This window comes from Cupressus sempervirens, chromosome 11, assembly GCF_028749045.1.
Source record: "Cupressus sempervirens isolate cs-2001-9-10 chromosome 11, ASM2874904v1, whole genome shotgun sequence".
Taxonomy (NCBI): Eukaryota; Viridiplantae; Streptophyta; class Pinopsida; order Cupressales; family Cupressaceae; genus Cupressus; species Cupressus sempervirens.
The window spans coordinates 644,558,327-644,630,415 of NC_143128.1; the positions used below are offsets into that span (position 1 = coordinate 644,558,327).

The 72,089-nt window shown below is 35.3% G+C and overlaps 1 protein-coding gene across 2 annotated transcripts; it reads right to left on the reverse strand.

Moving 5' to 3' along the window:
* Positions 1 to 8,450: 8,450 nt before the first annotated feature.
* Positions 8,451 to 14,785, reverse strand: LOC149531407 (uncharacterized). Of its 2 annotated transcripts, XR_016358815.1 has the most exons (3): positions 13,614 to 14,730; positions 11,498 to 13,388; positions 8,451 to 8,848 (listed from the first exon to the last, which is right to left on the reverse strand). XR_016358815.1 is itself a non-coding variant. In XM_089810229.1 (2 exons), the coding sequence occupies exon 2, from the start codon at positions 12,657 to 12,659 to the stop codon at positions 11,649 to 11,651; it is 1,011 nt and encodes a 336-aa protein (XP_089666355.1). In that variant the 5' UTR covers positions 12,660 to 13,388; positions 13,614 to 14,785; the 3' UTR covers positions 11,407 to 11,648. The 2 variants fall into 2 exon arrangements, 1 of the variants encoding a protein (XP_089666355.1); XM_089810229.1 differs by lacking the exon at positions 8,451 to 8,848 and having other exon boundaries at positions 11,407 to 13,388; positions 13,614 to 14,785.
* Between the last annotated feature and the right edge of the window lie 57,304 nt (positions 14,786 to 72,089).

The following is a 72,089-nucleotide window of genomic DNA, read 5'->3' on the forward strand; positions in this document are numbered from 1 at the left end:
TTTTAGTGTATATATATATAAATTGGTCCCCACTCCCTTTACATTTGAATTTGGCGCCATAATTTTGGAAGATAAATTAGATACCTGTTCCCAAATCGGATTCCCATTCTCAAATCGGATACCCGATCAAGCAAGGTATTACATTTTTGGTTTGGTACCAGGATGGGTGAGAGAAAAGTCAAAGAGCATTTTGAAACGCTTTTAGGCATTTCAAAACTACATGTTTTTCAAATCGCCACATTTTGGCACACCATGATCCTGCACATACCCATTTTATATAATTTTGACTATAGATGGTCGATACTTATACATAGCATAAATAGTTATTAAAATTATGGCATATATATGTTACTGTCTTATTCATCAACTAAACCCTTTACACATAAACAAACTACTTGTTAAGAGTGCAAATTTTTTATTAATGATCCTAATATATTTACTGTCATTAAGATGACAATGTGCTTCAAAGAAAATATGAATTTTTTTTTGAGAATTTAAGGAAGATAGTGTTTTAGCACAACATAATACAATGTGAGTGCTATAATCCATTTTTAGAACATTTTACTAGAATAAATATGTAGTCAAATCAAAATATCACTGTACACTCATTATAAAGTAATCTTATTCATTGATAGGTATGTCACAAGTCTCCAACACTTGAAGAAACCACCATGAGTCATACTAGAAATTGGGTCCTTATTCTTGGAACCTTGTAGATTGAGATTTTTTAAATATCTAAAAGACCTCAATAACCCTTCATAGATGAAACTATTTATGTTAACCTAGTACCCAACATAATTTCTCATAGTAGATCACTTAGAACGTCATGATTCATGAACTAACTTCATTCTTACCATGATAGATGCAATATGATTAAACTATCTATAATAGCTAGATCATTATAAGTCATAATCATAGTGATGAATATGAATAAAGTTAGTAGATTTTTCTTTTGTCATTTTTCCCTAGATGCATTTTCCATGTCAAGATGTCATTTTGTGTTATTTTCTAATGTATAATAAATGACAATGTGGTTATCTCAAAGTCACCAATAATGAAGAGAAGGAGATATATCTACAATTTGAACATAAGACATAATCATAAAAGAAATTTATTGAAATGGTTTAGTGGATCTAGAGTACCAAATAAAAAGGTAATTTGGAGGTGTAGAACAATAGAGGAAATAAGAAACCTACCATATAAATTTTGTTGGAATATTACCTCCCCAATATATTATATATGAAAAAGTTATTCCAATGCCCTCTTCAACATGTAATATGTCTTTTCATGTCTATGATTGGTACATGTGAACTTCTAATACCTTAGATTTCCCCAAACATCACCTATTGTTTTATATTCTTTCATAATTTATTTCAATCCAAATTCAATATCAACATCCAAATTAGTAGCAATGGTGTATTTTTTTCTTGCATTGATTTCATAATTTTGGCAAGTCAAGCATAGAAATGTTTTATTCACAGAAAGAGTTGAAGTCATCAATTGTTAATGCTATAGAAGTTTGAGAGAACATTTTTTTAGTTTTACATTTTTTTATAAGAATAACAGAAAAAGGTGGCATTTACTTATGTAATGATAATGCGATGTGGTGTTAAATACTCATCAAATGCTTGTTTGAAAATGAGCATACACTATAATTCAAATGATCACAAAGAAACCAAACTTTATAGATAGAAAAAGGAAATATTTGATAGACAAAAAAACATTTTCCTTAAATAGTGTTTGTAACTACCATCACACCCTTTTTTGAGATTGCTAATAAAATTAGCTTTATGTGGATAGCTACATTGCATGGAATTAATTAACTCCATCTAACAAGTAATATTATGGACTTTTGATTTATACTATTTTATTTAAAAAGGAATTCTAAATACCAGGGTCTATAAATGTGCATGTTGATGACATGCACATAAGAAATGATTTTAGTAATTAAGGCACATTCAATGTTTTTATTTTATATATTTATTTTTACATCTAGGTTATTGTTATTATTATCATCAATGTTGGATGAATGACAAAAATTGAAGATTTTTTTCCTTCATTTATAATATCTATGCATTATTGAATAATATCATTGCGAGTATGTAATGCAATGACATATGGGATGTAGAAATTCATTGCAATGACTATGTCACCATAAAAAAACTAAACATTATCCTAGTATCATATAGTATATAACACGATAAAATGTGCATTACCATGTTGTGTACCATAATTGAAGTGCATAATCCATTATTTATTTTTGTATTATGACCTTGCAATTTTATAATGCATTATTTGTGCATAATATTCACTTTTATTAAATATCTTTAAATTATATAAATGACTAGTCACAAGAAAAACTAACATGTGCTAGGATTAGGACACACACATATAAAAATTACATGCAAATATACCCAATAACACAAAGGAGTAAAGAGCATAGAAGTAGAATAAAAGACAAAGATTTAACATGGTCCACCCAATCTTGGGCTACATCTCCAAAACAAAGAGTTTGATTTTATCATACATTTTATATTGCACAACCACTTATTTTTAGATCTTTAGGTGGTTTATCAAAGTTGGTTATAAGTAAACCCTAAAGCCTACTTGAGGTCAACCTAGGGAAATTTTTGATTAGTCAACCCAAAAAATTCTTGACAAGTTAACCCTGAAATATTTTGATATCTTTCTCATGATCTAAATAGTGAGTGTACACTACTTTCTTGATCAAACACCACAAAAAAATGTGTTTAGTAGGGATCACCTTGTCTTGTAATGGTTAAGTATTTTCATTGTTAATGGTGTAACTAAGGTTCAAATCCTTGCTGGGTCAAAACAACATTAATGCTAGTTTGGGCTCACCTTGGTGTATGCACAACAAATTAATGAAGTATAGGAGTTGGAGGACATGTTTGTGGTTATGAGGAAGGGTTTGGAGTATTTATAAGAGGTAGGGGATGAGGTACTGAGAAAGAACTTAAGAAATAATTGTGCTACACTCCACTAGGTTGGTGTGATTATAAATTCTATTTTATACCCACATGAATATTTCACATTTGGTATTTTTGAATTACACCCATGTGGGTTGTTTCCTCCTATGTGCTTAGGGTCCTTGCTGGGCTTCCATGCTTGTAGGTTTGGATTATTAGATTTGGGGTAAAGATCCCCCCAACTTGTGTCAAAACTTGGTCATTGGAAAAGGCTACAAATGCATGTAGTAAAATAAAATAAAATAAACTAATGCAATCCTTCAAATATAAAATATTTGCATATGGTCTTTACATCAAATGTAAAAATTATACTAGGTCATAAAAATGTGTAATGAAAAAATATCTATTACTGAGAAATTATGATGATAATAAATAAAAATATAAAATAATTAAATAGATCAAGGTCATACAATAATATATTTTTTAAAAAAATGATAAAAAAAGACTTTACTTGAAAAGTTTGGCTAAGTTTTAATTAATGAGAAGCAATAGATAGCTACTCAATTTCCTAATGTAAAGGGTTAAGGATTCCTTCAAAGTATAATTTTTCCATAATCAAAAACTTTTAGCTATACAACATAAAGATTAAAGGTGTGGGGGTTGAATGAGTCTGGCCCTAGGGTGGCCAGCTATATATTGAAAATAAAGAGTGGAATGTTTTTAATACAGGTAATTTTAATATTATGGAAAAGGCTACATATGGGGAGTTGGGACCCCTCCTTAAAGATACCCACATTCCCTCCTTCCTAGATGCAGATAAACTTATATGGGACAAAAATCCAAGTGGGGAATTTAGTGTCAAATCAATGTACAATAACATAATCGGGAAGGTTGGGGCCTTGGAATGGAGGACTATTTGGAAGTCTCACTTTCTCTCAAAGATTAATTTCTTCTAGTAGTTCGTTATGCATAATAGCATCCTCACAATTGATAACCTTAAAAGGTGTCACTTTCAAGTGGGGAACTAGTGTGTTTTATGTAGTACGGAGGAAGAGACTATTTCCCATCTCCTAATTTATTGCTCCTATTCTACTCAGAGCTAGTAGAAACTATTCTTTCAGTTGGGGACCTCTTGGGTTCTAATAGGGATGCTCATCAATTTATCCTTGGTTGGAGATGTCCCTCCTATCATCCCCTTATCAATTTGATATGGAAATCCACCCCCCTATGTTTGCTAGAATATATAGAAAGAGAGTAACAACTGCATATTTAGAGAGAAATTTTCCCTTCCTGAGGTGGTATCCTAAATAAAAATGGGCCTAATTAAGGAATGTGCTTTGGTTTGTAAATGGAAATGGCCTCCTCACCCCACCCCCCATAAAACTTGATAGGTGCTGGGAGAAAATATGGGATAGCTCGCATTTAGTGGAGAAAGTGGATAGTTCAAGGGCCCAAAAAAGATTGGGAACAAAATAGAAGTCACCCCCTCCCCCCAGAACTAGTGAAAACTAAAATTTGATGGCTCAAGAAGGAGTGAAGGGGTTACTACTAGGGGAGTAATCTAGTATGAAAATTGAGTTTTCATTAAAGTATACTCAAGAAAATGTGGGAAAGTCTCAAACAATGAGGTGGAAGCAATGGGTCTTCTTTGGGGCCTAGAGATAGCTTGCAGCACTAGAATTCAAAACTTGATAATTGGGAGAGATTTTTTAGTAGTTATTGAGGTCATTAAAGGTGTGTATCACATGATCTAGCATGCCACATCCATCATAAGCGACACACAAACACTTTTAATAGTTTTAAGGAATTTAAAATATAGTATGCATATAGGGAAGGAAATCAGGTGGCCAACAACATGGTGGAGTATGAACACGAACTAATTAATTACTGAGTTTGGGAAAGACAGTACAATCCATTGGCAACGATTATATAACTCATGCAAAAATAAAGCCTTTTTAATTAATGATGAATTTATCAATTAAAAAATATATGTTTGACCTTGTCATTATTGTGGTGTACCCGATGATGGATTTATCAAGGGCAAGTTCTAATTTAAATGGTATGGTGGTATTTGGCATAGGGATGCTAACTTTGGTGGAAGATTTGGTGGAAATAAGTTTAATTGGGGCCACTTCTCAATTAAAGTCATTAATCATGTCTCTTTATGAGAAGCAAGGGAATGTTACCCAATACAATATTTGGGATGATTTTTCATAGTCCCAAAGGAAATAACTTTCCAAATATTAATAGTTTCTTTTATGTGAAAGCTATGAAAGGGTGATGTGATGGCAGTAAAGGAATACAATTTATTATGAGTCAATATATGGTAATCCCAAGTATTTTCAAAATATTAAAGGCATTTGTTTGTGAACTCAGGTGAGAAAAGGCCCAACTGTGGTTTCTTTGGGCAAATTGTTGAAGTTTGTGGGTGGTATGGCACTAGAGATGAAAGATGGGGAGGACAATATGGTTGTTGACCTTGGCAAAGAAGAAACAATGGAGAATGCTAATGCTCTGATTGAGCCACCCAAAATTGAAGAGGTCGTCAGGAAAGAAAAGGTAGCATGGACATATCTCAAGGTAGGTGGGCTAATTCCATTTATGGAGAGCATTGAGGGGCATGATGAGAAGGTGACATGGCAGTTTGTTGATTCCTAGAAGAATTTTTGGGTTATCATTAATAGTGTCTCATTTGAGATTATGGAGGAGTTGATTGCTAATGCCACTATACTGGCTATGGAGGGGAAAAACTAGAGGAAGCAACCAAGGGTTGTAGATGAGACGAGTCTACAAAAATTATTCTGACCCAATGAAGCTTTGATTCATTTTCAAGGGGGGTTTTATTGTAAAAAGTTACTTGAACCATGGGACATGGTCTGCTATGTCATCATGAGATACATAATGATGGAAAATAGAGTTAAGGTGTGTTACTATTATCATTGCCCCAAAATTTAACCACTTTAGGAATAGGGAATGTATCTCCTTTCCTTACTTTTTATTACATCATATAGAAGACTTTGTGTGGAATATTCATAAGAAGAGAGAGAAGAGAAAAGACTATACAGTCTACTATCAAACCTTAATTTTTTGTTTGTACAAATTTTACAAAGCCCTGCATCTACTGATCTCAAGCTTGAACCCTTGCCCCTCAAAATTACTTAGGTTGTCCAAAAATTGTCCTCCTCTACAAAAACCTAGGTTGATAGGGTAGCTTCTACTATTGTGAGAAAGATTAAAATGAAAAAAAAAGAGTTCCTGGTTGTTGAAAGTACTAGAACTATGACTAGGAAAAATACTAATAGGTCAACCAAAAGATTGAGAGAAAATAAACCCTTGGCTACACTTGGTAAGGAGAAACCTCATAATTTTGAGCCCACTAATAAAATAGGAAATAAAAATGGCCCTAGACCTAAAAGGAAAGCCACTAGGAGTAACTATAGTGAACAGGAGGACAATGAGACAAGTAGTGAATGGAAGGATGAGGAGGTCATGGAAGAGGGACAAGATAGTCATATGCCCTCCTATGTGTTTGACACTTTTAAAAATAAAGTCACTACTCCATATTTTAGGAAAGAGGAGGTTATGGGCAAGAAGAGAATGATTACTTCACCAATTAGAATAGTGAATTTGGGAAGCTATACTTAGGGGGGTTCTTGTGGGAGGTGATGATAAAACATATGGGAATATAGTGGGAAATGATATCCCAAAGGAGGGAAGCACCATGGGGAAACCTGATAAATCACAAGGTAACTCAGACATCTAGAGGATAAGTTTGACAAGCTTGCTAAATTTTCTGTGCGGGTGATGCATATGGTGGTGATTATCCTTCACCTATTGCCAATGACTAAGGAGGACACTACTAATGACAAGGTCATGGAGAAGACTCGCTCACTATATGGTTTCTTGGTAGATGATTGGTTGCGCTTGATTCTAGAAAATCCAAGGGACTAGAGCAAGGAGAGTTAAAGCTCATGCTTTTGTGCTTTCTTTTTTTCTTTCTGCTATGATAGCTAGTTTCTTGTTAGCCCAGGGGGCTTTTTATGTTGATATTTAGTATACTTGTTTAATGCCCACCGAGGTTTATTGGGTCAGTTATATGTATAACATTTGATAACAATTTTATAGTAATTAGTAGTAGTAAGTCTAGAAACATCTTAGTTTGGGGTTTTCAATATTAAGGAAGGGGTTAGTTAATCAGATGGTCTTTCAGCTGATTTTCAACTTTTCTTTTTTCTATTCTAGTTCAACACCCATTTTGGTTTCTTTTTAATATTAAAAACATAAAGAGTATAGTTATGTATGATAACTCTTCTAAAGGAGTGTCTTGTAACATATCTACATTGATGAAATAACTATACATAATTATTACAACTGTATACACCTTAAAATTGGCAAAAACCTAAACAATGAGAATTTCAATCAAACAATGAAGATTAAAGACAAAATTAGAGAAATGAGGAAGATAAAAAACTTTCAAATCAATCACAACATCAAGTTATTTGAGTAGTTAATCAATTAATTGCCTAAACTTTTGATTCATTTATATTCAAAAGCCAAAATCACTTTCAAAGAGGAAATTCAATTCAAAAAATCAAAAATTAAAATAAAAGGGAAAACAATAAAGAAAAAAGTTGAAAATAAATGCAACATTTAATAAATCAATTATATTCATTATCCTCTCAAAAGTGAAATCCACCCTTTTTGGAATTTAAAAGAATTGAAAATCTTTATTTATCCCCACAAACCAAGTATGTTGGACTTTTCCTCTTGGGGTGTTGTGAGATATTTTCAATTTTATCCTTACCCCAAGTAAAAGATAAATCTCAGATCTTTACCCTAGTTCCCTTCTAAAGTCCCATAAATAGAAGGGAAAAACAAGAGCAAATGACCCAAGTTTTATGCATCCTTAATATAGGCATATATTAGAGCTAGCATTTTGATAATCCATTTAGCATCATTATTATTGAGGTTTTTAGTATCATTTTAGCATCATTTAAGCATTATCTAACATTATTTACCATTGTTTAGTTTCATGCATACGCATATTTTTAGCATTTTCATGTTCTCATCTTGATATATCTTGCATTTTATATAGATCTCATATAGTTGTGCACAGATCTGCACAAATAACATAATCTCATTCTAGAACTATCACTAAGATGCTGGTTTGAGAGCGATTTTAGCAGTTGTAATAAGAGAAACATGAGATGTTTGTGGATTGCTTATTTGATAGTTGTTTCTTGGGTCTAGCTTACTTCACTGTACTATTCTAACTACATTTTACACCAAGGTCTCATGAATACACGTACAACTAGATAGACTTGACTGTATATATTTGCAAGTTTATGCACTAGGTGTATATTCCCTATTTAAACTTCTGTTTTAGCTTTTCTATCCTTGTATCTTGTAACCTTGGTCTTTTTAGAGAAAGAAAATGCCACAAAATACAGTTTGTGGCTTATTTCTTTACACCAAATATGCACCTATTTAATCTAACAAATGTAGATGTTCCACAACGTATTAAATCTCAGCTAGGCACAAATTGATTGAACCAACTAAATATTCGGCCTGTACGGATATAAAATTTCGAGAAACCTGAAATAAGAAACTAGCACGACCCACTTTTACCTCATTTGAATGATATCTTGTAGCAATCCTCTCCCCAAGCTAATTTTTACAACTCTATAACCTTCCCAACCATCCAAAGAGCTCTTGAAATGTAAAAGAGAGTTTTATTTACTCTTGCACCTCTTCCCTCGATTATGTACGAACACAAAAACTGGAACCTCTTAGTTGTTTAAGTGAACGCGACTCGTCTCGTGACCACTCAGATAACTCCTCCAAGGTATCAGCCACATATGCGCTCACGTGCACATACATCCCCCCCTTTTCAGCTCTTCACATATACAACGTTTAATCTTCCACATGCAACGTTCAAAATACATTCAAAATCAACATCTCAGACAGTAGAAAAGACATCTGAACAACATAAAATGAGTGCTTATACCACAAGCAAGATCTGACACACAAATTAAATTTCAACTATCAAAAAAAGGAGAATCAAATGATATCCAGATTAACGTTAGCGTTAGTGCAGGCACCTTCCACTCCGTAACTAATTTGGATAAATGTAGTAGCTTTCGTGCTCGCTTAGCAATTGATGGGATGAGACTCATTATAATGGATTGGATTTGAACTCAGAAATCTAACCTGAACGTTTTATTTCTTGCAATTCTTAGTCTATTGGTGAGGAAGGCTTAAACATCACATATCAAGGTTTGAATCTTAAGCTAAAAGTGTTAAATAATCAACATTGACTTATTTTTCTAAACTTAATTTCTTTTTCAATATGTATTAAATAGGTCAACACTGACTTATTTTTCCAAACTTAATTTCTTTTTCAATATGTAATGTTTAAGAATGACCTTACTGATAACATCCTTATATCTACCCCTAGATCTACCATTTGTTTAATTTTTTAATCTCCAAAACCACCCTTACCATTGACACACTGACTGCGACTGTGAAATCCAAAACCCCATTGTTATGGACGACCTTCATTCTTTTATATTATTATTTAAAAACTTTGCATAAACAATGGAGTTATCAATTTTCAAAGAAACCAAATGAGTTCAGGTCGCAAGACTAGAATCTAGGTACACTCTTCTTCCGCCATGAGCTCTTCATTATGGCTTTCCATTGTTAGGTTCAGTTTCCTCCTGCTCCACAGTATTATTCTGTCAATTACAAGGAATAATAAAACCCATTGAAAATAGATACCCGAATGTCCGATTGCAGACATCTGCTATATAGTGGTAATAAGTTTAGGTTATGGGATATCTTGTTCGATAAATTTGCAGTTTCTTTAATGGCTTCCAAAATTGTCATGGATGATCAAGGCATTTATTCAGTCCAAACATAAATTCTACTACTGGAACCGGAATCTGTGGAGAAGTAATATAGAATGACAAAAGACTTATTATGTCATTGCTTGAAATCGAGCATGTGATTCCCAGTAAAGAGACTCTTAAATTAAATTTCTATATTCACATATGATTGCAATTTTCCATAAAATCAGAGAATAAACGTAAACAGTGATAATCTTTATTCAATTTCATGGATTTTTTTATGGAGGAATAGAAATTTCAGACAGTTCGAAAAACTTGTATTTTAACTATAACATGTCGACACAAAAGGAGTAACTCTCCTTTAACATACTTCTGGATAAAAGTCATCTTTAAACCCAATCATTTTTTTGTCCTTGAGGTGGAGCGTCTTTGAAGGATCTCAGTAATAATTAGGCCACTAATTCTCATTGTGTGCACCATTCATCAAAATTCAAAAAGAATTCTCCTTGAATAATTTTATGAGAGCTTGACAATTTCCCAACTGTTAAAAAAATATTGACGCAGAATTCTAACCCCACGACCTTGAACTCAGAGCACAGCAACTTAGACCAATAAACCTGTGTTCGGGCGCTTGAAAATTTTCAACAATTACTTACTTTTGTGTCAAATCACAACGTTCCTACCAACCTTTCAAGTCCTACCGAATCTCAGATCAGGAGAGAAGGTAATCATTCGCATTATTTTAGGCGGTCACAAATGGTAGATGAAAATGGAAATTCATAAAAATCATCATTTCGTAGAATATTAATCGGACGGTTACAGTCTCTATATCAATATAGTAACACTACCATTTCCAAAATCTGAAACAGATGTTTCGACCTCTTTCTTGTGCTAACTTCTATTGATGCAATGATTATTATTTCAATGACCATGGCTGACGAGAGTGGATAAAATCAACATCACCATTTGCTTGAATAGTAAGCAGACTATTAGAATATCTAAATCAGTATAGGAGCGCTGCCATTTTCAAAATCTGAACCAGATGTTTCAACCTTCTTACACCAACCTTTATTTGCAATGATTATTGTTGCAATGAAAATGACTGACAAAAATGGAAATTAATCAACATCACCATTTGTTGGAATATTAAGTCGACAATTACAATATCTATATCAACGTAGGAGCTCTACCATTTGTAAAATTTGAACCAGAAGTTCAAGCGGCCTTTTTCTTATGTTAACCTTTATTAATGCAATTATCCTTTCAGATTTAAACTTTAGTCTTTCCACCAGAGCGTTGTTTTTTCTTAAAAGTAGGATTTAAATCTCTAGAATGCACCCTACACCAATCAGTCCGTGATTCTTCTCTCTGCGCTATGGAATTTTAGTTTGACGAAATCCCGGCAGAATGTGTCCCGCTTGGCAAATTCCATTTACAATTTTATATTAGATGCATGTGAGTTACAGAATTAAATATAAGTTGATTTCCTTCCAGATTAATAGCATGTAGAAGCTATTTCACAGATCAGCTCATAAGAAAAACAAGCATTTCTTCATAATATTAGCAACTGTAACATGAACAACGTACACTAATATTATTTTTATAAGGTAAAAATAGACGTGGAAATATTTGTGTAGGAATGGGGAAGTAGAACTAGAGATCCCCATGGATTTCATATTTATGCCTGTAAATATACAAAATGAAAGAGTTCAGGAGTACCTGACTGCTAAAATCTTTGATTTGAATAACCTGAGAAAGCAGTCCGAAATTCCTGTTTGCAAAACGTATTTGTACTCGAAGTTAACCCAGCTGAGAGAAGAAATGAAGCACAAGTAGTTATTAGTATAATCAACATTTGCAATAATTGATGTTATTTTTGGCGTTGATCATCGCTGGTCTTGTCCTGTTGCTGCTGCCGATCAAGGTAATGATGATGTTGATAGTCGGGGTGGTTGAGGGATCTCCAAGCACTCATGACAGGGGCAAAGATTCCGATTTGGCCTTCGTGGAAGAGATTGTTTTGCTGATGAAGGGAAGGCGCCTGGTGTAGTGAAGGCAGGGGCACGTAGCCAGAATGCCCAGAGGTCGGCAGTTCGAATCCCATGCAGGCACCAGACATATTGATTCTCGGCACCGTTTGCGCTTGCAGCGGACTTGAACAAGCTGCAAAATTTCCAGGTCCTGAATGGAGTGCCTGAGAATCCTCATTCTCACTCTGGTTCTTACTTCTGTATGCCCAGGGTTGAGGCGCAGATAAATGTCTTGAATTTGCCCAAATGCTTTGCCCCTCTACTGACTCCCTTTGCTCGATGAAGCCAAGCGAAGCCAAATCTGTGGCTTGTTTAATTTTCCGTAGCTCCTGCTGGACAAATCCCTCGCTTCCGAACCCTGAATCGCCGTCCATTGACGCCATTGTTACGGCTGGGGTTTGAATCTCAGCGGCACCGGCAAATGCATTGTTTCTGGCCATATCTCCTCGCAAAGCTCCGGCTATGGTTGCCGCTGAAGCAGGAAGCGTTCCTGTGCCGGTGGCGGCAATAATGGAGGGCTCCGCCTGCTGAAGCAGCCATTGAATCGTTTCTCCGTCCGATTTGTGGCCGAGTTCTCTGGTTAGCTGAAATATTCTGGCAGCGCATGTCGCTGGCATGCGAATTCGCCGTCCCCGCCCGTCCACTTTTGTGTGCCTGTCTTTGCTCGACGATCTTTTCAAAGCATTCTTCATATTACTGCCGGCAAATGAAGGAATCGCCGGCGTAATGATCTGAGTTTTGCTGGCTGAATCTACTCTCACTATTCCTGTGCTCTGGTTCGGCTCTTGTGCTGCTCGAACCACAGCCTCTACAAAAGATTCTCCGGCTCCTGACAAATTTCCTCCGTCCATTTTAACTCAACCGTGTGAATTAGGCATTTCCGAAATATCAAATAAATAATCAGATTCAAAAAAGCGTCCAGTGCAAATTAATGTACCAGTGATTACTATTAATGCCCGAAGAGATTTTCTGAAGAAGGTAAGATAAGAAGCTGAAGGATTTGAGTGATTTTCCATCAGCAATCTGCTTAAGTTACAATATATTTTTGAAGCCGAAATACAAATACGGTTCCTTCAAATCCATACCAGTTATAGTAGCTCATATTTATTCACGGTACCGCACTTCCTGTCTGAAATGAATCGGGCCACACGTGGGGTTCTCTTCCTCTGCACAGTCCTTCAAAGGGCCACTTCTGAACCCCACCATGAACACCACATTATATTTATCAAAACACAAATATATAAAATTAATGGCTTCCGCTCATTGATAACAAGATAAGAAGAAGAAGATAGGGCAAAGTATCAAAGTTCAATGGCGGTGAGTGAGGCGGGAACAGACAAAACCCAGCCTCAGATGATGAGCATCAACAGAATTTATGGTGCTGATTTACTTATATTTCCATTAAACAAATGCCTCTGGACCCACGCTGACGCCCTACTGACGATATATCTTCATTTCCAATCACTGTCATCAACTATTCATGAATTCCTCATTAAATTGCCTTTTATTTCAAGCTTTTCTCCCTGCGCTGTAGAATTTTTGGCTTTAGCTTTGGATTTTCTTCAAGGATTTACCTCGTCCTAAAACAAGTCACACTCCGAATCATGAAATAACTAAAAAAGAAACAGATTCTTTGATGTAAATAGTTGGCGTAAACCTTGTTTTCAAGCTTTCTCGTTGATTGCCCTAAAATCTGACGTAAAGACAAAGGACTCGAGAAAGAAACAACACCAGAAATCAAAGGAAATATAATAAATGTACTCGGATTACTAGAGGACGGTGTGTGAAAACTATGATCAACTTACATGCGTCTTGATTTGATGAATGTCGGTTTTGTAAACGATATTATTGGAATTCTGAATGCACGTGAACGAGAAGCTGTACAAGGCAGGCGTGCGCAGTTAACAGATTGACCTTTCCACGTGTGTCGCCATTTCTTCACTGCACAGTCAATGAAAAACCTGTGCGGGTTTTCTGCTCTTCTTTTATGTTTTTCCGGTACTCCAGTTAAAATGGCAAATTAAGCTTCAATTTCCTTCAGGTTTGCATTTGCCAGAACAAGATCACTCCATCACTACTGGTACAATTTTGGTATTGCTGTCGTTTCCTCTTTCCTGCAATGCCATGTCATTTCCATCTTTATCAACAGCTTTTAATGCTTCCCCACATGAGATCTGCAGTCCATCCCCTACCAAAGTTTGTTTATCTCTCACAACCAGCATAAATCACCTAAAGAAGCTCAAATTCATGCCTAAACAGGCTCAAATTTCCTGTCAAATTTTTAATCTAATGACATTTCTGGATTTAACTCCCAAATTTCCTGTCAGCCCTTTAAAGTAATATGATATTTCTGGATTTACCTGCCTGAAAACTTCAAATGTCAGATCTCTTATACAGAACAGGTTTTATGCATTCCAAGCTCCCTGGCACGAATCTGCCCTTTACACCTCCCAAAGTTCACCATTGAACATAATGTATCCTCTGAAAAGCATTTCCTGCTAATATTCTAAATAATATAACCAAAAGAAACAGAAAACAATTTTTCTTTTTTGAAAAAACCACGAATCAGAACCCTAATGACCGTAGCAGAGCTCGAATTCCTCAATAAATGAAACAGCAACTTTTCTGTGCCGATTTTAAAGACTCTGAAACAGATCATTAATGTTTATGGCGTTTCTCAGACAGATACTCTGGTACACTGATACTCATAATTCTGCTGGTTTCGACTTCCGTACTGGTAAATTGCAGTATGTAACCTCAAATTATTACTTTCGATTCTATCAATGCCGTAAAAGAAAATTTCACAGCCATTCCCGTCATGCGTTTACTGTAAATCTTCCAGTGGTTTTGCGATTCACCTAGACAAGATAGAATTACATCAGAACAGAAGGGTAAAATATCAGATTTTTCTTTTTCTTTTCAATCCTCTGAAATTCCAGAGATGCAGACGAAATATGCGACTGAAAACGCCATGATTATGTTGGCAACAGGTGCGGGTCCCACTTACAATGGCATCTTTTATCTTTCCGTCTAATCACGCCGACGGGAAATGATTGCCGGTATTATTCAAACCCTAACGGAAGAAAAAACATGACCGGTATCAGTTGATTACTGAGCATATCGAATATGTCCGTAAAGCCGACAAACCAAGTGAAAAATAGGTGGATTTCGAGGTTTTGACACATTTATACATTTTAACGGTCTAATTCGTTTTAACCGTTGAAATCATGCTGTTTTTTGTGTTTCGTTTGGTGTGGGATGGGGACAGAGACTCAATGGCGCACTGCCACGTGTCGTTAGGGACGCGACCAAGAACAAAGACAAAGCGACCGGTTCAACCCTTCGATTAGTCCGTAACGCGCGGGGAGCGCGCAGTCTGACCTACGCGTGCCGGTCGAACAGGTCATCTTGTTTTGTACGTTGGATTTTATGGGTTCTAACCCTTGGATTTGATTTGACCATGGGTTTCATGCAATTAATTTTTTATTTTTTATTATTGATAAATAGTCCTTTTCTATTAATAAAATATACTAAGAATACAATTCACAAAAAAGACGCCGGGGGAGACAAGATCACCCCGCAAAAGAGTTCACACGGTCGAAACCGGACTTAAAAACACGGCCTCAGCCGGAAACAACAACTACTCATAAAAAAAAAATAGAATAAACAACCTTAAGCTGCCAAGGCAGTGCCAGCCGAAGGAGGAGGATCATCTTTATCAGGAAATCCCCACGTATCAATGGGATGGTGGGGCGGATTGGGAACATTCTTGCTGTCATCAACAACAACAGGATCAGGGGCAACCTTTGCATCCTTAACCTCTGGCCGTAGAGGAGAAATTGGCAAAGCCATGCAAGGAAAATTTCCAGAATGCGCTCGCCGAGGCCGAAGAGGAGGAGTCGGGGACCGGCCAGAACCATCGCGGGGTGGGGAAGTAGAGCAGCACCTCCATCCGCTATCACCACCACTGGGATAGCTGTGGCGGGAAGCTTGGGAGTGCGGTGTGTGTGAGTGGCAGCCTGAGGACTAGTGACGAGAACGACGGTCATGAGGCGTAGAGGAACTCCGACAATGGTGCGAGGAGCAGTGCTCCAGTGATTTAACAATTCCTGTAAGTGAGCAACTTTTAGGGCAACTTTATTAGCTTGCACCTGGATCTACATAATCACATTGTTACAAATGCATGCCTTAGTGTACATAGCAATGTTAACATCCAAAAAACTATGAGTGAATAGAACAACATTCCTATCTTTTCATAGAGAAAACAAAATTTCCATCCTGAAGGTATGCCAAATCTGAGTGAATTTCTAAGGAATTCTGGGGGAATCACCCAACAGGATCATGCGCCATGAAAATGGTTCAAGCCTGAAAGGCTTGAAAAAATCATGAATCCAATGCCAATAATTTTGAGCACGCTTACAAAACTAGAAAATATGCAAAAAGGACTCAAGCTGACCACAGAAGGGACATCTGGGAGCAGGAACCCCAATGTGCTTGAGCCGAGGCCCCAAGGGAAGACCTTGGAAGACAAGGCACCAAGCAAAGTGGGCAATCTTGGGTTCTGTAATAGCACTCCAAATGGTGTCAAAACATTTTCTCCATTGAGAAAGTGAAGATTGCAAATGCCACCGCTGGTTAAGCGTGTCAACCATTAGAAGATGGGGCGAGAGGCATCTGTACCCCATATTGGGCTTATAATTGGCAAATGGAGTGGCAGGATACCACTTCCAATCATGCCACCAAGGCCGAACAGACTAAATCCCCACCTTATGAACTAGGTGCACAAGGATGGAAGACAGGAGAAGTTCAAAAATTTGTTGATCCGCATGGACAAGGCAGTACTAAACTTGCATATCTTCCCATGACCTGAAACTCATGGTGAACTTGCAATTAATTTTCAGCAAGGCTTCAAATAGAAATATTATACTAGCTTGTTTGGGACATTGGATTTCATAACTATTATTACAAGTTTGTAAATTAGCAATTCCATTTTGGGGTGCAATGGAAACTTGAAGTGATACTAAAGGGTAATAGAAGAAAAAAGTAGGGAGGATTTTTTTCATAATCTAAATTGTGAGGATAAGAAATTTAATCTTTGAACTATTAAAAATAAAAATAATACATGAAAAAGTTTCAATAGATATCTCGGATATTCATTTACATAGATGTAGATATGATATCTATATTATAATAGTTTTATTTTGCATATATAAAATATTGTGACATCAGTTTTAGGCTATAATTCTTCTTCCAATAAAAATAAATAAATAGCTATTTAAAACTAAAAATAATGGTTATTTTTACAATAAGTTGAAACTTAAAGTAAAAGAAAAATAGCTTTTGGAAGGTGTTTTGTTGGAAAATTTGCATTCTAGAAGAGAATTTTTTTACAAAAAATTATCTTACAATTGGTATAAACATTAACAAGTGTTATGTAAGTTTATAGCTTTACTGTGTAAAAATTTAATACTAACATTGATATATTTTCAAATCACTTAAATGGATTATTACAATTATGTTGTATATTATATTTTAATAGGAACTAACATTGTTATATTTTATAATTACTTAAATAAATAATTACAATCATGTTTTTAAAATACAAAGTGACCAAAACTATAATTATTACAATCATGTTGATATTGATATTTGTACAAAATTAAAAATAGTGGGAATAATTGGAAAAATGAAAAATATATTTTATGTTACTAATAAAAAAATATTTATATAGTTTTGTAGTGCATTGAAGGATCTCTGATTCTAAGATTTTAAAACTCAAATATAACATTTTTCAAAATATTAAAAAAATATAATTTACAAACAAATATAAAACTTGTTTTAAAAGCTATTGTCAAATCAAAATGAATGGAAGCTTATTGTAAAATCAAAATGAATGGGAGCTCATTGTATGGTGCATTGAGGTGAACCATTTTAATCTTTTTTTTAAGGTATCTAAAATGCTATTAACTTGAACTAGTTTTAATGCCTTAAATTTTAAATATTTATCCATTTGGCTTAAAAACATTGGAACATGATCGGACAAAAAAATACGCCAAATGTAACAACCTTGAACATTCCATCATATGATTACATGGCAATAACATTAAAAGGAAAATAAAAACCAACCAAAATATAAATGGATGTGATCACTTTGATTGTCTTGCTTCTCTTGTAGAGAAAACTAGATGGTTGATTTCTAAATGATTTACAACTTTACAAAAGGAATGTCTTCAATGTAATTAGGGTACTACATACTAGTTTCATGCATTTTTATATACTAGTATTTGTATATTTGAAGGGTGAAAGGGTTATGTTGATAGGTAATTATATATATTAAATGATATTACTATATTGTTGACGTAGAAAGATTTCTTGTGATATCGGTTTGATTGGTGTATTATTTTTATACACCTATTATTGTCTACGGTAGCAGTACCATAGACACTTGTCACAATGATAATTTATGTGGTAATATCTCATTTTAATCAATACACAAATATAAGCATGGTAGAGCTCAACATTTGTACTTACCAACTTTTCTAGAAAATTCTTTGTTTATAGATAGTGGTAAATTAATTTCTCCTTGCAACTTGTCAAAAGTGTATAACTTCTCTATGATTCTATCTAATATCCCCTACTCCATCTCTTCCATCAATTACAAGTGCAACTATTTCTTTCCCCCACTTGAAAAGATCATTTTATTATCTATCTCTTGAGTAGCCTCAATTGATCATTACAATCTTTGGATATCTCCAATAATATCTAAAGTTCTCATTCCATGTTGGCCCCATCAATGGAGGTATTTAGTGCAATATGATACTAAGAAACTTGACATGATATTTGATAATTTTTTAGATATTTTTTCTGAATGAAATGATTAATGAGAGCTCAATCTTGCTTAGTTGAAATAGACTAAACATATACTCACTAGAAATGCTAGAAAAAAATATATACACACTATTTTATTTCTCTTTTTTAATCCTTGGAAATACTGTTGATAATAAATAGAAACATATATGGTTGGAGAGGAATCGTCGCATATTCCAAGATGTCCGGCTTGGTGTTTTGCATCTTTGGTGGAAAATATCACATTCTCTTCAGGAAACTATTCTTGTGAAGTGTGAGCTTGATTGGGGGTATCGATCCGGTTGATCTTGCTATCTGTAATCGCCTCAATTTTCATCTGCAAGATGGGGTTGCAGCTCATAGGTTTCCTTCTATGTCCAGGCAGCTTCACCATCAGAGGAAGGGTCGAGTTAACCGGGATGGGCACTGGACTCCTCCTCCCTGTGGAGTTCTGAAAATTAACACTGATGGTTCTTCCCGTGGGAATCCTAGTCCGGCTGGTATTGGCGGAGTGGCTCGTTGTAGTTCTGGGGATGTTAAATTTTTCTTCTCAGTTCATAAGGGTGATTATACTAACAATCTCATGGAAGCTCAAGCTATTTTATATGCTGTGGAACAGTGTTGCTTGCGGGGATGGAGTAAGATTATTTGTGAGTCTGATTCCTAGGTGGTGGTGAACATGCTTTCTTCGCAAGAGCTTGAGGATGTTAGTTGGCAGCTGGCCATTATTGTTAAGCATATTCTTTTCTTCTCTTCCTCTTTTCAGTTCATTAGGTTCACGTATATTCCTTGTGAATGGAATAGAACTACTGATTGTTTAGCCAAATGGGCTTCTAGTCATGATCCGGGTTGGAATATTAGGGATAGGAGGCAACTGTCCTTTGAGATGGTGCAAGAATTTGATGATCTTGTTGCTCAGGATCGAGCTCCTTGTTGAGCTCTCCTTGTTGTATTCCTTTCTGTCTTAATAAATTTTTACCCCTCTTTTTGCAATGATCTCCCATAGTGTCATTATGTTTAAACATATATAAAGAAATCTCTAAAGATGATCATAGAAAGATGGATAAGAGCGTGCACACATGATATATAAAAGAATCAGAAAGACAAACCACAGATTGAGACACATTATAAAATTGTCTAAATGCTCAAGTAATTAGTGAGCAAGCCAATATTCTAGTTCAACTGGCTATGTAGATTGAGTTAAGATGCACATTCATGGAGTTGTTATATACACAAGCATATCTAAGTGTTTTTGTGACTGTACATGTTAACTAGAAGGTTTATGGGCGTTATCAAAGATTCAAGTGATCCTGCTATGAAGAACAAAAGATAAGATCAATAGTTAAGTTTGATTGGTCACTTAGTTAGTCATATGCGCCACATTGTCTTAATTTTTAATTTTTAATTTTTAGGGACAACATTATAGATTTCAATTTTGTTTTTTGGCATAGTTAGTTAAGCTATTTAGGTGGTAGGCCAACCTTATTTAAGGTGGTGGTAAAATATAATATTGTAGCCTAATAACTTGGTGTTATAAATTATTGATGAAATTGAGTTTTTGCATGTGTGATGAAGGTGTGGTTGAAAAGTAAGTTTGGTTGATGCAAGAATTGAATATTTAATAGTATTGAAGTGGATCTACCAGATAAGAAGTGTCATAATTAGATCACTTTCATCATGTGTCCATCTAAAGGAAACCCTTTGTAAGTTTGTAGGCTGAATTTGTTAGCATTTGGCATTAGCAATCATTGAAAGTAGGAGATTAATTAACCAAGAGGTGCAATCAAATATGATCAGTGAGAGGTTGTCATTGATGGAAAATTAGTAATAGTAGAAACATAATGCCCCCACCTAAGAATCCTTGGAACATAAGAATAAAAGATGCACTAATTTTTCCCCCTTAATATAAGTTACTTTACAACAACATAGACTAACCAAGTGCAATGATAAAACATCTAAATAGGATAATTAAAAAAGAAACATGACATAAATCACATGTTTGCATACACAAGTGAAAGTCATTCTAACACTTCCAAATATTCCCAAGCACTAAACCAAATCTTAGAATCAAATATCACACATTCATGGGATACTCAAAGGAGATATGGATAACATCCATGAACCCCAAGAGGGAGATATTAAACTATCTTTCCCAAGAAAGATGTTTTTTTAAGCCTAGAATAAAAGTTCCTAGCATGGTTAAACCTACATGTCCATTTATAACTAGTCATAGCATAATCAAAATAGTAAGAGTCAATCCTCAAATGGTCCTGTAGAAGATCAAGGCTCAAGGTTATAATCATACATCCACTGGACACCATGCTAAAGGCCAAATGTTGAATCCTAAAATTTGGCAAAGTCTAAAATTTCCTACAAACCTCCCAAAATCTAGAATCTTTATAGCTTAACTCCTATAAAGCTGAAACCAACCTCAAACAACTCAAAGTCTATATATTAAATATATCTTAAGTATAAATATGTCACTTATACTTAAATGATATATTTTATATATGGTCCTGGTACTAATTAGATCTGAAAGGAAACCCTGAGAACCCAAGGAACCAACCCAAAAGGTCAAACAAATCTCCCACCATCTAAACTTGCATCACAACCCAAAAATGGTGGAGATGACAAGAGGAAGATGCTAGGTAGAGATGCTAATATATCAACACAAACACCAAAGAAATAGGTGAAGACTAAAGAAAATAGGCTTTTTTTAGTGAGCTTGTAGACAAAAAAACCTTACGCATAGATGCCAAAATTCTTAGATGCCAAAACATGGATGCCAAACTTCCTAAATGCCAAAATGTATGTACCAATTTTCTAAAAAGAATCTAAAGTCTCAGAGCCAATTGGTCATAGATGTCAAATAAAGGAAGTGATGCCATTTTGAAAATTTTTGAATAAAAATCCATAACAAAATGATCCAAACTAAAATGGAGTTAACAAAAAAATGAAGCTCAACTACCTTAACATTGAGGAGTACTAGATATATCCACATTGAGGTGATATTCACTCAATTGCATTAGAACATATTTGTAAAGCATAAATATATGATGTTAGATCAATATCAATACCTAGAACATCAAGAATACATGTATACCATCAAAAAATATACAATGGAAAGAGTGAGCCTTCAAGCACTCAATCTTGTATGTGGAGGAAAGTTGTCCCTATCCACTAGTCCCCAGTAATGGTATAGTTACTAATGCCTCCCAACCATATGAAACCAATAGGCCCAACCCTTTGTGTGCATGGAGATAGTAACTAGGCCACAAACATAAGGCATACACACACACTAGACAAATACATAAACTCATTGGACATCATAATGTCCAATACAATATACCTTACCAGGATTCAATCACACATAAAGAACACCTAACATCAAATATACTATCATAATATAATCAATGACAATAATAGTCACATTATACCAAGTAGGAATAACTCTAAGAAACTTCCCTTTGGAAAAATGTATAAAATCGTGGTGAATCCAAAATTATTTTTGGGGCAAAAAATTAATTTGTGTTGGCCATTTTTATTTTCAAAATAGGAAAAAAATTAATATTTTTGGCGATTTTTTCCATCGTATGAAAATTTTATAAAACCCTGGCGAATCTTTAATTCTTTTAGAAAATCAAGACCAAAAGTACAAATACCTAGAAACCATAATTTTATATCATCCAAAATATGATAACCCTTTTTAATAACCATTAGATGATCCTAAATCAACGGTATAAATCCTATTTCGAGCTAAAATGTTAGAGATCAACAAGTTTCAGAGAAAGTTTTTGAAATAATGATACTTGTCCATAATAAAATCTATTTCGAGCCAAAGATTAGAAGGATAAAAGGTTCCTTGCAAAGTCTCTAGAATAGAGACACTTGTCAAGTCTATGTACTTCACATATAACTTGACTTAAAAATTTACCATAGATTGGCGAATGTGACCATTGAATAAGACATGCCTCAGAAATTATATAGGCAACAATATTTAATTTATCATGTGGAAAGATTAGATTACATTGGTGAAGTAGTCACCAAAATAAAATAATTATGTATTGAATTATTGGTGATTGGCCTAAGCATGGGACCCAACTTTCATAAAGTGTGGGTGATATGGCCACCCTAGAAGTGCAATGTTTTCGGAAAAATTCAAGGTCTATGATGAGTGAAATTTTCCACTAAAGTTATCCTTGATACCAAAGGTACTACTCATTACAAAAAAAGGTTTAATTTGGAGACATGGGAATGGAGTTTCATCGCACAACTCACAAAGCCTATCTGACATCAAACTACCCTTCTCTCATCAAAGTTGTTGATAGAGTAATATCAACATTCATAGATGATAAGGCTATAGTGCACCATATCAACATCTATACATGAAAAGGTGAGAGATACTATATCTACGTCCTCAAATGATAATAAGGTAGTTAGTCATATAAATCTAGATTTAATCTCTTATTAACATTTTTACATCCCATTTCTTTTATTTAGTTATCACTTACTAAGGGCTCTTCCAAGGGATACCCTAGGACCCCTTGGTGCCCCATCCTACCTTGGAGTGCCAATCCACTCCACTACTCAGACAATAAACAGGCTCATCTCATTACAACAATGAGACACCATGAAAAAACATATATAAGAATTAATTAATATGGCAAGGTCATTAAAGACTCTTAAACTCAAAACCAAAAAACATGGTAAACTTAGTTGCTCTCCAAACATAAAGAATTTGGGTCACTTAGAGCTCAGCATAGGAGCATAGATCAACTACATGCCTAGATGGGATCTCATACATCATATAGCCACATATCACACATGAGGTTCTCAACATGGTATGTTCCAATACATGGGAAAAAAAAACTAGGAGGTGTTGAAATTAACAAGTGGGAAGACTTAGTTCTGAGGGGGGGGGTGGGTGGGTGGGTGAATTAGAAGTAACTAACTTTAACCCTTTTAAATTCTTTTAACTAAAACCATTCACATGCATTCAATCTATCTACTGAACTTGAAAGTAAAGACATGCAGGAAAATAGACAACACACAAATTTGGTTACCCAAAAACCCTCCAAAATGAGAAGGTAAAACTAGGGTGGGGATGACACGCACAAAATATCACTGCAACAATGTGTAACTGTTCAAGGTTATAATATTTGACCACTTCCAATAGTCTGCCTTGTGAAAGGCCTATCTTGTTAAAGACTTTACACCCTATTAAAAGTGACCTAGTTAAAGGATTTCACTACCCTACTAAAAGTAGGCCTAGTTAAAGGACTTCAGTACATTCACTTGGAATGCCACCTTGTTAAAGGATTTACAAATGGTTGCTAGGCCAACCTAAGTCCATAAGATTTCCATATCTAATACAATTGCTAGAGAGTATTAGAAAATCTTTAACCTAATAGCTTTGCAATCTTCAATTGTTGATTCTAGATCCTTGTTCTACTTTGACTGACTTGATCCTTGCTTGATCTAATATGTCACCCTTCAAAGTTTTGATACTTTGTTCTTGATCAATTGAATACTGCAATGTTGCTTTTTTCTTCACTAAGTCTCTGACCCTTATGATTTTTTCTAAAGTTCACCCATACACTTCATTCATCCACATATTCAATGGGGTTTCGTCCTCCTTTTAAAGATTTTGAAGACTTGGGGTTAGGTATGAATCTACAATCTATATTAAATCTTTATTTCCCACTAAATTCGTGCACTTTTCTTATTGGTTGCATGCCTTCTCCATTTTTCTTATTAGCTGCATGCTAATTGCATAGGTAATGCAAAAGATTCATTCTTATCCTTAATATCCTTTGAGATTCTTCTATGTCAGCTCAAAAAACTAGTTTACACAAGTGTTTGTGCAATTACAAACAACTATGTCCAATCTGTGTTACTTGACACTTTTTACCTTTGATGCTCAACTCATATAGAAAAACTGGCTCACTTGGCTCCTATAGCAATTCTATTCCACTTGGCTTCTATAGTGACTTGGCACCTATACTCTACTCAACACTTGATCTTCACTCAACACCTAAAGATTGCCCAACACCTAAAGTTCTCTCGACACTTGTTGTAGTTCTATCTGGCTCAGCACACATTGTAGCTCGGCATCAACTGTTTACTTGGCATCTATATATATTTTACTCGGCATGTATTACTAGCTTAGCATGAACTTAGTAAACATCTTAAGTGTGTTGATATGAAATAGTCAAAACCAATCTTAGATTCAACAAACTCCCCCTTTGACATGAGTATCAAAAACACTTAGCAGTATACCAAAGTCTAATCTCCTCGAGTAAAATATGCATACAGTTTGGCATATTTACAAAACTTCAAAACTTCTGTAAAAACTATCTATATATATATACCTCAAAAGTTTTGTAACTCCCCCTGAGATGATGTGCCATTCCTATTCCTGTAACCAAAAGTCTGTGTTGTATGTGTCTCATGCTAAGTACCCTATTTCTGCTTCTTGTACTGTATCTTCCATTCTGATTTACAACTCCTCCAAAACATTATATCTCCCTCTTAATTATTTGTCCCCCTTAACCATATCTCCCCCTTTTTTATACTTATGTCAAAGGGTTCTAAGGATTAAGATCATATTTTGCCAAAAATGTTTTATTGACCTCCATAATCATCTTGAGATATGCATACCAATTATCTAAAGCAATTTCTAATTATTTATGTTGGATTACTGTCTCTGTTGCAAGATGAACAAGGCCTTCTAAAGTAGAAATATTTGGGTCTTTCTTTAGTACATTTTCTACATAGGCCTGCTCCTTATGAAGTACTTCCAATTGTGGAGTTATGGAGGATTGAATATGCATCAGTTTTGCCTTGATATTGGCCTCCTCTACTATCAACACAACTAGTTCTTTCTATGTGTGAAGCATTTGGGCAAAATGCTTCTCGCTCTGAGCTGGATCTTTTGGGAGTTGAGTGCTGGAAATCTTTAGATTTCGCTCTAAGCTCATTATTCTTTGGTTTTTCTCCTATGTGAAATATGAGAAATCACACAACTTTTTGTACAATGAGAATACATTCTCAAGTATCTTTTTCACTTTTTCAATATTTTTCACCAATTCAACCTATGACAGTGCTATTTCACTTGATATCTTTTCATTTACTTTTCCTTGGAATTTCTTCTCAGACCATTCCATGAGTTTCACATTGGTTTCTTGGTCTTCATTAGTCACTTTTTCTACAATATCTATTAGTTGTTCCAATATAGGCTTGATTTCATTAGGTGTCTGAAAGTTGAATGCATCAAGAAATATTTCTTTTATTTCTACCAGTGCTTGCTTCTTCTTATACTCATTTCTGAGTATCTCTTGTATTTTCCTCTTTTCCAGTGCCTCTTGCACTTCATATATCTATTGTAGGTTCATTGTCCTTGAATCATAGCTTGGTATTGTATATGAGCAATGTTAGTATGCTAATAGAAACCAAATTTAAATAAAGCTTCTACAAACTAAACAAAATTCATAAACTTCAAGATAGACTAGGATGAGCTCTCAATTGAGAATATGAGCCATTAATGGGCTCTCTCAATAAGAAGCTCTTTTGTTGAGTGGCTTTGTCTAAATAGATAGGATGTATGCTCAAGCTTATGCTTCAAAAAGGGCTTCAAATGGAGTTGGAATTTGGGTGTGAGTGTATGGTTTTGATGTAAAATAGCTTCTCAAAATGGCATTGTGACTTTACTTCATGGATTGTGTTAAAATGGCTTGGGAGAGGATTCCTTAAATAGGAAAAGGGCTTGACGAATCAAGGGCTAGGATGCAAGGATGGGGAAAATCTCATGGAGGGCTCAGATTGCATGAGAGGACATCACATGGATTGTGCTTTCTTATAGCCAATCAGGGAGTGACACATGTCACAGGGTGAGAGGATGGAGGAAAGGGGAAGGATGAGTCAACAAAGGAGGCTCAAGGGATAAAATATTCATAAAGACCCTCATAATGGCTTGTAAGAGCAGTGAAAGGGCTTTGGAAGAGTCATTTATGGCCTAGTGGGCTTCATAAAGTTTTATAGTTGGGATATTTTGAGGGAGATGAGAGGAATTTTGACTTGGGCTTGATTCATAAGGTTTTAAGCTTGCTTAGGCTTGTGCAAATGATTAGAGGATGGATTAGGATGGTTTAGGATTAGCTTAGGGATAGGCAAGTGGATGGCATTTAATGAGGGTGGGTGAAGGAGGAGATATTTGTTAACTTTGGCTTGGGTTAGTAAGTCTTAACCCATGTTTAGAGAATGTGACAAGGTTAGGAGGGGATTAGGATTCGGTTTAAAGACATCTTCTAGAAGAGTCTAGACTTTGGATGAGGATAAAGACTTTCTAGAATAGTCTAGAATTTCCTAGGATGAGGATGAAGACTTTCTAGAAGAGTCTAGAACTTCTTAGGATGAGGATAAATTAGATTTTTAGGAAATAAATAAAGTTTTATTTATTTCAAGGGTTTGGGTTGAGGAGATATTTATTAAAACTTTTTTAATAAACATGAGGATTAATATTTAATCTTAATTAAATATTTTGAGTTGGGATTAGGGGTAGGAAATGATGGGATTAGCCTTTAATCAAAATTAAAGAAGGATTAGAAGATTTTGGAAGAGGTTAGTGGTCTTAAGGAAATTGGCCAAGTTTTGGGCAAAAAATAAAATTTTTATTTATTTTGAGTTTTTTTGGTCAATTTATTAATTAAATAATTAATAAATAAGGAAATAATGTTTAAATAAGATTTAAACATTTTTGGGAGGGATTCCTTAATTAAATATTTTTAATTAAGATAAAGGGATTTAATGGCATAAAAATTAATTAATTAATTAATTAATTAATGATGATGTCATCAGGAATTTTTCAAAAAATAAAAATACTTTATTTTCTAAAGGTTTTTAGGTGTCTACATTTTGCCCCTCTTTGATGTGATGCCACAAGTGGCATGGCATCAAAGATAAGAAAATAGGATGCCCAAGGCTAGAGCAGAAGAGGAGAGAATGGACTGCAAGATGCCCCCTCAAGAAGGTGGTGGGGAGAGAAAGTAAGGCTCGACGACTTCTTGAAAAGTACAAGAATCCGAGATGAGAAAGAAGACTCGGATTGGCTTAAGAGAAGAGGTTTAGTTAGCTCAAACTCTCACTACGGGAGAATGATAAAGGGAGAATCAGACGCACAAGAGGAAGCAAGCTTAAGATCTCAGGGATTGCAGAGGATGAAGGAGCAGAGTGCTATAAAAGGAATCCAGGATGGGGAGATGGATGAGGGGATTAAAAAGCTGATGCAACAGGATTTCAAAGAGTCAGATTGGTGGAAGATGGGTTTCAGAGATCCCTAGGACTAGGATTGTGGATCTCGAAAGATGAGGCTTGGTGGATTGATTTGGATTGGTGGATCCCTAAGACTAGGATTGTGGATCCCTAAAGCTAAAGGTGAGGAGTGATTCAAAGAGATACTGATGCATAAGCTGGGGTAGGAGAGACGGATGCTGGATATGGATGGGGGATAATGGAGATGAAGGAAAACCATTGAAGCTTTTTGAGCGGGGGGGGATACTTCAAAGAGAAGTACCACAATGTAGTTGAGCACTAGATTTGCTATAGGACTGTTGGTTAATTGCCAAGGTTACCAAGAACATCAAGGCCGTGTCACCAACCATCCAAAGGACTGACAGACTGACTCAAAACAAACACACAAGGATTGCCCCAGCATCACACATGAAACTTGAAGGAAACAATGTGGAATCGACACCGGGTAACCCACAAGCAAAAAAGAAACAAACGAAAGACTTGATCAAAACCGTATGCTCAGAGTGCCTCATTCGTAGCATACCATGATATGGAAGATCGTTGCAACCTTGAGGAGGGAACAAAAAGATTGCTTGGAAAAGATACTTCAAGACCCAAAAGGGAAGATTCCAAATCAAAAGAAAGTGAAAATCCAAAAGAGAACCGTTTGCCAACAAGATGGGTAGGACGAGGTACTAACAGACCAAGATCAGACATGAGGAAAGCTATATCCTACAAGGATCTATCAGAGAGCACCTAAGCTGATGGATTTGGAGAGTGATGCATCTGGCAAGCTGAACTAAGAAGGATAACACTTTGGTGATAGGAGATCTAGCTAAAGGATGCATTGGAATAGCTAACCAAGATGTGCGATGTGTGCAAGATGTTGATCAAGGAGGAACTAACACAAAAGCTAGATAGATACAATGGTACTAAGCTAAAGAGGATGTACAAGATGACGAACCAAGATATTTACAAGCAAGCTAATCAAGATATGGTACAAGCTAACAGACCAATGATAGGTATGATACAGATGGATAAAAAGCTCAGGATGAGAGGATAGCAGGATGGCTCAATTTGGTGCAAGAAGCAAAAGCTAAGGATGGGGTGATAGCAAAAGATATGGATTTGGCAGGATGCATCCAATGATGATGAGAGATTTTGTGACCAAGGATAGCTAGAGGAGCAGGATGAGATGGTTGGATAGGATGGTAGATAGCTAGGATTATGATGGATATAAAGAGATGACATTGGGTTTGCATGAGGATAGCCTAGAGCTAGATACCAATGACAAGGGAGGATGGAAAAGACAAAATCTCCAAGGAATATAGTGCCCCCAATCAGAAGATAACATGCGGAAGGAGGTCTTATGATGGATGTGATGGGATTGAAGCTAGGATGGAAAAAGCTGAAGGGGCTAGGGAGATGGATGATAGCTGGGATGGTTGGCTAAATCTGCAGGAGATAAGTGGATGGTGTGAGATGGAAGATGGAGGGTGGAGGATAGGTGGATAGATTGGAAGATGGAGTTGGATGTCAAGAGATGACCAAAAGCATGAGGGTGATAGGCTAAGCTGGGGATGGTGGGATTACGCATGATGCTTGTTTGCCAAGTTTTCATCATGGTACTTGTCCAAGGCGCTTGAATTGCCAAGTTTTCACTAGTGGATGCTTTATTTTTCTTTATTATTTTTTTTTGACTTTTTGACTTTGGACTTAGCTAGAATGATTTTGGCTTTCTTCAGCTATTTTGGATTTTTTTTGGGATTTTTCACTGGCTGTTGGAATGTTCAATTTTGTTGCTAGTTGTTGGTACACCGGATGTGTGATTTATGCAATAGATTGGATTAGATGGGATTGATGATAGAAGATGGAGGGATGAAAAGGTTGGAAAGGAGCATGAGATGGGGATGCTTGCAAGAGCAACATTGGCACATGTTGGGATGGGTGTGAAAAGAGCATATAGGGGATAGATGGTAGATGCGGGCGTGATGGAGGATTTGTGGAAGCGTGCTTGGGGATATAGGCACCCAAGATGGAGTTAGGAGATGGGGGACATGAGTCACTGGATGGAGGATTAGCAATGGTGGATGCCATTATGCATTGGGTTTCAACTTTTTTCTTTGGGATCCACATGGTTTTGGATTTTCTTTTCATAGGCTTTTGCATTATTTTGCATTCTTTGATTGGATTTTTCCTTTTTGCAGTGTGTCTTTTAGAATAGACATATGATTGCCTAGGATGTGGATTTTTAGCTTTCTGCATTTTGAAGTTGGCATTTACATTGTTGTGGTAAGCTTCGGGAAGATGGTTAGGAGAAGCTTTGTGAGATGGAGAGGATATGGGAGCGCGTGTAGGGGGATGATGATGGATGATGTGCCTCGATATGTGCCTTTTCTGATCTTGCATAGGAATGGAGGGAATATGATTTGAATGATGGCTAATAGGAGGATGGAGGATGGTAGATTTTGGGACATAGGGACCCAAAATGGATTTAGCGGATGAAGGGGGGATATGGTAGGTTGTTTTAGTTTGCAAAGATGGTGGAGGGGGGATGACATAAGATTTCTTGAAGGAGTGATGGGAGGCTAGCATGGGGGGTTTGGGGATAGGCTTGGTTTGGGGGTGTGGTGTACCAACACCTTTAGATGCTGAGCCTTTGGATACATATCCAAGACCATGAAATCTTAGATTTTTTTGTGCAATAATAGGCTTTCTAATTCCTTGCTCTTGTGGTACTAAACCTTGACCTTGATAATGCCATCGATTGAGCATTTGAACTAGCTGAGGATACTTTTTGCTTGCAGAAAATGGTGGAAGTGCTTTATTAGATGTACTGCAATAGGGAGATACTATTCTTAATTCTTCTGCTGAGAGGAGGCCACTATGGATGAATGTAAGTGAACCAAGAGGGTATATTATAGATGGTGAAATAGCTTGGATAGGTGGTAAGATGGAAGCATGGAGTGGAGGAGATGGTAGGATAGGATCTTGATTTAGCTGATGGGATGAAAAGATATCCTGCAGTAGAGGAGATATGGCTTGAGGTTTTGGAGATGGAGGGGATAGTGACTGCACTATGGATGGAAGACATGGTACGATGATATCTTCGTTTATGCTTTGGGGGATGTGAACATGCTTTTGGGTAGGATCTTGATAGGATTGGTTTGGAGTGGATGGTGCGATAGGAGGTGAAGGGATGTACTCTTCAAAGGCAGCGGATGGATAGATGGGAGATTCATTAGTGGAGATGGGTGAGTAGAAGATAGATGCATAAGGGTCATTATGGGAGATTTGGGAAATGCTTGGAGGTGATGTGGACAGGATTTGGAGGGTTTTGACAGATGGTGGGATTTTGATTCTTGCGGGAAGTGGAAGGATTTTAAGCAATTTGATGGATGGTATGGCGATGATAGCTATGGGAGATGGAGGTGATATTATAGATGGGGAAGCTTCATTACTAAATACTTCACATGGTTGGATTAGATGACATGGCTTATCGACTACTGGAGGCAACTTTTCTTGTATTTCCTCTAGGAGATTCCTTGGAGACTCGTGTGTCGGAGGTGGAGGTGGATTGACAGGAATAGCTAGTGTGATGGGGGTGGAAGATTGGAAGCGTGGTTGATTGGGTGATGGAGGAGAAGCTGGGATATCAGATGGCATGACTAGATAGTTTAGAAGAATGCATGGATTTTGTGGGATGCTTGGGGGAATGTTTCTAAGGATTTCAATATACGTGTCATAGTCAACAAGATTTTCATCATCATTATAATAGGAGGTGGTGGGAGCAAGGATAATACGACCGAACACATCATGATAGGTTTGGGATTTTATGTTTTGATGATGAGTCGGATGGGGATGGGGTCTTGCATATGGATGAACACGAAAGCTCATGGTTGGATTTGGATTAAGTGCAGATTTTGGATTGGTTGATGAAGGATTTCCTAGGGAGAGTCAAAGCTGTATGGCAGACCTAAGGAAGATTGGCTGGAGATTTTTGGCTTTCTTGTGGATGGAAGACTTCAAGGGCATGCTGTCAAAAAGTGAGAGTTTTGCTTTGCTATGCGCTGGATTGGTGGAGATTGTGTCAACTTAAGGATAGACTAATGATCCTATGGGCATGACACGAGATTGACCACTTGTGGATCCCAACCTTTAGCTCAAGGTGATGAGGGATAACAAGTGACAAAGCTAGATTACCCTAGACAAAGCTTTGTCAAAGGGATAACCTTGGTGAGGCTGGTGAATTGGTCGGATTGATTGGATAGTAAATTCTAGCAGAATGACAACAACTCTCTAAAGGCTTGGGTGTGATTTTGGATTGGGTTGCTAGCTGGTTGGGGGAGATGATTTGGAGAGACTTTGGATTTGGGATTGTTCTAAAGCAAGGAACTAGATAGATTTGGTTGCAGCGAGGGAGCTTGGATGATTTTCTGATGAGAGAGTGACTACGCTAAGTATGCCTTGAGCTAGGAGATTTTTACTTTTTTTGGATTTTGACCAAAGTTGGTAAACATTCATTCAAAAGCTATGAACAAACAAGCAGACAAAATTTTGGAGCAAGCACGTCAAACACACCAACATCCTAGGAAGCTTTCTACAAGGATGAAATCTGTTATAGCTAGGGAGTCCTTGATATACGCAAGGTACGTGAGGCCCAAATTCGTAGATGAAATCAAAAAGATGTCACACAGCCGAGAGGAGCGGTAACCCACTTCTCCTCTTTCACTTCTCAAGGGTATAAAGTTCCTTGAGGCTTAGCCCGAGTGACAAAATCTTGATTCCAAGAGAGGTGTCTTTGGATTCACCTCCCAATTTTTATACTCCGTCGGAATGCTGGAGTTGAGGTCGTCCCAAGGGGTGATGAAATCCCCAAGTAGGCCTCCTAAAAAGTGTAGAACAAGACCACATACATGATCTTGGGCTTTAAAAGACATGTGTTTATTCCAATTGATGATTTAGATTTTGTAAGCTATGATTGAAGACACTTGTGATTATGGCATACAATGTTCATTCCAATTTGACAGCATCGTCAGCATAATGAAAGTTGAGAGATCGTCAACATAAGAAATGCGAGCATCATTGAAAATGCATCCAAACCATGCAATGTTCATTGATTGTTAGGCATTCAAGATTGAGTGTGAGTTTGTTTTAAGCCCAAAACAAAGATGTGTGAAACTCGATTGTCAAGCCGCCCGGAGGCCCTCCACGTCAAGATTTGTCCAATTTTTATGCCCAAATGAAGGGTGAGCGAGATTAATGCACATTCAAGGAATTTTTTAACTTAGAAAAAACACTAAAGACCTAAGTGAGTGGAGTTTGATCTTTGTGGAGCACTTAACACCCTCTTAGGTAGACCCATCCGCATAGATGGCACTGAGATTGCAACCAATGGTTAAATTGATGGGTGATTAAAGAGGGTGAGTCCAACTACAAACTTACTCAAAGCATCTTTATTAGTTTTTATAACTTAGAAGATTTCAAAAATGTGGATTCTTTTTATGCCCCAAAAGATGATTATTTGATCTATGGCATTCAAGATTGGATTTGTTGTTTTAATCATGCATTCATAAAAAAAACAAACTTGATTTTAATCCATGGCACTCAAGAGTGATTTTAGTAACATGCATTCAAAGACAAGTGATTAAACATTCAAGTTTTTTCCTTTGAGCATTCAAGATTGAGATTTTGTGTGTTGTTTTAAGAACTTTGAAGTGCTTTGTTTTAACCTTAGATCATTCAAGATTGTTTTGGACTCAAAAGTGAAAATGACTCTTTGGACTTTGGTTTTCATTCAAGATTTTGTGTTCTAGTTTGCATATTTTAAGCCCAAAAATGATATTCCTAGATTGTTTTGATGCATGAAAAACCTAAGAAACATTCAAGATTTTGCAACAAGACATTTGTTTGGAACAAATAACAAAGCTTTTAGGACAATTTTTGGCAACCATTTAGGACTCATAGTTTTCATGAGATTTTTAAAAGAACTTTAAAATATTTGCAAATGAGGTTCATTTTATCCTTGATTGATGCTTTGAGTTTGATTTAGATTTTAGTGTGCACTTAGTGTTGATTTTGAACCTTTTGAAATGGGAACTTGAAGTTCTTTTTAAATTCCCAAAAATGAAGTGTTCCTAACTTTGCATGAATGCATCTAAAACCTTGATGTTGCAAGGATGCAAATGATTGGATTGGTTTAGTTTCACTTGTTAAAAGATTTTTTCTTTTTTGCAATTTTTTAATTTTTTAATGGATTTAAGTATGATTTGGGGGTTCATTTTAAGCACTAAAAATAAGTGTGTATGATTTTGCTTTCTTAAAAAAAATGGCCAAGATCTCCCACAAGAAGAAGAAGAAGAAGTAGATGGAATAAGAAGAATATAGACAAGAAGAGGAAGAAGAATTCCAAGTGCTTTGTCCATCTATAAGCTTGAAAAATCTAAAAATACTATGAGATAGACTATGAGTTCCTTTGTCTTCTTCATGCTCATGTGGACCTACAAAACCAATTTATACAATCCTACCAATCACAAAAACAAGCAAAATTAGCCAAAATTAGCAAATGACATACAAAATTTGACTAAAAAAGCTAATGAAGATGACCCATGCGGGGTTCCACCGGGCGTGCCAAAATGTATATGAGCAATGTTAGTATGCTAATAGAAACCAAATTTAAATAAAGCTTCTACAAACTAAACAAAATTCATAAACTTCAAGATAGACTAAGATGAGCTCTCAATTGAGAATATGAGCCATTAATGGGCTTTCTCAATAAGAAGCTCTCTTGTTGAGTGGCTTTGTCTAAATAGATAGGATGTATGCTCAAGCTTATGCTTCAAAAAGGGCTTCAAATGGAGTTGGAATTTGGGTGTGAGTGTATGGTTTTGATGTAAAATGGCTTCTTAAAATGGCATTATGACTTTACTTCATGGATTGTGTTAAAATGGCTTGGGAGAGGATTCCTTAAATAGGCAAAGGGCTTGAGGGATCAAGGGCTAGGATGCAAGGATGGGGAAAAGCTCATGGAGGGCTCAAATTGCATGAGAGGAGAGCACATGTATTGTGCTTCCTTACAACCAATCAGGGAGTGACACATGTCACAGGGTGAGAAGATGGAGGAAAGGGGAAGGATGAGTCAACAAAGGAGGCTCAAGGGATAAAATCTTCATAAAGACCCTCATAATGGCTTGTAAGAGCAGTGAGAGGGCTTTGGAAGAGTCATTTATGGCCTAGTGGGCTTCATAAAGTTTTATGGTTGGGATATTTTGAAGGAGATGAGAGGAATTTTGACTTGGGCTTGATTCAGAAGGTTTTAAGCTTGCTTAGGCTTGTGCAAATGATTAGAGGATGGATTAGGATGGTTTAGGATTAGCTTAGGGATAGGCAAGTGGATGGCATTTAATGAGGGTGGGTGAAGGAGGAGATATTTTTTAACTTTGGCTTGGGTTAGTAAGTCTTAACCCATGTTTAGAGAATGTGACAAGGTTAGGAGGGGATTAGGATTAGGTTTAAAGACATCTTCTAGAAGAGTCTAGATTTTGGATGAGGATAAAGACTTTCTAGAATAGTCTAGAATTTCCTAGGATGAGGATGAAGACTTTCTAGAAGAGTCTAGAATTTCTTACAATGAGGATAAATTAGATTTTTAGAAAATAAATAAAGTTTTATTTATTTCAAGGGTTTGGGTTGAGGAGATATTTATTAAAACTTTTTTAATAAACATGAGGATTAATATTTAATCTTAATTAAATATTTTGAGTTGTGATTAGGGGTAGGAAATGATGGGATTAGCCTTTAATCAAAATTAAAGAAGGATTAGAAGATTTTGGAAGAGTTTAGTGGTCTTAAGGAAATTGGCCAAGTTTTGGGCAAAAAATAAATTTTTTATTTATTTTGGGTTTTTTTGGTCAATTTATTAATTAAATAATTAATAAATAAGGAAATAATGTTTAAATAAGATTTAAACATTTTTGGGAGGGATTCCTTAATTAAATATTTTTAATTAAGATAAAGGGATTTAATGGCATAAAAATAAATAAATAAATTAAATAATTAATTAATTAATAAATGATGATGTCATCAGGAATTTTTCAAAAAATAAAAATACTTTATTTTCTAAAGGTTTTTAGGTGTCTACAGGTATGACTATTTCTCCATCTAATGTAGGGTCTCCATAGTGAAGTACCCTTGTAACCTTGGTAGAGCTTGAGCCTAGTGTAGAGATTTGCAATGGCATTGCATCAATGCTCAGATGCTTCTGAGGAGTCCCAAAGGTAGGCAAGTTCACCAACGTTTGTATTGTCTCTTGCTTCTTAGGGTTTTTCTCCACTTCTTTCTCCTCTTGTCTGTTGCCTTGGTCAATTATGACAATTTGAGGAGGTGCACCTAGGGTTTTGCTACAGGAACATCTTGTCTTGTTGGTTCCTTTGTAGACTCCTCGACAGTAGTTGTCACCTTTTTTGTACAATAAACCTTAGCAATTTTGTCTTGTACTTCTTACTCTTTAGGTTGATCTACTACAGCTATGGGATGTTGTGAGGATTGTTCTTGTGTAGTTTCCTTCTCCCTTGTTATTTCTACTACAACTTTTTTGCAGTTCATCAACACTCACCAATACTAGATTTGTGCATAGTTGTGCTTGTAGTGTTGATTGGTGAAGGATCTTCTTGAGATCCTCTATAGTTAAAGGGTTGATGTTCTGAGTAGAAGTGTTAGGAACATCCTTTACAATGACTTTAAGTGCAGGTGTTGTATGTGGAGGACTAGGAGGTGGCAATTGTGTATCTTGTACATTTTTTTCAATTTGTTGCTCCTCTTCAGTTGTTGCCATTTCATTTATTTTTTGTTTCCTCCTCCACTATTTCTTTTTCTGGCTCTTTTTCTCCTTCATCCTTTTCTTGTTCTCTTTTGTCTTCTTACTTATTGGCCTCAGCCTTATTTGCATCTTTATCCTTTTAAGTGTTTTGTCCCTCAAAGGGATCTTCTTCTCCATCCTTGACAGTAGTCAAGCCATATATCAACTTCCACATTCTTGTTGATTTATTGACAAAATCTTCAATTTGTTTTTGCAAGATGCTAAAGACTCTATATTTTGGTGCAAACTTTCTCCCATGTTTCTTTTTTTCCTTAGTTATTTGACCTTTATTCAATTTTGGCATTACTTGTGCCAATGTGGATTCTCTAATTTATTTTTCCATTTTTAAACAATAATGCCACTTATTTTCAACAATTTCATATAACTACTTGGGCATTGTATTGTCTAATTCAAGAGGAGTTTTCTTGAATTCTTCCATCATGGAATATACTGATTCTTCAACTTTATTCTAATCTTCTCTACTCAATTTATTAAAATCAATATTTTTCAATTCAGAAAAATTTGCATTCTTCCTAATATTATCACAAAATTTTATCAATATTTGACTTAGGAGCATGGCTTACCACTCTAAATTGGTTGATATCTTCAGATTCTATCCTTTCCTCATCATCTAACTCTGGTTGTGCAACATATTTTCTCCTTGGTTTCTTCTGCATAGGACCAGTCTACTTAGTAGCCTTTTGAGTTGAGGCTCTTGTGGTGGCTCTTGTTACTGGTACAATTGGCTTGGCTTGGATTATCTTTGTGACCTTCTTTTCTTTAGGCTAAGTTTTGGCCTTTCTCTTCTTAGGCTCCGCTTGAGTTGGTGCTTCCTTGGCTTCTTCTTCCTCAGTACCTTCTTAATTTTCTTCATCCTCACCTAAGCCTTGTGTCAGTGCAAGAGGTTGATGTACCTCTTCATCATCATCATCTTCTTCTTCGGCATCAACACCCTCTTCTTCTACTTCTTATATTGCTTTCAGCTTCTTTACAAGCCTAACTTTCTTCTTTATAATGAAGGTAGTCTTCAATTCCATATCCATTTTGGATCACACCACATCATATGTTCCAACAGGTTGGGAACTCTTATCAATTTCCTCTGCAAGAAATGTTGTGATTGTTGTTGATGCTTCATTAATGTTAATCTCATATCCTAATGGTCTTAGCCATCTAACCCTTGGAACTACTACTTGGATATAAGTATAATCAATATCAACTAATAAACAAATATCATTGATGTATTGTTCCACTGGGGAAACTAGTATCCTTAGTCTTTGCTTCATGGGCTTCTTGAAATCCTCAAAGTAACTAGTCATTAGAGATTCAAAATTGTCTCCCATTTTCTCAATGTACTCATTGATTTGAGTAATAGTTGACTTATCTGATTTCCAGTTTACTTTGCCAAAAGAGGGAAATTCTTCTAGAACATAGAAAATATACAGATCAGAACCTATCCAAACTTACAATGAGCACCTTTTGATGTTCTTATTGCACTCCCAGATTCTCCATGATCTATTGTAATAGCAATTTTTCTAGATCATATGTGTGATCCTTCTTGACAATTTTGTAAGCCACATCCATAGCAATGCACATAGCACTATTCAATCTACTTGATTGATATAACTTGTGAGATATTATTCTTACTATAAATTCTAGAAGGGAATTTGTTATTGTATCAATAGTCATGCCCCTTTTGTTCCATTTTGCCTCGGTGTTCTTTTCAATAACTTCCTTACAATCACTTTGCAGGGTCTTGTACAAATCTAGGATTGGAAAACCTATAACCCTATGCACGATTATGTTCATTATCTTGTTAGGTCCTCCTTCCAACCATAAATAACCATTATGTATCCTACTTAGGACAATTCTTATCCATTCAATTTTGAAAACTGTGTGGAAAACTAGGGCACAAGTTAAGTCCTTTCTTTCAACTATCTGAAATTCTTCCTTTAACATTCCATTTTCACATAGTTTATCATATTCTTGATGAATCTCCATGTCTCCTACTGCTTCTACCTTTCAATTATAACATTTCCTAACTTCTTGCACCATTACAACTTTGGGTGGAATAATGGATGTGCACTGGCAGGGTCATTTTTATATGCAACTTCTGGAATTAGCCTAAAATCTAGGTGTTTAACCTCATTGCTAACTAACTAAAACTCAAAATCTTCCTTTTCCTAAGGATTTTTAGAACTTGAGGCCATATTGCAAATCTAGGGTTTCAAAAGATATCAAACTTTATAACTACGTAACTCGACACTTGAGGAATACCTTAGATCGATGAAAATGGTGCTTGATTTTTGTCGAAATCTATACAAAAGCTTCAATTGTTGTTCATCAATCACTTATGTGCTCTTCTCATTCTTGCTTTACATTTGAATGATGAGAAATGATCAAAAATTGACCTTATACTCTCCAAAACATAGCATTAAATGCTTAGTACATATACAATTGTACACTTCGCTCCTTAAGGATTTCAACATAACTCAGCTTCTATTAACTTTCCATCACTCAGCTCCAACTAGATTTCCTCTTTACTCAGCTCCCATTTCCAAGTTAGTTGTGACCAATCACTTAGCTCCTACTATAATCCTTGCATATACTAACATTCATTCGGCATCTAAGGATAGCTCGGCAACACTAGTGAAAACTTGAATTTTAACTTTACATCTCTAATCATGCTAATCTCTTCTTTTTAGTACTATCTTTTCTAGAAACTGATGCATGATGAAACTTTGTAAATCAATCCCTTATGCCTTTGAACTTGTTTAGTTTGATGAAGTGTTATCACTTGACTTGTTAGGTGAAGTGATCCCTTCATTTGATGTGCTAACCTCATCTTTCTTCTTCCATGTCTTGTTCGTTTGTCCTCTAATGTGTTCAACATCTACCTTCTCTTTTCCTTTTTTGACTTCTAACTTGGGTGCCTTTGACCTTGTTGGGCAATTCCTACTGATATGACTAGTCTTCAAGCAACTAAAACATGTCGTTTGGCTCAACCATCTGCTGTAATTTTCTTTGAAATGTGTCCTTATGCAATTTTTAGGAACATGTCCATATTCTTGACAATAATGACAGCTATACTTGGTGTTGTAGTCCCAATTGTAGTGATGTTCATGGTTTTTTTCCTTTATAGGTTGATTAGGTGTCCATTTGGGGTTTGATCTACACTCAAAAGCTCTATGTCCATAATTATTGCAATTGTACCAGTGACCTTCAAATTTAGGTGTTCTAATAGTTCTAGTCCTATACTTATGTGCTTGATGTCCTTTTTTTGAACTTATGACAATAACTTGTATTATTAGGTTTGCCATGATGATAGGCATTCTTGCTCCTACATACATTAGAAGTATGTCCCTTTCACCATAGAAATGACAAGTAGGTTTAGTGTTCTTACCTCTGTTACTCCTTTCTTCTATAGTCTTGGATGACTCCTTCTTTAGTGTTGGTGTAACCAAGTCCTGAAGTGTCATTGCTTTCCCTAGGTGATTTTAGTAGTTGCTCAAAGTAATTTATTGACTCATTAGGTTTGTTGAAGCTCTCTACAACTTCCTTTTCTCTTTTCAAGTCATTTTGTATTTGTTCAATCTTCATTTTCAATGTAGAGATCTCAATGTCTTTCATATTTAGCACATGATGTGCATTCATCATCTGGCTTAAGGTGTCTAGCTACATGTTGGAAATTCTTTCAAACTCAATTGTCTTTTCCTCCACTCTATTGGTAAGATTTCTCTTGTCATCTTCTATCATAGCCTTGTCTTCAATGGCTCTTTTCTTCTATTCAGTTGCCTCATAAAGAATCATGGCTTGTGATTCTTGTTCAAGCTTGAGTATTCTGATTTCTTCAGCTTGAGCTCTATTCTTCTCCATCAGGTCTACTATTATTGCATCAAACTCTTTGGAATCTCCATTTGAAAAAAGATTTGAGGTGTCAATCTCCTTGTATTGTGTGTCATTCTCAACTATGGCAATCTCTTTTCTTCTTTTTAAGGATTTTCTCTGTTCTCCTCTAGCTTCTTCCAAAGCATGTAAAGCAAGATGTATGTCAATTTCCTGATTCTCTATGATCTTCCCAAGTTTGTAGACTTCCATTTTCCAGATCTTTTCTCCAAGCTATAAGGCTCCTTCTTGTGAAAACTAGGCTCTGATACCAATTGTTGGAATTAACAAGTGGGAAGAATTACTTCTTAGAGGGGGGGGGGGGGGGGGGGGGTGGGGTTGAATTTGAAGTAACTAACTTTAACCATTTTAAATTCTTTTAACTAAAATCATTCACATGCATTCAATCTATCTACTAAACTTGAAAGTAAAGACATGCATGAAAATAGACAACACACAAATTTGGTAACCCAAAAACTCTCCAAAATGAGAAGGTAAAACTGGGTTGGGGATGACACCCACAAAATATCACTGCAACAATATGTAACTATTCAAGGTTACAATGTTTAACCACTTCCAATGGTATGCCCTATGAAAGGCCTATCTTGTTAAAGACTTTACACCCTATTAAAAGTGACCTAGTTAAAGGATTTCACCACCCTATTAAAAGGAGGTCTAGTTAAAGGACTTCAATACATTCGCTTGGAATTCCACCCTATTAAAGGATTTACAAATGGCTGTTAGGCCAACCTAAGTCCATAGGATTTCCATATCTAATACAATTGCTAGAGAGTATTAGAAAATATTTGACCTGATAACTTTGCAATCTTCAATTGCTGATTCCAAATCCTTGTTCTACTCTAACTGAACTAATCCTTGCTTGATTTGATATGTCACCCTTCAAAGCTCTGATATTTTGTTCTTGATCAACTAAATACTACAATGCTACTCTGTTCTTCACTAAGTCTCTAACCCTTATGAATTTCACTATAGTTCACCCATACACTTCATTCATCCACACATTCAATGGGGTTTCATCCTCCTTTTAAAGATTTCAAAGACTTAGGGTTAGGTATGAATCTATGATCCATATTAAATCTTTATTTCCTGCTCAATTCATTCACTTTTCTTATTGGTTGCATTCTTTCTCCATTTTTCTTATTGGCTACATGTTGATTGCATAGGTAATGCAAAAGATTTGTTCTTCTTCTATGTCAGCTCAAAAAATGGTTTACATAGGTGTTTGTGCAATTACAAACAACTATGTCCAATCTGTGTTACTCGACACTTGTTACCTTTGATGCTCAGTTCATATTGAAAAACTGGGTCACTTGGCTCCTATAGCAATTTTGTTCCACTTAGCTTCTATAGTGACTCAACACCTATACTCTGCTCGATCTTCAGTCAACACTTGAAGATTTCTCAGTACCTAAAGTTCACTTAGCACATGAAATTCACTCAGCACCTATTGTAGTTCTGTCTAGCTCGGTACACATTGTAGCTTAGCATCAATTGTTTACTTGGCATCTATAAATATTTTACTCGGCATGTGTTACTAGCTTGACATGAACTTAGTAAGCATCTTAAGTGTGTTGACATGAAATAGTCAAAACCAATCTTAGATTCAATAGAAGGATATCTCAACTCCAAAATACTTAAGACAATCAACCGTGTAAAACCCAAATAAAGACATGAAAACACATATCTTAATCGACTACTATGCCAAGAGCACAGATTCCCATGGAATCTATAAAACTATCTTTTTAGAACATGAGAAAGGCACAAAATGCCCAGAACAAACAAAATATCCAAATTCTAGTGAAATATGGCAAGTGGAAAAGATCAACATTTTAATATTGATGGAGCACATTTAGATCAAAATATAAATACTTAGAATGTGATCTATGTTATTCTGACCCCATGATCCTACTCCTTGTAGAAAGGGCTACTAAATTCAGAATTGAGTCAAGCTAAATGTGGTGAATGGCATGTTTGAGGTGGTACACAAAATGATGTGGTAAATAAAAAGCTCAAAAATTAAACATCAAATAAATAGAAAAAATTAAAACCCATTAGTCCAAATTTACCCAACATAGCATTTTTTAGATTAAATCTTGTATCTGAGCACTTCATGAAAATTAGGCAGTATAACATCATAAAAAGCTTCAAACTGTACATGGGCAAACAACACAAACTCACAAAAATCTAATTAGGTGGAGAAAAACAATGAAAATGTGAGGGAACACTAGTTTTCAGCCCACAAACTAATATAAATTTACCTCATTCAAAAATATGAAGCAAATCAAAATATATGAAGAGCCCTACCTCATAGGAATGGTAAAATCCAAGAAAAGGGAAAAATAATTTATAAACTCACCAAATTGGATGAAAACTTTCAGGAAGTGGAGAAATCCCAATATGAATCCAACAAGTTGCTTCATGCTCAAAGATGACAATGAGATTTTACCCAAAAAACAAAAGATCAATTTTCTCTAAGAATTTTTGGAGCAAAACCATCAAATTCTCATAACATTAAAATGAGGAGCTAGAATAAAACTTACTTTTAGTATTATAAGCATCTTTTCCAAAGTGAACTTCAAAATAGATTATCTTAATAACTAAATAATCTATTTGAGATTTTTCCACATTAAAATAAATCAATTCTAATTAAATGGAATCCAACAATGAAAAATTACAAGGCAATTAAAATAAAACTGAAGGATTTGATCAACACAAATCCACAAAGCCTTCAAATACCTTCATGAAAAAACTTGTCATAGAAGAAAAAGACAAGAGGAGGTAAGGGTTTTGCTTTGAAAAATATGCTAATGTATTTTCAGAAATGTAAAAGATAACCAAATACAAAAGAGATCAATCCTTATAAAAGGAGATAAAAACCCAAAAGGGTAACCTAAAAAGAAAAGCTATTTAATAATTACTAATTAATTATTAAATAGAGATGCAAAAAAGATGCATAAAGGGAAATATTAAGAAGGGAATAAAGAGAATTTAATAAATGAAATTAAATCAATGCTTTACTCTAACATCCCACCTTAAGATGAGCAATAATGCAACTACAAACAATGTAGAAAGAGCAAGGAAACTACAATGTAATGCTGAAAGCAAACTTGGGTCCCAGCAACAAGGCCTGATGAGGTACCCAATCACAAAAAAATCTCTGTAAGATGGAGAAATAGAAAAAACCTAGTGGGAAAAACTCTACTCCAAAAAGAGATAGCAATAAAAGAAAGAAGGAAGGACTCATCACTGAGACCCCCCAAGGACAACTTCCTTCACCCCAAGCATAGAAGAAAGCTAAAGATACCATGGCAAAAGGTTTAGTGAAGATGTCTACAACCTGCTCAACAGTAGGAATGTACTCCAAGCTCAAGGCACCATCTTGAATGAGATGCCAAATGAAGTGCATGTGAAGCTCAATGTGCTTGGTCTACTGATGTTCAACTAGGTTGCATGAAATGTGTATAGCACTTTGATTGTCACACCACAGTAAGGTGGGACTATCAGGAGGAAATTCAAACTCTTTCATCAGTTGTCAAAGCCACAAAACCTCTTGACTAGCCAATATAATTGCCCTGTATTCTGCCTTAGTAGATGATAATGCATGAGCATTTTTCTTTCTGCAAGACCATGTGATAGGACCAAAACCAAGACAAAATACAAAACCAAAAGTAGACTTGCAATCATCAATATCACCAACCCAATCTGAATCTGTAAAACCAACAATGTGAGGATCTCCTAAGGTGTAGCAAATGCCATAACATGTTGTACCTCTAATATACCTCAAGATATGTTTGGATGCTTTCCAATGAATCTCATGAGTATCATGGGAGAATCGAGAGACAAGTCCAACTGTAAAGGAATTATCAGGACATCTGTGTGTCAAGTACAAAAAACTACCCACAAGTTGTTTGTATATAGTGGGATCCATTATAGGAGAAGAACAAGTGGTAGATAAAACAACACCTGACTAAAAAGGTGTAGGGGCTGGCTGGAAATCAAGCATGCTGAATCTCTAAAGCATTTCAAGAGCATACTTCTACTAGAGTATGGCTATCCCATCTGAAGACTAAACAACTTGTAGGCCCAAAAAATAGTACAAAAGTCCAAGATCTGTCATCTCAAATTGTTCTCTATATCATGGAGACTGAGCTTCCTATGATAATGAGGTCATCAACATAAAGCACAAGTATCAGTAAGTCAGCCCCATAACATTGAATGTAAACTGTAGGATCAAAATGACATCATGTGAACTGGGAAGCAAGCAAGAAGGAATCCATCTTCTCATACCAAGCCCTAGGGGCCTTTTTGAGACCATATAAAGACCTCTAAAGTTGGCATACCAATGAAGAGTCCTACACAAAACCATGAGGCTGATCCATATAGATCTCCTCATGAAGGTCTCCATGCAAAAAGACACTCTTCACATCCATCTGAAAAATTGTCCATCCTTGCGAAGTTGCTAGAGAGAGTACAAGGCGAATAGAGTTCATCTTGGCAATAGGGGCAAAGGTCTCAGAGTAATCAATACCCTCAACTTGTGTGAAACCCTTTGCAAAAAGACATGCCTTGTAGCTATCAATAGAACCATCTATAGCATACTTGGTATCGTACACCCAACGACACCAAACCAACTTTCTTCCTTTCAAAAGAGTACATAGATCCCATGTGTGATTCTTCATCAAAGAAGAATAATCCTCATCCATAGCCCTATCCCACTCTAAGTGTCCTATCACCTATGAAATTTTTTGAGGATCATCAAAAATAGCATGGATCAAAAGGCCACTTCCTATAGTCTAAGAATGAGTACGATGAACATCTATAGGATCACCTGCCAGAGGTCCAACTACATCAATAGTATCACAAGCCCACTTGGGCACTCGTGGAACATTTGGTGAAGGATGCAAAGGGCGATCAATCTTAAGATCTTCCTCAGAGGAGGCATAATCCTGTAGAGGAGTAGATGAAGTACTAGGTAGTGAAGAAGAAGTTGAAGATGGAGGATCCATAAAAGGATAATGCTCATCAAACCAAACATCCTGCTGAAACAAGACATCTCTAGAATCAGGATCAAACAACCTATAAGCCTTCACATCCTCATAGTAGCCAAAAAAAATGAGTGGTCAGCTCTTCTTCTCCATGGCTTTCTATTGAGCATCTGGAATAAATCCCCAAGCCTCACTACCAAAAATGTGAAAAGTAGAAACATCAAGCTTGACATGAGTCCAAGCCTCCTCAGGAGTCATGTGTCACAATTTCTTATGAGGCATCTGATTCTGAATATAGTTGACACAATTGATAGCCTTAGCCCAAAATGAAGAACTCATAGCATGAGACTATATCATACAATTGGCCATCTCCCATAATGTCTTGTTCTTTCTCTCAGTAACCTCATTCTACTGAGGTGTATAGGGAATAGAGAACTGATGCTATAAACTATGCTTAGTGCAAAAATCTCTAAAAGACTAATTCACATATTTCCCTCCATTGTCAGTGTGGATACACCTGACTGCTTCTCCACAAAAGTCTTAAAGATTCAAAATGAATCAAAGACATTAGATTTGTACTTCAAAAAGTACACCCATGTGTGTCTAGAGAAGTCATCAATGAAGGTGAGTACATATCGGGCACCTAAAAAAGATGGAGTGGGAAATGACATAAAATCATTGTGTATCAACTCCAATGGTTCCTTAGCACGTGTTGATCGACCTATTGGAATGTCAGTATAAGAGATTTGAGGTAATCCAATCACTAGCTCCCGTGTATTCATTTGTTTTAAATAGCTGTAGTTGATATGGTCAAAATGTTCATGCCAAAGTTTTCTCATTGTGTTTTCATGAGCAATGAGAGAAACACCTATAGAATCAGAGCTCTCAAAGCCATCGAACTATTATAAGTGAGACTAAAGATCAACACTCCCTGTAGCAATAACCAAATTAGGATCATGGAGATATTGAATAACCACATCATATGGTGAGAACTCTACTATATTACCAGAGCGAAAATGAAAAATCTAAAAGATAGAAAGGAGGTTCATAGAAATGGTTGGAACCAAGAGAACATCCTGTAGTGAACCTCCATCTAAAGAGATAGTTCCTGAACCTGTGATAGAAAGCTAAGAAGAATTACCAACTACAATCTATGTAGTAGCACTCTGAGCAAGTTAGCTAACCGAATCAGGTGAGTGTGTCATATGATGGGAAGCTCTAGAATCAAGAATCCAAGGAGCTAGAGAAGACAATGCACATGCAGAAAGAGCATGGCCTTTCCCTATAGGTGGAGGTGGAGGCTTCAGAGAAGCAATATTGGACTACTGCATGGCCTCCTCTAATGCCTCAAGAAGTTTTCAACACATGGAAATTGGATGTCCTTCCTTGCCACAAAAACTGCAAGGTACACCTGTATACTTCTTAGTCTTGGAGGAAGACTCACTAGACTTAGAAGTATTACCCTTCTGAGAGGGTTTTTGAGCATTTTATTTGGGAGGAGGCTTGGAGGAACTCTCACTGCCTTCTAAATCTATCTTATGCTTTGGTTTCTACTTCTGCTTTCCTATAGATGTTTAAGCTACTAATGCCTTTGTCTTAGAACTACTCATAGTATCGAACAATGTGATTTTTTACTACTCTCTAGTCAAGCGATCACAAAAGATCTCAAAAGAAGGCATAAAAATTTGATTCCCTAAAGCATCTTTGGTGGAATAGAGTGTGGAAGCAAATATCTAAAAATTTCCTTGAAGCTTTGAGAGAATCAAATAGATGCACTCAGTATCAGTCTTCATCTTCCCACAACTTTGTAACAAGGATCTCTATTGAGTAAACTTCATCAAGAAGTCATCAATAGTCAGAAAGGAATTCAATGCAAGTGATGTAAGCTTTGTCTCTATCTAAAGTTCCTTGAACTCATTCACAGTACCAAACAAGCCCTAAAGCTTGGTCCACATATCTAGAGGAGTATTACACCCATCCAAATGAAACTGTAAACTATGTGATACCTATAATGCAATCAATTTAATTGCCTCATCCATTTTGCTTTGATGCTACATGATCTCAAAAGGCCTCTAAAAAATAAGTTGAATTGCATCTAAACATGACCACAACCCTTTTGACCAAAGAAGCTAAGTCATCGAGGTCTTCTAGGTGTGATAATTGTGAGGGATTAGAAGTTCTAGAGAAGTGGTCTTGGCCATTTTTTTAGAAAGGATTTATTATATTTTGTTTTTCTGATAAACTGATATAATAATAGAAAAATAAGATTAAAACACCCCCCACAATGCAATAAACCAAAACCCAACTTATAAATAGATTCTGCAAATGAGATACAAGCAAAAAGGCTTCAAATATGAATAAAAAATACCTGGTACCAAATACTAGTGAAAAGACTGAGAGTTTGGAAAGTGATCAAAAAGAGCTTTTTGACATTTTTTTTAGAACGAAAAATGGAGCTATAACAAATAAGTTATGCACCTCAAAAGATAGAATTCATCAATAGATTTCAAACACCAAAACAGGTATCAATCTAGGAAAATATCCCAAAAATTCCTTCTCCATCATCTCCATCTCGGAACCATCTTTTCGACGCTTCTTTTAGATCGAAAAAAAATGTTATTGCAAAAAAACTAACAGGGCCCTCGGAAGAAGAGAAATTATATATTTTTTTAAAAATAATAAATTTAAAAAAATTTAAAAAAACAACCGCCGAAGTGGCAGTGGAGCTATGCTTGGGTGGCTAGGAGGTGAAGTGTAGCTTGTGCAACACTTGGGTGGAGCATGGGTGGCTCTACATGGAGGAGCGACGCTCTAGCACAAAGGAGCAACAGAGTGTGGTGGTAAATCGATGACAGTCACTAAAAAATAATAAATGGCACCACAAAATGCAGTTTCATTGGGATTTGATAGGTCCGTGCCAGAAAACCCAAAATCAAGCCAAAAAAAAGGTCCACGGGCTGGAAAATGGCCTATGGCCATTTTTCAATTTTTTAAAGAAAAAATCACCTCGGACTACATGCAAGAGGCCATACAACCTTCTAGGCAAAAAAATTTTGCCTCCTGGATCAATGTTGTCCAAAACGGACAAACTTTATATGGAAATGAGGGTTTTGACGCCTTTTGGATCCATACGTGATGTCTGTTTGGCCTCAAACTACTTTAAAAATAGCAACCCTCCTATTTTCTCAAAAAATGCTTGAAAAATTCTAGATCTATTCTGTTAAATCCTCATTCTCCTTTTTCTCCAAATAATGAACAAGCTACAGTAGATCTGGCTTTGATACCGTGAAGGATTTGATCAACACAAATCCACAAAGCCTTCGAATACTTGCATGCAAAAACCTATCACAGAAGAAAAAGACGAGAGGAGGCAAGGGTTTTGCTTTGAAAAATATGCTAATGTATTTTCAGAAATGGAAAGGATAACCCAATACAAAAGAGATCAATCCTTATAAAAGGAGATCAAAACTCAAAAGGGCAACCTAAAAAGAAAAGCCATTTAATAATTATTAATTAATTATTAAATAGAGATGCAAAAAATATGCATAAAGGGAAATCTTAAGAAGGGAATAAAGCGAATTTAATAAATGAAATTAAATCAATGCTTTACTCTAACAAAAACCACTAAAATCCCCAAAATACATTAAATCAACATTTAAATTAAATTTTTACGGGAACTCTAATAAAAAACATTCACTAGTCTATCACAAATGGAATATAAATATGAATTTTCTAACTCTAACTAATGATGCATCCTATTAAAGGAATTAGCTTTAGAACTATTCAAATTCTTCTCACCTTGTTAAAAGTGACCTTGTTAGAGGCTTTCAATGACATGATAACCTATCATGATTCAACAAGAAGAGTGATATGGACTTATCACTTTATGTTCACTTATACACATCTAATTCAGTTCACCATTTGCATTTTTTTATAGACATTTATCTACCAAATCGATCACACAATCCTTATTGATCTAGTTCTCACATTTTCTCTACAAAAACAATGTTTTTCCATTTAACTAGATATCTCAACATTAGGGTAATAAATATCCTTAACCTAATTTTTTTACACCTAAAATCCAATTCCTAATCCATCATTAGGTTGTACTACTTGATAATCCATTCGAATCACACATTGATTCAATAAAGAACACCTAGCTATTTCATTTGTTTCAATGAACATACACAATTTTAAGAAATTCAATCTCAACTACAAATATATAATTGATCCATCATAAGCCATTGGTTCCACATCATTGAGACATCATCAAACAACTTTACATCATGAAGGATCTTACAAAGATAGCCTACATGATATCAAATAGAGATCAAACACAAACATTCAACCAATTCTTAATTTTCCTTTCCAAACTTTCTTCAATCAATTGAAAACATGAAATATTGTAAGAAAAATCATGAATAGTCAAAAAATCATACATATTAGTAAGTAAAAATAATAAATTAATAATTTCATCTCCTAAAACATCGTAGTTTTGATAGACTGACCAAATCATTCATTGCATGTCATAACATATTCAACCTGGCTGTAATGTCACACTTTGATCAATAATGACTCTCCCCATACTTATGTGTAGTACATGAAATTTTGTATACAAGATCTACATATATTAGCGAATATCCCATATTAATTGCACACTCTAACTCAACACACAAATCAACTGCACCCGTGTTTTGTACCTTGCACAATCTATAATATAACAATTATGATGACTAGTACACTTCAATATTAGAGTTAACATCAATGAAAAATTGATAAATAACCAAAAAATAATCAAACATATGTTGTAAGCACACTTTTAGACCATCTACATTAATTATGCCAACAAAGTAAGTAAAGGAGTAAATAAATAACTTTATTTAAAAGAGGATTTTTGAAGAAACATAAATTTTATTTAATTAAATACATTAGGATAATGCATTTGAATTAAATTTAAATACAATAGTATGTGAACATATTTAATTAAATAAATTCAAATAAATATATAGTTGAATATAATAAATAAAATTAATTACCCCCTTCCTACCCTAGATCTTGAAAAAGTTATCTTTGTATAGGTTGAAGCCAAGATAAAGAACCTAGCATAATTTTTTGTTAAGGTCATGTAGGTTGCAGATGTTAGAGTAAAGTATTAATTAAATTAATTTTACTCCCTTCTTAAGATTTCACTTTCATGCACTTTCATTAGTCATTCAATAGTTAAATTAATTATTAAACACCTTTTTACCTACTCATGTTTCCTATTAGAATTTTTGATCTCCTTCTATAAGAATTGATCTACTGTATATTTTATTCATTCTTTTTGGCTGATAATACAATCTTCCATATTGCCAAAGCAAAACCCTTGTATTTGTATACTCTCTACTTCTTTGTGATAGGTTTTTGCATGCAATTATTCTATGGGTTCTATGAATTTATTTTGATCAAATTCTACATGGTATCATGGCTAGATCTGCTACAACTTGTTTAGATTTTCATGGAATGAAGAAATAGGGTTTGTTGGATCAAATTTAGTATTTTTCAGGCATTTTTTCATTGAAATAGTGGGTCACTATTTTTTTGGTCCAGTTTGAGGAAAAAAAAGACCTCATCACTGATCTTGCAGTGCCCAAAAATCCCTATTTCCATATAAAAAAATTCAATTTTGGAGATAGGTCATTCTGTGGCAAAAAAAATCTTGCATAGCAAGGGTTGTAGCAAGGTTATACAACCCTCTACACATATTCCGATGTAGAAAATTAAAAACCAAATTTATTTTTGTTTTTATTTTTATTTAAAAAATGCAGTCAGTTTCAAAAAAGGTTACTTTACCAGGTAGCCACCTAGGCATCATCAAGCAACCATCTAGGCATCGCCTAAAAAGGGTCGCGACTCTCGAATTCCACCCTAGTCGTGCATCACCACAACACCACTATGCAGCCACCAACTAGCCTCCATCGTGTCACCTTTATTGGCCAACACTACCACCACATATTTTTTGGGCCTTATAGCCCACTTTTCATAGCATGTGGTCACATGAGCACATGAAGGGGCTATTTTTGAGTCCTAAAGAGATTTTTTTGGCATAAAAAAGTACATGGACTTATTTTATGATATCTTGGTCATATGGATGAATTGTTTGACATACAATATATTGCTGAAAATCTCTTTCTGAGCTCAATGATCTCATGGAGGTTTTAGTGTCATTTTTTCCATCTTGGTACCTAAAATCTTAGTCAAAGTCAAATGATTGTTCTTGCATCTCGGGGGGTTGCTCATTCTTGCTCCATTTTTTAATCCAAAAGAAGCATCAAAAATATCTTCTTGAGCACTAACCAAATTCTCTACTATTTTCATTAGTATTTTGTTAAGGTACACATTATTTCACATTGATTTTTTTTCAGATCTCATCCTTGTATTTCCTTTCCAAAGTGTAATGGGGTTTCATTATTTGTACTATGATGGGGGGGTGAAGATTCTTGCTTTTTGTTGTTTATATCAAAAAACCAACATTCAAAAACATTAAAAAAAAACCTTTCTACATCTTATGTCTAGTTCTGAAAGATTACATTAATAATAATAAAACTTATGTGAACTTGAGGCACCACTTGTAGCATGGAAGACTCATCTTCAATAGAGCCTCTTACTTCACATAACTACCATCTATGGGAAGGTTGTATGACTCACTTTATTAGATCATAAGGGTTATGGACCTATTTGGATGAGGTTAACCTCAATTGACACACCCTTTTAAGGTTATGCAAATCACAGGAACACAATGGAACAGGCTATGGGATTGTTAACATTGCATGTTATAGACAATATTCTCTTTCATCTTGATGGTTGCAATACTCCTTGTGATATCTTGACCAATTTTGATAGGTTATTTGGCACCGTTAATGAGTTTAGATCATCTCATATTGAGGCAAAGTTGAAATCAATTGTACCTAATTCATTTCCCACTATTGAAGACTTTCTAATGAAGTTCAAATTGAATAGATCTTTGCTTTAGATTGTGGAAAGAACAATACTGATAATGAGTGCATTTACCTAATTTTATCTAAGCTTTGAGGGAAATTTCATATTTTCTCCTCTACTATTCACTCCACTATGGATGCCTTGGGTTCTAGATTTCAAATTCCAAATGTCCACTTTTGAGGTGTTTTGTGATCAGTTTCCTAGAGAACAAGCCAAGCTCACATAGCTCGATTCTCTCACAGGGTCAAAGAGCTAGGTATTGGTGGCTTAGACATCTAAGGGGAAGCAAAAGTAGAAGTAGAAGCCCAAATCAGATTTAGTTTCATTGAGCATTCCTTCAAGCCACCTCAAAAATCAAATAACAAGAAACCCCCTCCCAAAGGAAAATCTTCTAAGTTTGGTGAGTCTTCCTCCAAGACTAAGAAGTATACAAGTGATCCTTATAGTTTATGAGGCAAGGAAGGGCATCCAATTTTCAAGTGTTATAATTGACCTAAGGCTCTTAAGGAAGCCATGCAATAGTATAGAATTGCTTCTTCGAAGTGATCTCCTTCTCCTCCAAGGAAAGGACATGCTCTTTCTGTACGAGCTTTTCCTTCTGCTACTACATGGATCCTTGATTCTGGTCCTTCAAACCATATGAAACATTCTCCTAATGTGATTACCTCACTTGCTCACTGAACTACTACACATTGCAATTGGTTACTTAGCATAACCTACAATTTCAAGTTTAGGAACTATTTCATTGGATGGTGGTTCTTTGCACAATGTTCTTTTGGTTCCTACCATTTCTATGAACCTCCTTTATTTTTACTAAATTTTTCATTCTAGCTATGGTAAAATAGTTCAAATCTCCCCACATGATGTGGTTACACGAGATGTACATGATCCTAATTTGGTTTTGGCTACTAGGACTGTTGATTCGAAGACTCACTTATATAAGTTTGATGGCTTTGAAAGATCCAATTCTGTAGGTGTTTCTCTTGTTGTTCATGTAGACATAGTGAGCAAGCTTTGGCATGAGCATTTTGGCCATGTTAGTTATAGGTACTACAACACATGAGTACATAGGAGCTAGTGATTGGGTTGCCTCATATCTCTTGTACTAATGGTGTTGTTCGAGGTTGCGATCTTGTCAAACATCACCAAGATCTTTTTCTTTATAGGTAGAGAATCATGTGCTAAGGAACCATTGGAGTTGATACACAATGATATTATGCCATTTTCCACTTCTTTTACTGGTTCTCTTTATGTTCTCACCTTCATTGATGACTTCTCTAGATGCACATGGGTGTATTATTTGAAGTACAAGTATGATTTCTTTGATTCAGTTTGAATATTTAAGAAATTGGTGGAGAAGGAGTCTAATCTCTTTGTTAGGAAAATACACACTAACAATGGGGGAATATGTGAATCATTCTTTCCATGATTTTTATACTGAGTATGGTATATCACATCAGCTTAAAATTCCCCATATTCCTCAAAAAAATGGAGTTGCTAAGATAAAGAATAGGAAATTACGACATATTTCCAATTGTATGATTCAGTCTCAAGATATGAAGCCTTCTTTTTGGGTAGAGGTAGTGAATTGTGCCAACTACATTTAGAATTGGATGCCTCATAAGGCATTACAACATATGATTCATGTATAAGCTTGGTCCCATGTCAAGCCTGATGTTTCCACATTTAGAGTTTTTACTAGTGAGGTTTGGGAATTTATTCTAGATGCTTAGAGGAAGGCCATGGAGAGAAAAATCTGACCACTAATATTTTTTTTCTATTGAGAGGATATGAAAGTCTACAAGTTGTCTAATCTTGATTCTAGAGAGGCCTTATTTTGCAAAGATGTCCAGTTTGATGAGCATTATCTTTAGATCTAGCCTCCATCACTAGCTTCTCCCTCACTTCCTAGTACTTCCTCTTCTCCTCAAGATTCTATATCATGTAAGGATGATTTATATGATGATCCACCTTCCCTACCTCCATCGAATATTAATCATGTGTCCAAGTGGGCTTGTGAAACTATTAGTGCAGTTGACCCTTTGGTAGGTGATCCTTCAGATACTCATCACACTTGTGCTCAGACATTTTGTACTAGTCTTTTAAGTCATGCCATTTTAGATGATCCTCAAACATTTTCATGGGTGAAAGGACACCCTAATTAGGATAGGGCTATAGATGAGGAGTGCTCTTCTTTGAAGAATCACACTTGGGATATTTGTCATCTTTTGAAAGGAGAAAAAGATGGTTCAGTATAAGTGGGTGTACCATACCAAGTATGTTGTAGATGGTTATATTGATAGGTATAAGGCACATCTTGTTGTGAAGGCCTTTTCATTGGTGGAGGGTATTGATTACTCTGAGAGCTTTTCTCTTGTCACCAAGATGTATTATATTTTCCTTATACTCTAACTTGCAACTTCTTAGGGATGGATAGTATGTTAGATGCATGTGAAGAGTGCATTCTTGCATAGGGATCTACATGAGATCTATCTGGAGAAACCTATGGGTTTTTTGTAGGACTCTTCTATGGTGTGCTGAATTAGGAGGTCATTATATGGTCTTAAACAAGCCCCTCAGGCTTGTTATGAGAAGATGAAATATCTTTTTCTTGCATCATGATTCACATGCTATCATTTCAATCTTACAATGTACATTCAGTGTCATAGGGCTGATATTTTGATACTTGTGATATATATGTTGATGATCTCATTATTATAGGTAGTTCTTCCTCCATGATTCATAATGTTCAACGAGCTTTGAGAGAGCAGTTTGAGATGACTAATCTTTGACTTATGTACTATTTTTTGGGCCTACAAGTTATTTAGTCTTTGGATGAGATTTCCATATTACAACATAAGTATGCTCTTTATATGATTTAGAGGTTCAACATTCTTGATTGCAAGCTTTCTTCAACACCTTTTCAATCAGGTGTTATTCTAGCTACCATTTTCTCTACTCCTATAGTGGACTCTACATTATACAAACAACCTGTGGGTAGTTTGTTGTACCTGATTAACATACATCCTGATATTTCTTTTTTAGTTGGACTTATCTCTCAATTTTTAGATGATCCTCATGAGATTCATTTTGCAAGCTTCCAAACATACCTTGAGGTACATTTAGGGCACTATTTATGGCATTCACTACACATAAGGAGATCCTCACATTTTTGGTTTCATAGACTCATATTGAGTTCGTGATATTGATGAATATAAGTCTACTTTTTTATTTTTGTTTTTGTCTTGGTTTTAGTCCCATCACATGGTCTTGCAAGAAGTAGGCAAATATTACATTATCATCTACATGGGAAGAGTACCAAGCAATTGTGCTATCTAATCAAGAGGTTTTATCACTTCAATAGCTAATGACAGAGTTTGGTTTTCCTCCTGATAGCCCCACTATACTTTTGTATGACAATCAAAGTGTTATCCATATTTCCCACAACATAGTTAAGCATCAATGAACCAAGCACATTAAGATCCATATGCATTCAATCAAGTACTTGATTTAGGATGGTTCTCTTAGCTTGGAGTACTTTCCCACTTCAGAGTAGGTTGCTAACATCTTCACAAAATATTTTGCATACGTGTGGTAACTTTAGTTGTGTTCTTATCTTGGGGTGAAGGAATTTATCCTTAGGGGACTCTATGAGGCCTACCTTTCTTTATTTTTCAGCTTTCAACATCTTTCTATCTCTTTTTGGAGTAGGGGTTTTCCCATGTGATTTTACATGTTTCTCCATTTCATAGAGATTTGGTTATGATTGGGTACCTCATCAAGGCATGTTGTCGGGACCCAAGTTTGCATTTAACATTGTAGTTCCTTTGCTTTCTTCTTGGATTGTTTGTAGCTATATTGTTACTCAAGGGAGTTGTTAGAGTAAAGCAGTAATTTAAATGCATTAATTAAATTAACTTTACTCCCTTCTTAATATTTCACTTTCATGCACTTGCATTAGTCATTTTATAATTAAATTAATTATTAAATACCTTTTCCCCCTTTTACAATTTCCTATTAGATTTTTTTATCTCATTCTATAAGGACTAATCTGTTGTAAATTTCATTCATTCTTTTTGGCTAATAATACAATCTTGCATATTGTTAGAGAAAAACCCTTGTATTTGTCTTCTCTCTACTTCTCTGTGAAATTTTTTTGCATGTAGGTGTTCTATGGGTTCTATGACTTTGTTTTGATCAAATTCTATAGCAGCTACCACCCTCCAACTCTTGTAGTAGGATAAGGTGGAGGGTAAAGCAGAGGAGGATACTAACAGCCCCTAGAGGCTCAAAATATTCCTTGAGAATAATGTGTTGGATGTGTTATTGCCAGAACGAATCCCCCTAGGAAGAGAAGTAGGAATGAGGGTTCATCCTGATTCTATATGCTTATTTTTTCTTATTTTATTGTTATAGTTAAGTTTAGGCCCTATGTAGCTAATATGAATATTTGAACTTTTAAGATAGTGGTTAATACTATTCATAATATGGTTTCTATTTTAAGACTATCTACTATCTTAGGTGGTTAGATAGTTGGATGTTATACTCTTTCCATTGCATTGTATTTTTTATATTGAATATAGGTGGCTAATTTTTTGTTCTAACTTCTGATGGTCGACGAATTGTTAATTAGTTGTCATGATTATGTCACTAATTTGTTCCTTTGGTACAGTCACCCATTTTTAATTTCTTTATATATATATATATATATATATATATATATATATATATATATATATATATATATATATATATATATATATATATATATATATATATATATATATATATATATATATATATATATATATATATATATATATATATATATATAAAATTAATAAAAATTTAACTATAGTTTTGCATGTGATATTAAATAAATTAATATAAATGTGAAGGGACAATTTTAGGTATCTACACTACTTTGCATAATCATAGTTTGAATCCATAGAAATAGTTTATACATCCTCCTAGCACACGAACATCTTTGGACCTAGTAGATCAACCTTCCTAATATGTGTGAGCTTCCTAGTTTGTTCACCCATCCTACTAATTACCCCTCACATCTATTATAAATCTTCCTTTTTCTTTCTTTGAAATTATTATTTAAATTAATTTTATAATTTTTTCTTCGAATATATAACGAGAATCAATTTATAAGTATAATTTCATTCAAATCTAGCCTTGCCAAAAAATTTTAAGTGCCTATAAAATAGGTATGTTCATTTGTATGAAACCTATGATAAAATTAAATCATTTAATAATTTCATTCTTACAATAGTTTAATAATTTGAGATATAATAATCAAACTAATTTTCATAAATTTTTATAGAAAAAATCCCTATCCAACTATTTTGTACAATTCACAAAACTGTAAAACACAATCTCTTACTATGAAGTAGTTTTCAAAATACAAGATGAAAAAAATAATTAAAAACCAACCATTGAATACTTTCCAATAGTTTTCTTTTAATTACATATATCATATAATACTAATAGACGCAAACCTACTATTGATTTCAATATAAAATAAAATTCCTAAATTGAAGGAGCATCATGGATTAGTTAGCTACAAATTCTATCTAGATAGAAGAAAGGTTCCAATATTTTTGTAATGAACCTTGATAAGTATTCTTCATTAGAGAATCCCTGATTTACGAAATTTTAGAGATCATAACTTTTGACTTGGAGGTTTAATAGAGTTGGAAATCTATGTAGAGAAGTTTTTCAAAGAGTTAAATCTAATGCAAATGAAACCTGATTGATTGGATTGTATCTTGAAATTGTTTTCAATACAAAATTATTTCATCTTGGGCTTTAAAATAAGGTTTTAGTGATTTTTGAGTTTTTTCAGCACTTTTTTCTATGCACAATTAAATTGGTAAGTTGGAAAATTATCTAATCTTTGTAAAATTATTCTATACATTATTATTAAATTGTTGTACTTGGATCTATTCTACTCCTATATTAACCAAAAATTTGAAATACTACTCTTTAAATATGAATAGAAGATTCAACACAAAGCACCATTTTGTGCAATTTAAACAATCATTGTAGTTCATGAGACCACCTTTACAGGTGGTATTTTGTATACTTTTTCACTACCTTGTTTATTCTTATACATATTATTAAGATGTCTATCAATGCACATGTAACTACAAAACTCTCTTCAACTTGATGTATTAGTGTGTGGGATTGTAGAAAGGCTTCTAGAATATTTTGGATGGGCATGAGTCAATTATGAGCTAACTTGATAAGCATGATATTTTCTTTGAGCTGCTTGAGGTGAATCCATTTGAAATTTTATTCAATTCATTTTATCACTTTCTTTGATCTAGCAAAGGTAGGTTTCATTTGAGTGTCCTCACCATAATGACATTTAGTAAAGTTCTATCCTAGGCTTGAGCTAAGAAAGTAGAGTTTGAAGCTAGACATGGGCTTCAAGATTCTTTTCTAGAGTTTAGTAGAAAACCTCATAGACTATTTACTATTTGATCTATAGCACCACTGTTTATTGATTTCAACTACTCGATTGCCATAATTCTATTAAAGGATGAAAATTCAAAAGAATCTATAGCATTCCACTACTTGGCTCAAATATGAACAAATTTATATAATTAGATAGATAGTTTTCCTATGGGAAAGAATTGAATGTCTAGTCAAAATGCATGTTTGAATTTTTCAAGGCTCCTTTTCCCACTCACATCAAGATGTAATGGTACAATGGGTGGAAAAATGATATGCTAGTGAAATTTGGCTTAGCTTTGAGTATATGAAAGAAGGTAGTAAAAATGTTGCTATAAATTCATAATGTGTCATAATGATGTATGAACCTTGTCAAGATCTCCATGGAATTTAATGATAGAACCAAGGCCTTGACATAATATTATATCACCAAAAATTTAGATTTCAATAAATATAATAATTAATAAAATGAAATAATATTTGTTTTTCTTTGACACACTAGCTCGTTGAAAAACATTTCAATAAGCCATCATTAAGTACAAACATTTCTAATGTTGATCAAGTGACTTTTAATGTCAACGATAATCTACATAACACAATGCTTCTTGAGCAAGTCATATAAGAGAATCAATATTGGAAGAGTTAAATATGCATGCATTATCATGACCATTATCATACAAAATGACACAAATTATAATCCAGCACCATTTTGTCCTTAATACTACATGCATACATATAGATATAGATAAGCAAGAACCTTTAACACAATGAGAACTTGTGAGCTTCTCAAGTGAGAGATCTTGGGTTTGAATCTCTTCGAACTTAACACATGATATATATAGAGATATAGACATTTTGACATGCAAGCATAGCTAGAACTTATTGTAAATTTTTAAGTTAATAGACATTCCATGAAATCATCTCATCTCATGTGCAAGTTTCCCTCATGAAGATCTCTAACTACTTATGATTGATCATTAAAATTCAAAACTTATTGGCTAAAAGTAGACATCATTGTAAATGGACATCACTTAGTGAGAATGAGTGATATTTGAGTAATAATGTCTCCCTAAAACGTCAAAACTATGTGGCGACCTTGAGGATTTCGTATTCACACTGAAGAAGAATCCCAGTTGAAGGAGATGGTCAGTTGGTTTACACTTAATTTCCATGAGTTCGAGAATAAGTTTCAATAGAAGGCTTAGGGATTAGGCATGGCATAAGTTCAGATCTTCTCGTGACTCTGTAGAACTCCCAGTTTCTCTGCAAGAAGGCTCCAAATTCATTCATTAATGGATGAGCAAGATTCATGTGATGATTTTCAAGAGGCTCATTAAATTTCAGCAGTCTGTCACGCAATTTCTGCTAAGGCTGTACAACTACTGTAATTCACACTCTTTCTTTTCATCCTTGCCTTGAGCTGCCAAACAAAACCAAACATCTAGAAATAAATGCCATGATAACGTTGAAGCAAAATAAAGGATGGATCATTATGATAATGTTACAGGTAATTTAGTGACTTTAGATTTATGTAAAGTTTCATGACGTAAGATTTTTCACAATAGTTTTTACATTTAACTTCTATATATTGAAATCTTATTGTTAATTTCAAAACAATTCAAAATTGAAAATAACTCTAGATCAACCTCGTCCTTCCTAAATCATAGCCTTTTAAGAGAATGGTATCATGTTAGCAGTCTCAAGGAAGGTGAGAGAGATTAACAAAATTTGTAAATCTTGAGAAATAATCTAAACATTGTAGATGATTGATATTGATAATAATTTAATGGGACAAAGTTTTGATTCTATTTTAATGGCACCTAATAAAATAAAAATAGAGTACTGGATTTCTATTTGTTTGGACAAGATTTAAATTTGTCTTCTGATAAATAAGTAACTAAGTCTAACAACTTTTGACTTCAGAAAAAAATAGTTCTTGAAGAGAGATCTAAAAGAGCAGTTTTGAAAAGGGTCTACGCATAATAAACATGAGGTGGGTAAGTGTATCAAATTAGGAAACAAAAAAGAGGTCATATTATGAATTTGGTTAACAACATGATAATATTATTGTAAAATATAAATCATGTGATTGTATTATGATGTAGTAGACACTAAATTCGAATACAATCATATTTTATGTTTTATAAAACAAAAAATATGACCACTCTTTATTAAGCAAAAAAACTACCACATTTTATGTTGTATAAAATGTTGGCATAAAATACTATATATATATATATATATATATATATATATATATATATATATATATATATATCACATGTTCATGCATAGTGTAGTTGAAAGATGATAAGATGTTTTGGAAGTCAAATCTAATTACATTTTGCAAAAAAATCAACCCTTTCTTGATTGTTTTGGCAATATGATATTCCAAGAGATGTCAAAAGAAAAGTATTTTAATTTTTTTTGTCAAATATATTTGTATTTTCATATATTTGATTATTTGTAGAATATATTTCAAGATTATATGTTGTTCATATAATCTCTAATAAATCATAAACATAAACCTAATATAGATAAAGAAATATTTGGAGACTGATTTGGACTCCTATACTTATGATCTAACCTAGACAAAACTAAGAGGAAACAATAGGGTATCCAAAACAAATAAAAATTAATATACAAAATTTGTTTCATCGTTGAAGGCATTTATAGTGAATTTATATTATGCATCAATTGCTTCAACATTGAAACAAATGATGAATTGACTTAGTTCAATCAAAAGTCAACTTGACTAAATAAATTATCAAGATTTATGGCACTCATTTTTGTTAGAATATTTCAAATAACTAAGAGGGGGGGATGGGGTGTGAATTAGTTATCCCCAGGTCCAAATGTATAAATCAGACACTTAAAACTTCAACAAATTTAACCCAATAATTCACTAATTAAAACTATTCACAATAATTTAACTTATTCGTTACATTATAGCTCGGTGTTCAATATGTGTCAAATTCTAGAAACTTATCATAGTCAACAATAAGCTTAAACTTAAAAATAATAAGTAGCATAAATACACAACAAATATCCACACACTGTTTGACACCAAGATTTAATGTGGAAATCCAATTTGGGAAAAGCCACTAGTAACATGCTACCACTTTTTCACTTTTCTTAAGTCAGCTCTATTAGGAGTCAATTACCCTATTAAATGTTACAAAACACATTGTTAAGTGTAAAGTCATGTTAAAAGATTTAATCTCTCTGTTAGGACTGGCCTTGTTAGAGGACTTAAGAACATTCCATTAAAATGTCAGATTGATTAAAGGATTTACAAATAACTATTAGGTCAACCTCACCAAAAGGATTTTACAATAGCCACAATTGTTAGAAAGTAACAGTGAAACTTTGATCTGATAAATTACAACTCACTTTGCAAATTGAGATCTCTATTTTTCTCAATGTTGCTTCATTGACTAGACTCCATCATTCTCATCATCTCAAATCTATGGGTGAGTGCACTGTTGGGCGTTCGTTTTGCACGAGGTCAATGGCAGGAATCCATAGTGTATTTCCTCTCTTGAAAAGTAAATCTTTTTAAAGATCCACTCCAAGGTTCAGTGTTTGTCTTGCGACGTACCAAAATCTGCTCAGTAGAAGATAAATGTGAATGTTCACGAGGAGGCCTTTGCTAGTTCCAAAAACTCTTTTACCTTGGAATCAAGTAAAATCTATTCACTGTCTCAAAATATCACACCAAAAGAACAATATTTTTTGTATTTTCTATTTTTCAATGAATGCAATTCTAACAATGCAACTACTATGAGGTCCTATTCTAATAGGGGGGTTAGCAAAGAAAATAACGAAACTGAAAGCAAATAATATGAAATCAAACAACTTGAAAGTGAAATTCCTAAATGGACATAAGCTACAGAACACAACATGTTGCGAGTTAAACCTTTGAAGAAATCAGTAGGAAACCAATGAAAATAGGAGCAACGCTTCCTAGACTCCACTGATGCAATCATCGGTGCGAATCTGTAACAAATTGAATGATGTTTCACTCTTCATCAAATTTCAAGGCCACGAAAAGTGCACTCATGCGAGACAAAAAGCTATGTAGACACAATCAGGTGATCTCTTCTCAAGCTCGTTACGTCAACAAAATTCATATATCTATAGCAAACACTAGAACTAAAAGATCGCACAACTAGAAACAACGCAATAAATCTTTGGCTCAATCAAAATCTCATGAATAAAATCCACAAAACAATGACACATCCAGGCAAGAATAACTACACTCTGAATGCTAGCACCAAAAGCATAACTTTATTGCATAATAAGGGCGGCCCTTGTTACATTTTACAATGGGGTATTTATAAGAAATCGTCTCCTCAATTTGTGTTGAGAGTGAGAGATATCTTAATGCAATAAAATGCTTTTAAAATATTAAAACAAACTAAATATATGAAAACTGGTAATCTAACTGGTGCTTAGAGGGACTCCATCCATATTTTATTCATTAATTGGATGCATGAGCTCTTTACATGTCAAAAAAAATGAAAGCATCAGAGAGAAAGTACGAGGAAGCCATCAGTCAAAATAGAAGTGCATGGAGACACCAAAAATAGAAGTTGGCCCTTCACTTGATGTGTGTCGGAGTTAACTTGCCATCAAAATGCATTTCCAATGCATGAAAAGTGCTATTTTTGGAACTAGTGGTCAACTATCAGCATACTTTTGAATTGCGGACCTGCAGAGCTATGGAGCTGTGGACCTCGACTGAGTCAAAAATCTCAAAAATTTTCTAAATGTCAAAATTGAAATTCTGGCATCTGGGTTTTGTTCATCTCCATCCTAAAGATATGTTTGCATATTTTCCCTTGAATTTCTCTATAATCTTAGTAATCTTAGTAGCATCGGGAAGATCCAAAGCCTCATACTTATCTTTGACCTTCTGTCTATAGTTGTCCACCTCAATTCGAGTTTCTGCAAAATCCCTAAGTTTGTTATCCAACTCTAACAATGCTTCTTCTGTCCTGAAGGCTTGTCTGATGTCTTCATCACTAGATGCTTCCTCTAAAGTCTTTCTGAAGTTTTCTACAACTACCTCAACTGGTAAAAGCTTCTCTCATTCTTCATCTTCAAAAATATCCAAGCATGCATCACTATATAACTTTTCTGCTTCCAAAATTTGCTCTCGAGCTTGGTCCTTGAGCCTATGTATCTCATCATGCAATGTTTCCATCACTTTATTTACCTCTGCAATCTTTTCTATCCAATCATCTATCATGTCTAGCTCTTCTCCAGTATATACATCAATCAGAATGCGATACCTTTGTCCTTTTATGGCCTGTAAAATTTGCAAATCCTTGCTCCAAACCTGGACCTCATCCATAATGCTGAAGTCTTGCCTCAAAATTGCCATGATCTTATCAACATTATCTTGTGTAGCATGTAATAATTTCAGACTTCTTGTAATTATAGTGACACCCCTATCCTCAAGGTTGTCTCGCCAATCTTGACAAGCTCTCAAGAATGGACTGAGATGTACACCTTCCCCTTCTTTAAGAATGGTAGTCAAAGTCTCCTCAGGGCATTCATAATCAAGAGGACCAATAACTTTAGCTAGATATCCTTTCAAGATCTCAACTTACCTTCAAAGTGCTCTAATTTCAATCTCATCACGTTCCATATGATTAAGAACCTCTTTGACTCCCATAGTCATCATCTATCGAGAAGTATCTTGTGTAGGCTTCCCTAACATGATATCCTTCACTTCATAGTCCTGAAGGCTAACAGCTTCTTCATCTGTACCTTTTGGAGGATGAGCCACTTGTGAAAATAAGTCTTAATTTTGAGTAGTGGTAATGAATGCAAATGGTGTTGCATCCTATAATGGAGAGTCAGGCTTGTTCAAAATCTCTGCAAAGTCACAAATATCATCCTCTGAAGTGAGGAATTGATGCTTAGCACTTCTCATTATTTCCTTCTGAAACCATCTCGGGATATGTCTTTCTGTAACCTTGGCTCTAGATGATGAAGGGATGTGTTCAACTACCTCCTTCCCTCTATCACTTTTTCTTGGAGTTTCTTGTTGTGGGCGTTCTTCTTCTATAGTCTTAGTTTCTATAGATCCTGTAGTTTGATCCTCAACTTCCTGGGAAGGCTGTTGTATACATTCCATTACCTGTGCCTCTTTTGGTGGCTCATTAGTAGTCCTTGGTTCTGGTTCTCCTTGTAATGATGATTCTTTCTGAACATGTTCCTCTGAACTCGGAGGTGGAGGTATCACTGACACCTTATCTACCATCATAGCCTAAGGTGAAGATGGGGGCATTGGATGAGGACCTTGTGTCTCAGGTGGCATCTGCATCCAATCTTGCTATTGAAATTCACTTGTAGGAGTATCTCTAATCTTATCTCCAACCAAATCTGTACCCACTGGCATGAAATCAAAATATGGAATGGAGAGAATATCATCACCTAGCTCTCTTTGCTCATTCACCCATCGTTGTACTTTGTCTTCTGAAGAAGAGAGCTCTACCGTTTCAGCTTAGGTGGGTGGTGGGGTATTTGTGACATTCTTCTTTCTTTCCAATTATATGGCTTTGGCAAGTCGAGTTCTCCCTTGTAAAGGCACTTGTTCTTCCTCCCCATTTGACTCTATCTCATCCTCATTTGATTCTTCCTTGGGAATGGTTTCAGGAACAAATGGATTAGGCACTAATCTTTTATGAACTCTCTGCCTCTTGTTCATTCTAACCTTAACCCTCCTTTTCTTCTATGGAACATAGGAGAAGTGGGTTCTTCATGCATCGGATGAATGGATGTTTCGGGAATCTCTCCTTCTTGTTGGCTTGAAAAAATAGGAGGAAATGGAAAATCAACTTGGATATGAGAAATTCCAAGGTCTTAGGGGTCTTGGGAAGTAGATCCATGTTGCTACACAGGGGCCTATTCTTCAACATGCTCTATCTAGATCCTCTGAGGAGAGGCTCTCTTCCTCTTTTCTTTCTTCTTCTCTGAAGGATGGTAGTATCCCACTGGACGATCAAGCTGGTAGACTGTTTCTGGCTAGATAGGAGAAAGGAGTGCAAAGATAGGAATTGTGACCTTCCTCCCCTTTACCCTTTTTGGGTGAGCATGTGCATGGAATATCACTGTGTCCGAAATCGGATCAAGTGCAAAGGGTTTCTTGATCCAACTCTTTGTCATTCTGATGACATGTCTTGCTCGATGATTAATATCATCTCCTTCCTCCCTATCAACTTCTGCATTCAGAATGGGCCTCTCACCAACCTTATCTGTATTGAATAAGGGATCCAGTAGCTCCTGCAAATCTTGTAGCCTTATCTCATCCGGGATGGTCAAATGGAGAGCCTTCTCTGCTAAATACAAAGTCATTCTACAATAGTCCTTGATATGGACATCATAGTCATTTGTGGCATTAATCCAATGATCTTCAATGGCGTCCTTGTGGTAGAACTCTTTTCCTGCCAGATTTTCCACTTTACCAACATTGTCGAAGAATGGCCGGGGAGAGTTATATTCTTCGAGAGGATAGTTCTCCCATTCCCACTCAAAATTTGGGATATCCTTCTTTCTCTTTACCTGGTATGCTCCTATTACAAATGGCCAATCCCAACAGGGTCTTCGTTGTTTCTTGATCCTCTCATAAGCTGACTCAATCTGTCGAGAAATTTCCATTAGAACCAACTTGTCACTTGGGTACCTTGGGAGCTTCTTTGGATGGATAGATGCACCACCAACCCAAATGTATGTGAATGTCCAAAACTGGATAAAATATGCACCGAGAGCTATGATCTGTGCCTTGGCCTCATCAGAAAATCTCTTTCCATAATCGCCTTTGATGAATTAAATGATGGAAAAGATAAAGGCATCATTCACAATCCTATACTCTTTGCTTTGCGGCAAGAGCTTCTTCTTAACTAGCTGAGGATAAACTATATATGGCCATGCATTAGGGTCCTGCATACTGCCCTTTTTGTACAACTTGGGATAGTCAGTGGCTCTTGCTGCAAGTAGATATACCATATAAGAAGTCATATAAAATTTCTTCTTGTCCTTTACTGTCCGCAACTGATCACACACGTTTTCACTAAGTGTGGTGGCCCAATCCAATGGCATTTTTGCGTGTTTTATGGTTTCAATGAAGTTAACCATGAATGGAGTGAGATGACCTACTACAGGAAATCCCATAACTCTTCTCAGAAGAATGATTGAATATCCAATGTCATCCTTCATGTATCCCCACGCCATATCTACTTTGCCGATTGTCTTTCCTTGAGATGGCTTCTCAATGAAGTATGAGGAATATATGATGTCCATGGCCTCCTGGTGATGATCCTTATGCCACCTCTCAGCTATTTCATATGAAAGTCTGATAAACTAATCAGCTCTAGGTAAGTGAAAAACTCTCTTGATATTATCAAGTCGTAGATCTAAGACCACTTCCCCAATGACACTCTTTACCACCCTTTCCTCGGGAACAAAATGTCGAGATAAGGTCATAATCAATTCAGCTGACTGAACGGTCCCAGGATGTGATACTGCATTTACCAATCCAGACCGGATTAAGGCAGATCTCAAAGAAGATCTTTCTGTTGGGTTATTACAAACCCTCAAAAACTCACCCAAGTCTATGTCTCCAAGTTCTGTGTCTTTGATCTCAGAGTGTTCATTGTGCAATCATGACTTTGGGGTTACACCTTGGAACTTGTACACAACTGGCTTTGCTATTGATCTGGATGTGGACACCATTTGATTATATTACCTACACATCAGAAAGAAAAAGAATGATTAATTACTGGATACATATAAAACATTAAAAAAATGATATTCTAGAACTTATTTTATTTGTTGTGATTTATTTATTTATTTTTTTTAGTTTTTTTTTTTTGGGTTTTCCATTATATATAAAAATAAATAAAAATTTAAAAAAAGAGGTCTAGGGCGGCGGTCGTGCGTGCGCATCCAAGAGGAGCGCGGTGGCGGCACTATGCACACGCCAAGAAGGGCGCGATGGAGGCCGCACACGTGCCAAGAAGGGTGTGGCAAAAGTCGCACGTGCACAGCCCAGAAGGCACGCGCAGTGGCCCTGCCACCATACATCCTTAAGGGCATGTAGAGTGGCAGCCACGTGCGGCCCTAAAGGCGCACGTAGTGGCTGTGCCGCCGCGAGTCTAAAAGGGCACGTGGAGCGGCGGCCACGCGCGGTCCCAAAGCTATGCACAGTTTTGTGCCTCCATGCATCCAAAAGGGCGTGCAGAGTAGCGGTCATGCATGGCCTAGAGGGATGCAGCGACAGCGCCGCGCGTGCATTGAGAAGGGCACGACGACAGCGCATCACGCACTTCTTCTCCTGCTTGTGCGCTCAAGCGCGAGATCATGGGAATGGAGGGGAGGGGGAGGTTTCATACCTTCCTATCAGCACTATCAAAAATGAAGTGAAAAATAAAAATAAAAAGGGGGAAGGGGGGGTTTTATAACCTCCCTTCCTTCCTTGTTTCTACAAAGCACACGTGCCTCGATATGCACGTGCATGAGATTATTATTTTTTTTTTTGGGTTTTCTATTAATTTAACCAAGATTTCTTCTTCCGACTCCTGAACTATGAGTTCGGGAGTCAAAAAAAGTAGGGGGTCCCCATTCCTAGTGAGGAATGGGGCGTGTGTTGTGGATACCACAACATGCACCAAGATGGTGTACAAAAAGATGTGTAAAACATATAGATTGTATTATTTCGAATCTACTTTCTAAACTACTAGAGTTTTTACAAATCAAATAAGATTAGGTGGGTCAAACCCTATGCACATGAAAAAATAGTTCCTTATTTTTATAGAAAACATAACATGGTTATTTTCATGTGCAGTACAAAAAAACTTAGTTATATTCAATATTTTGTAAATCCCTTTGGTAGGATGATAGATAAGAGTGATATCTAGAAGTGTGCAAGGCATAACTTGTACCAAAATAATAATAAAATGAAAACCTTTTTTTTAAAAAAAGTGTATAGAATGAAGTGTAGGATAATAATATATTGTTTATTTTTCATTTGGTTAAGTATATTAAAAGTTATTAAAAAAAGTTAGGCATGTGTGTATGAGGACTATGAATATAGTGGTAAAACTAATTAAATTTTACAATGTTATTGTTGTCCAAAAAAAGAAAAAGTTATATGTTTAGAAATCTAAGAAGACATGTGAGATTATGGTGGTGATTTTAGATATACCCACTTTACTAGTTAGAAACTTGATGAAGGCAAATACAGGAATTCATCTTATAAGATAAAAAAATGTCTAAAGAATAAAATTGGAGGGAAAACGAGTTCCCAAGCCTTTGGGTCAACTCCAAAGTCTAGTACCAAGCCCTAACCTGATCGGTTTTTAGATTTTCAAATTATCTAATTGGGTTATGAAAAGTAAAATGTAAATTCAAAACCCAATCGGGTTATCAAGACATAAAATTTTTACTTTTCAAAACCCAATCAGGTTTTGAAGAACTAAAAATTTACCTCTTCAAAACCTGATCGGGTTTTGAAGAAGTACAAATGGACTCAACTCCAAAGGGCATAACTTTCACATGCAGAGTCCAATTGACTCCGCTCAAAATGCGTTAGAAAGGTATTGAAGAGATCTACAACATTATGTAGACAAAAAATCCTAGAACGTTAAAAAATTAAGTTTCCACCCATTTGAATTAAGAATAGTCTAAAATAGGTACACATTGGTTTCCAAATATGCAACAAATAGGTAAACATGAATACAAACATATTTTGAATCCCTTGATTCCCTCCCTTCCTCCCCCCCCTCCCTCCCTCCTTACTTCACTCACTAACTTCTAAGATCTATGTCTAACTCCTAATCTCTCTCCTTCATTCACTAAGTCCTAATCTCTCTCTCTAACTTGTTACCCTCAATCTTTGTCTATCTCTGAGTAACCCCTAGGCTCTCTCTCTCTCTCTCTCTCTCTCTCTCTCTCTCTCTCTCTCCCCTATCACTTCCCCTCTCTCTCCTATCCTCTTCTCTCTCTCATCCCTCCCTCACTCTCACATTATCTCCATCTCTCTCTCACTCTTTCTATCCTAACCCCCCCCTCTCTCTCTCTCTCCCTCTCCCTCCCTCCCTCTCTCCCTCTCTCTCCCCCTCCCTCTTCATCACTCCCTCTCTTTATCCTATCCCCTCCTCTCTCTCTCTCTCTCTCTCTCTCTCTCTCTCTCTCTCTCTCTCTCTCTCTCTCTCTCTCTCTCTCCATCACTCTCTCTCTTTATCCTATCCCCTCCTCTCCCTCTCCTCTCCCCTGCTCTCTCTCATAATCTCTCTCTCTCTCTCTCTCTCTCTCTCTCTCTCTCTCTCTCTCTCTTCTCTCATCCCCTTACCTCTCTCATAATCTCCCCCCCCCCCCTCTCTCTCTCCCCCCCCCCTTGTATAGTAGTAATACATAACCTGATTAGGTTATTAGTTAGTATGAATAGTTAGTCAGGACTCAATAACTTGATTGAGTTCTCAATAACCTCATTAGGTTATTGAAAACTATAAATAAAACAACATGTCAATAGTTATTATGTTGTTTTAGTGTGGTCCATGAGATTCTACTATTGTTTCACATATATTTCTTTACCATGCATGCAAGTATCAAGTTTTTTTGTGCTTGGGAATGCTAAATTTGATCTATTTTCATGTGCCAACATCTTATTGTATGTTTAATTTTGTATCTTGTGATTGAGCATAAAATAATCATTCAAAATTATTTATTTATGTATTTGATTGTGTATTTTGTTCATGTTATTATTTGTAGGGTAATTTGTTTGGAAATGATGAATTTGTTCTATTAAATCTTGTTTCCACATGTTAGTTTATGTTTTTATCTTGTGATTAAGCATTAAATAATCATGCAATTTTTTAAAGTTTTGTATTTGATCATTTATTTTGATCATGTTATTGTTTATAGGGTAATTTTTTTGGAAATGATGAATTTGTTGTATTAAATATTGTGTCCACATGTTAGTTTATGTTTGTATCTTGTGATTGAGCATAAAATAATCATGCAGATTTGTTTAGTTTTGTATTTTATTATGTATTTTATTCATGTTATTTTTTGTAAGGTAATGTACATCTATAATCATGAGAAAGAACAAGAGAGGAATGCTTGAAAAATGAGAGGTGACAAAGGCACAAACAAGGGAGTGTATAAGGAGATTATGTGAATGTACATAACCAAATCCCTCCAATGTAAGTGATAAAAATCCACCTATTGATGTTGATGTTACAAATGCACCTAATTTGACAAATAGACCTATGTCACCTATTGCCCCTAATGCAACATAAAGTTGAATTGATGAATGCACAGAATATAAGTAATGCAAATATAGAGCATGCACATACATCAACATCTCCTAGAATAATTCGTAGAAAACCAAAGTTTCTAATTGACATTGATGAAAATATTTTGAAGTCAATGCGTGATAAAATGTCAGAAAGAAATTGTAGGAGAATTATTGAAAAGATTTGGAATAATTATTTGAAAATTTAAATCAAAGTGGAAGATGCCAACTTGTTGTTGAACTGGTTAAAAATCTAAAATTTTGAGAGACAATGAGAACTTTGGGGTTTAAAACATCTAAAAATAGTAGTAAAAGAAGCATTGTTAGAAATCTCTTTGATGCATACCAACCCATTGGTTCAAAAGAATGTACTAAAGATGCTAATACAAGTTGATGGGTTCTCACATCAACCATAATGGGAAAGGAAATGAAAAAAGCTTGTATGGTAAAAAAAACAAGTAAATCATTAAGATAAGTAGATCAACTTTAGTCAAAGCCTTAGCGAGGCAAGAGAAAATTGAGAATTCCAATGAGACTTCTTTCTGGTCATTCCAAGGTAGACTCCCACATAAGGATAAAGTTATTTTTGATGCACTAAGATCATTAATAGAAAAATTTTGGCATGACAACACAAGGGCTTCACCAAACCAAA

Bases quoted from the DNA above. Each gene is read 5' to 3' on its own strand.
- LOC149531407 (XM_089810229.1), bottom strand. From the start codon at position 12,659: ATGGACGGAGGAAATTTGTCAGGAGCCGGAGAATCTTTTGTAGAGGCT.